The sequence below is a fragment of the Talpa europaea genome (genome assembly GCF_964194135.1).
Source record: "Talpa europaea genome assembly, chromosome: 7".
Taxonomy (NCBI): Eukaryota; Metazoa; Chordata; class Mammalia; order Eulipotyphla; family Talpidae; genus Talpa; species Talpa europaea.
The window spans coordinates 108,760,867-108,826,019 of NC_140074.1; the positions used below are offsets into that span (position 1 = coordinate 108,760,867).

Here is a 65,153-nt window from a genome sequence, read left to right on the forward strand (position 1 = left end):
ATTTGGTCAGACAGTTAACACTACAGTTAATAAACACATTTGAAAACAAGTATCAGGAGTACAAGTCATTTACAGCCTGAAATAAAGCCTATACATATCACCATAGTTTTTTTGGGTTCTGTCAGACATCTTAAACTTATAAAACAAAGTTATGCACTTTAAGTACAATATCTGCCCTTATTATTGTAGCTTCTAATTTACTATCTATAATCACAGAATTCTCAATAAGCTGCTGCAATAGAGGAGGAGGGAGTCTACAGGGAATGATTTTTAAGGAAAAAAAAGGGGGCTTCTCTGTCCAGAGATGAACTGTTACCAATTCTTTCATTTATTGCCATAATTCAAAAGCTATATTTTTCAATAGTTTTTGTGGTTCTATTTTTGCTTAATGTCATAGGATTTTAACTCATCTCACTTGAATTGCCATTTAAATAAGCAAAGCTTTGCTCTCTTTCTGACTGAATTCAACATGCATAAAGAATTTTATGGCTTGGATCCTATGGCTCAAAAAAGTTTGGAAAATACAGCAAGCAGCATCTATTTTAAAAAATCATAGGGTTGCAAAATACTACAAATTGACTTCGCATACTCAGACTGAAGACATTATAAAAGACAAACAAAAAGAGGTGGTAAGACTCAACTGCAACTGCATGATCATCTATTATACCAGTATGCACTGAAGTAATTTTTTATAAAGCTCTGCAGATAGTAAACCCTTTTACCAGCTAAAGTCATGGAAATGCTCTCTTTAAGGCAGGAAGTATTTAAGAAAGGTAAAGTTACCTTTTTTATTCTTTGTACCTATAAATCACTTATGTAATTTTGTTACAATTTCAAAAACATAGTGTCTTGTTAACATATTTCCTAAATTAAGCCACTAAGTTTTCGTATTTACTGTGGAAGACATTCATCAAAAGGCCATCAAATATTTTTACAATCAAAAAATGTAATCCCGGTATAGGAGAAAACAAATTATACCTTTTTTCCTTTGAAAACTGTTGAGGAAAAAATGTAAGGAAGGTAGACAGCAAGAACAGTAAAAAGAAGCAAAACTTAAAACCTTACCAATTTGCTGTAAAGAGATTAGTCACAGAGAGTGGACCATGGCAACACCCTCTTCCCCTGGATTTCCCATGTCCCTTATTTTGCCGCCCTCAGTATGCATTTTATCCTGACTCTCTTCTGTCCTTCTTCAGCCACGGGCTGAACACATTTGGTTGGCGTCTTGAACCAAATACTGGTATAAGAACAGGTGGCAATATTTTTCCAGTGCAATGCAGGCCCAGAACAAGGATGAAATGAAGGACATACAACTTATGCCTATTTCCAAGGCTTCCAGTTAAGCTTAGCACATAACAGTACTGCAAGTAGAAATGATTAAATAGATTCTTTTTTTTTTTTTCCCCTAGTATTACAGACAGGTATTGCAGCTGGGTTATTGAAAATAAACCCCAGGTACACCCCAACCCCTCAAACGAGCCACAGCTGTGGTTAACAATGATTCTTTTGCATTTTTATTATTTCACCAAGAGAAGAAACAGAAGTTGTCTGGCTTTCTTCACACCAACCAATAATTTCGCATTTTAAAGTTTGGGATATTTTCCATAATGAGCTGAATCAAAAATCTATTTGAAAAATATATATTTATATAAAAAAAAGATTCAGGTTGTTTGCACGTAAAACATCAATTGATAAGTTTCTTTTGTCTTTGATTCCATGTTGCTGGAAAAAGTTTGACCAAGCTTGCATGCTAATTTGTCCTTAGTTGCAAGTATTACAGGCAATTTCATACTTTGCCTAATGAAAGGAAACCCTTCTTCGACACAATCAAAACTCAACAGTGATTCAGAAGCAACATCCTATCCTTAATACTGTCAGTTTTGAGCCATCAACAAGAAAATCCTTGATAAGGTTGAGGAGATGTCGCTAAGAATCAATTAACTGATGTGCCTAAGAGTTCCGCAATACTATTTTGCTTAGTTTTTTTTTGCACCATTGATTGATTTTTTTTAAAATCCATGTTTTATTTTTCCTCTGTCCAAAGTGTTCTATGTAATGAGACTGACTCTTTGAGACTGTCATTTGAGTCTTCTTATTTCACCACGCAGGAAACTCACGTATCCCCTCCCCACCTTTTTTTTTGCCTTAAATTCATTAAAAACATTGCTCTGTCATAGATTCATTCGAAGGTGCTCTGGTCGTTTGGAAATCATGGGAAAAGCTTGTTTTTTGTATGGCCCAGAGTTTGGCTGTCGTATTGGAAGTGGTGCTGAAGCTTCCCCACTCATTGTCACATCCATCTGCTCTATTCCACTTGTTTCCATGGGGTATTCCACAGGCGTCTGAGGATTGGCCGTGCTGGCTGAAGCACCTCTTCCCCAGAAATCCCCAGGAGAAAATTTGACTGGGCTTTAAAACAAGAAGAGCTATCATTCATTTGTCTCAAGGATTAGCTCAATAAGAAATATTTCCCTTTCATTAAAAGGAGTGGGAAAATAGGACATTTATCTTCATTTAATTTTAATTTGGTTAAGGATTAGCGCAAAGGTAAAAGATAAAGTCATCTCTCCCCTAGACTGCTGGAGTTTCCTAACTGATCTCTTTACCTCTACACTTGCCCCCATAAAACCCTCAATTCTTTTTAAATTATTTTACTTTCACTCTTAAAACAGCTTCCCATTGTATTTAAAATAAAATACTTCTCCGAACCTTTGCCATTCTCTTCCTGACACTCACCACATTCCAGGAACGTTGACCTCTTTTTCATTTCCAAGAAAAGGCCACATTTTTCCTCCCTCATGACTTTTCCACAGGAGGCTGATCTTCTACATGTAATACCCTTTTACTTCTATTTTGGATATTGCTAGCTCTTTCTCTTCATTCTTACATGTTACTTCAACAGAGGCCTTTTTCTGATCACCATGAACAGGAGCCTCGTTATTCTTTGTTCTCTACCAACACACTCAATTCTTTTTCATATTACACTTGGAAATACTTGTAATTATTACTTATTTTTTGTTTTTTCTTCTTTGTTTATTTTGATTCCCACTAAATTAAGATACTATCAGGACAAGGACAATTCCTGTTAATCATGTGTCCCCAGAATACAGCACAGCCCCAGTATGCAATAAATGTTGAAATAAATGGAAAAAGAGGAAATCAGGTTATTTTCAGGAGGAAGGTAAACTACATAACATCACAGATTAGCCACAGGCTAGCTACTTGCAATATAACAAAGCATAGATGATGTGTTTATACCAATCAAATAACTTGGAATAAATTTCTTAAGCAATGCTCTTCTAGATCAAGGAAAAAAAAAAAAAGGAATAACAAAGTCCAAAATACCTGACAGGTGTTCGTGGGCTGCCAATAAATCTTCTAGGGGATCGAATTTTTGGTTCAAAGGAAAATTTTTCTTTCACACTTTCAAGTACAGATGGAGCCACATATGTAAAACCCTGAAAGAGAGTAACAGTGGATTACAGAACAGCATTTTGTCATATACATCAAGAAAATTAATGGGCCTCCCCAGTGGTACAGCAGGTTGAGCGCCACGCTGTGAAGCTGTCCACAGCCTCTGCAGAGCGGGTTCAATTCCCAGCCGGCCAGGGAGATTCCCACATGGTGCGGCAGACCTCTCCTGCCTCGCCCGCTGCTCCCCTCAGCAGTGTCTTCTGTCCGTCTGCCTGTTCTGCTCCCCGCTCTATCTCTGGTGAATTCCTTCACCCTCCAGTGCCTCTGACTGTACCCCAGTTCTTGTATAAATAATCTTTAAAAAAAAGAAAAGAAAATTAACAATGGGGGCCTCCCTGGTGGCGTAAGGAGTTAAGCACAGCACTGTGAAGCTACTACCTGCAGCCACTGCAGCATGAGTTCAATCCCCAGCGGCCAGGGAGCTACCTACATGGCGCAGCAGACCTCTCCCGTCTCGCCTGCTCCCCTCAGCAGTGTATTTCAGTCTGCCTGTTCTGTTCCCCACTCTGTCTCTGGTGAATCGTCTCACCCCTGCACCTCTTGCCTGTATCCCAGTTCTTGTATGCATAAATAAATAAAAAAGAAAGAAAATTGGGTCTCCCTGGTGGCGCAAGGGGTTAAGCACCGCACTATGAAGCAATCTGCAGCCTCTGCAGCATGAGTTCGATCCCCATTTGATCCCCAGCAGGCCAGAAAGCAACCCACATGGCGAAGCAGACCTCTCCTATCTCGCCTGCTGCTCCCCTCAGCAGTGTATTTCAGTCACTCTGCCTGTTCTGTTTCCCACTCTGTCTCTGGTGAACACACACACACACACCACCACCACCCCCCCCGCCCCGCATCTCTGGCCTGTACCCCAGCTCTTGTATGCATAAATAAATAAATCTTTTAAAAAAAAGAGAAAATTAACAGTGATTTGGTTGTTCAGTCTCTGAAACACCAACACAACAACACACAGCTAAAATCTCCAATTTGTATGGTCTTCCATCTCCTTGATCTCATTTTACACCTGTGAACTTCTTTCTAGCTATTTCTTGAGGCAGAGACCTCAAGAACGTCAAACTCTATTGAGCCCCACATGCCAGCAAAAAAAATTCCACTCTATTGATATAAGTAGAACAAACAGGAAAATGTACATGTCACATTAAGATGTTAAATACTAAGATAAATCCAAAGAAAATTCTAGTGTTTCAAGTCAAATGCAGATAAGCAACTAAAATGACAACTTCCAAAACAGTTTCTCATTATTAAGCCAACAAAAATGGAATTCTTTATGTGCTTTTATGTGGTCTTTTTGTTTTTACACCAATAACTGGATAGATGGGATATTTTCTTAATGAGTAAGGATCAACATTTTGAAGATCCTTAATTATAATAGCAATTCCTAGGTATCCGTAAGTTATAAGAGGATAGCTTAAAAAAAACAAACAACTTCAGCAGTGTATTTCAGTAGCTCCTCCTGTTCTGCTTCCCAGTCTGTCTCTGGTGAATCCTCTCACCCCCTGCATCTCTCTCCTACACCCCACTTCTTATATGCATTAAAAAAAAATAAAAATAAAAATAAACCTTTAAAGACAAACAAGCAAAACCTCAGGTGAGCTACAAAAACTGCAAAGCAAGCAAACTGAATTTTCTTATTGAAAGGTCCACCCTCATACTTAATTTCTCATGGATACATGGAAATTCTTTCACTTACCAGAAAGACCTGGTTGGCACTTTCACTGAGAGTTGAGTCATCTGGGCTGTCAACAGGTGTCTGACGTGTAAACTTGGAATCAAACTGACTCACATCCTCTTCAGATTGCTTTAAAAAACAAAATAATCAGAAAATGAGGACTAGTTTATATTAGACATATTAGTCAAATGCATTACATCAGAAGAGATGGCTCTAAATAGAGCTCTTTTCACAGACTAGTCTTAGTAGGCACAGACTAAGAATAAATTCAGGTGGAAAGTATCCAAGGTCAAATTTCATCCTCAAATTTTAAACATTTACCAAGATATCTTAATACACAGTTAACACTCCTATTAAAAATTTGACTATCAATGTTTCCTGCTCACAAAGCTTCCATGTGCCAAGTCTACTAGCTAAACCCTTTTTTACAGAATTTTTTTTCATTTTGTTTTTTTAAAATTTATTTATTTATTTATACAAGAACCGGGATACAGGCCAGATGTGCGGGAGGGTGAGAGGATTCACCAGAGACAGAGAGGGTAACAGAACAGGCAGACTGTCGAAATACACTGCTGAGGGGAGCAGTGGGCGAGACAGGAGAGGTCTGCCGTGCCATGTGGGACCCTCACCGGCCGGCCGGGATAGAACTGGCGCTGCAGAGGCTGCAGACAGCTTCACAGTGCGGCACTCATCTGCCTGCACCACCAGGCGAGGCCCTAAATCCCTTTATTTATTTATTCATTTATTTATAAAGATTTATCTATTTATACAAGCACTGGGTACAGTCAGAAGCGCGGGAGGGTGAGAGAATTCACCAAAGCCAGAGTCGGGAGTGGGGAACAGAACAGGCAAAATGACGAAATACACTGCTCAGGGGAGGAGCAGGCGCAGCAGGAGAGGTCTGTCAAGCCATGTGGGATCCTCGCCAGTGGCAGCGGATCAAACCGGTGCTGCAGAGGCTGCGGGCAGCTTCGCAACCCAGCACTCAATCTCTGTGCCACCAGGGGAGGCCCCTAAATCCTTTTTTAGAAGTAATTTATTAGTCAACTGTTGCAGGTTTATAATAAACTTCAAAAACTAGTGAAGCACAGTTCAAATTCACAACAGATTTGTTCAGTATCTAGTTAGAACTCCTTCGCCTAGCTCATTTCATTCCTTTAGATTTCTCAAGGAATAAAAATAATATTCTCTTCTGCATTAGTATATTTTCCTATGAAAGAGTATTATCACCTAAATCTAACTATGAATTTGTTGATTTAATTCTTTCTCTCTGGTACATCAGACTACATGGTCATGTCAAAAGCTTTCAGAAACAAACATGAAAAAGCACACAGTGTCCAAAAATGGAAGATAATTGAACATCAATAAAAATAACTACAATGGATTGAAACAAACATGTTAAAAAAGCATGAATTATAATTATACTTAAAAAAAAACAAAATTTACTGGTCAATTTTGGAAGGTGCTATGAAATTAATTCATCATTTTGTAAAATATGAAATAAATATCTGTCCTGCTTTTCCTGTCTGAACTATATCTCTTGTAACTAAACAACTGATATAAAAGTTTTTTTTTTTTTTTTAAAGATTTATTTATTTATGCATGCAAGAGCTGCGGTACAGGCCAGAGATGCAGGGGTGAGAGAGACAGAGTGGGGAACAGAATAGGCAGACTGACCGAAGTACACCATTGAGGGGAGCAGCGGGCGAGTCAGGAGAGGTCTGCTGCGCCATGTGGGTTGCTCCCTGGCCAGTCAGGGATAGAACTCGTGCTGCAGAGTCTGCGGATTGCTTCATGGTGTGATGCTTAACCCCTTATGCCACCAGGGAGGCCCTAAAAGTTTCTTTTTAGGGGGGGCCACCCTGGTGGCACAAGGGGTTAAGACGCAATCTATGAAGCTATCTGCAGCCACTGCAGCACAAGTTCGATCCCCAGGCAGGGAGCTACCCACAAGGCACAGCAGACCTCTCCTGACTCGCCCACTGCTCCCCTCCTCAGTATCTTCAGTCTGCCTGTTCTGCTCCCCACTCTGTCTCTGGTGAATCCTCTCACCCCCCACACTTGTGGCCTGTACCCCAATTCTTGTATGCATAAATAAATCTTTAAAAAAAAAGTTTCTTTTTATGGAAGGATTCCAGCTAATAAGCAGTAACTATATTAGAATAACACAACTGTGCAACCCCCTAATGAAATCCTGAAACTACATGAGCGTCTCAGTCTCAGCACTACTGGCACATTGGGCCTCATAATTCTTGTTGTAGGAGGCAGTCCTGTACAATATAAGCTGTTTAGCAGCACCTCTGACCTCTACACCATAAGTGCAAGTAGCACCTCCCTCTAAATTGTGACAACTTTTCTCCAGACATTGCCAAATCAACCTTCATTGGAAACCACTGACATAAACGAAGATCAATGACCACTAGTATCAAAAAAAGAAATACAACCACACATTATGCCTCCCAATTAAACATACAACATCCCAAATTTCATCTGAATCAGATGAAACATTTAAATCTGCCAGTTTCTGTATATACAAGCAACAAATGAACAAAGTTGATAATACCATGGAGTTAAAAATCAGCAAATTCAAAATGTGAGGACCCCTACAGGACAAAGGGTCCACTTTCTTCCATAAGTCCTCAGGGAAGAAGCTGAGAGAGAATATCTAAAAAGGGAAAGAAACCTAAAATACACAGTAACCAAAGTGTACAAAACTTGACTGCATCCTTATTAAAACAAACAAACAGTAAAAAAAAGAAACAATTGGAGAAACTGCCAGCTATTTAGTTGTGGTGATAGTATGGTGGTTAATGTTTATTATTTAAATGAAATGACCTGATTAATTACTAAAGCTGGGCAATGGGACATGAGAGTTAATAATCCTCCTTACAATAACATGTTGAAATTTTAAAGCAAGTCACCTTGTTTTCTAAGACCAAATAATCACCACGATTATCCATTTCCCTCTCCTCCACCTTAATCCCCCTAAGAGAGAGGGAAAAAACCCTGTATTTTCTCAATTTCTGTGGTGAGAGAAGAACAAGAACTAACACACTAACTAGTTTACTCAAATATATCATTATGGTTCGAATTGTCTCCTCATCACCCCTAATGATATGTAGAGGTTTTAACTACCAGTACTTCAGAATGTGACCTTATTTGCAATGATGGTGACTGCAGATTTTAGTCAAGGTGAGATCACAGTGGAGTAGGGAGGTATCCTAATCCATTATGACTGATATCCCTATAAAAAGGGAAAATTTGGACACAGATCTGCACATTAAGGAGAATGTTACATAAACATGAAAGCAGCGATCAGGTGATAGGTCTATAAACCAAAAAATGCCAAAGATTGCCAGCAAACCACCAGAAGCTTAGAGAGAGACATTGAACAGTTTCTCTCACAGCCTTCAGAAGGAATCAATCCTGCCAACACCCTGGTCTCGGACTTTTAGCCTCTAGAACTGTCAAACAGTAAGTTTCTGTTGGTTAAGCCACTGATTTTGTAGTATTTTAGTACAACAACCCTAGCAAACTAATATACATGCATTCTATGTTTTGAAGTAAAAAATTCTCAGAGAACTCAAATTTAAAATAAGGTTAAATTTTAAACAAAACAAAGCCAAAAAAAAAAAAAATCCAAAGTCCCAACTACTTCAACTATTTATAGTTGTCATAGGCAACCAACTTAAAAATAGTTAATACAGGAATATAAAAATAAAAGTTATTTAAAAAAAAAAGAATAAATAATTATTAATTTTAAGAACAAGTAAAATGACAAAAGAAGGGCAATGTATCCATCCCATAATACATGCTCAGGTCTAAGTGTGATTTTAACATTATAAATATTCTAAAGTGCTATCAAGCTGTTTTTTCAAAGCAAGCCTCTTACTAAATATCTTTATTATTAGACTGTATGGAGGTAATTCAAAATTCATCTATGTAATTAGAATAAAGTCTTTGTGATTATTGAAAAAAAAAATAGTTAATACAGTCATGAATTACTGCTAGCATTGGTTCCTAAAAATACTGTACAGAATAACGATTCAGAAGAGATCAAAGTTTTTTAATATTTCTGACTATCTGAATTGTATATGCTTTGATGTATACACACCAACAGAGGTTTAAAGGGGGGCTCCACCTTTCGAGCCAGCAGTTCTTCCCAGTTAATATGTCTGAAAAATGGATGAGCCTAGAAAAAAAGAGAAGTGATAAACAGACTTTACAGAATTGACAACTCCCTGTCTGAAGTTACTAATCACAAAATAAGCTATCCTCATAAGCAGTTAAATACAACTTTCATAAACACATGAAATTAGCATGATATCCCTTCAAATCACCAAACATGCCAATCCCTACTTGAACTTCTCCAGCATCCCCAGGACCAGCTCCAAGACGGGAAGCAGCATTTCTTTTCAGCAGCTTTAGGAAGGAAAAAATAAATAAACACCGATGAATCTTAGTCAAATTGATAACTTTTTTATTACAGAATTTGCTTTTATCTACTTTGCCCTGAAAAAACATGATTTATTAATTACTACTAAATATTGTTTGGGAATAAAATCTTTAGACATATTTGTACTTTGCCTCTTTTTGTTCATATTTATGATTCTTTATTCAAAATATATATCAAATTCTATCTATTTGAATTTTAGTAATTGAGGCTTATGGTTTGAATGCATTTTTTAAGAACCCTACCTTTTTAAGCAGATCTCTGGCTTCTTGTGTGAGGTAGGGAGGCAAATTGAGTTTACATTTGAGGATTTTGTCAATCGTTTTCTTTCTATTCTCCCCTGTGAATGGGGGCTAAGAGTAGAAGAAAGTGAGAAAAATTAGCACATAAAAAAATCAAATGTTAAATAACAGAATTATCCATTTCCTGAATTAGTCAGTTATGCAGAGATTAGAAATGTATGCTGTGAAATGGGATGACTGTCAAAGATGCAGTGGGACAGGGGAAACTGCAATGTCCTGATTGGAACTGGAGTTCCACCATTAACTTTCTACCTGGTAATAGGTTGACCATGTAATTTTATTTTTTTTTAAGATTTATTTATTTATGCATACAAGAACTGGGGTACAGGCCAGAGGCGTTGGGGGGTGGGGTGAGAGGACTCACCAGAGACAGAGTGGGAAACAGAACAGGCAGATCGACAAAATACACTGCTGAGGGGAGCAGCGGGCAAGTCAGGAGAGGTTTGCTGCACCTTGTGGGCATCTCCCTGGCTGGGGATCAAACTTGTGCTGCAGTGGCTGCGGATAGCTTCATAGGTTGTATCTTAACCCACTGTGCCACCAGGGAGGCCCGTAATTTTATTTTTTAATTACTATTATTACTTAGATTTTAAAAAGACAGGTTTATTAGAGAAAAAGAGAGACACCTGCATAGCCACAGGTGAGCAGGGAGGAGAGCTGCTGACCATGTAATTTTAAGCTTCAGTTTCTCCATTTATAATTTTACATCCATTTTACAGGACTTTCATGACATAGATTATTTAAATGAAAATGATTTTAAAAGTACAGAGGCCTATATTACTAATAAAGCTTAATTAGCATTACACTTCCAAAAATAACCCCATTGGTAATCTTTTCAAAAAACACAGGAAAGGTCTCTTGCTATAGTGATTTAGTAACTAATCAGCACAGAACAAATACATGCAGCTTTTAACTGTGCACCTACTGCTCCAGTCAGCATGTCATACATTAATGCTCCCAAACTCCACCAATCCACAGCTCGATTATGCCCACTTCTCATCAAAATTTCAGGGGCCCTACAAAGAGAAAAAAAATACATCTTAAAAATTCACCCATTTGCCTATCATCTGAATTAGAATTTTACAAACAACATATAGATCCAAATGATGCTACAGAAAATTAAGCACACTCTTACTTAAACCAGATAAAAGTTAGCTATTACCCCCAAACCAGTTATATTTCTTTCAACATGCAGCTCACATGTATTCTATTGTTCCACAAAATGTGTGTGTGACTGTTCCGTCATGAATAGATTCTTTGCATAGTCCAAAATCTGTTAGTTTCACATGACCTACAATGAAAAATTATAGTATGGTTATTCTGAGAATTCTAAACATGAGTGGAATTTGAATATAATATACTAAACAATAATCTAACTTTTCAGGTAAATTTTTCTGCCTTAAAGTTTTTTTTGAAGATATCAAAAACTAGCAGAGGTGCCATCCATAAGATGGAACACTAACTACTTTAGGTCAGGTCAGAATCATCTTTTGCCAATAATGTAATCTAGCTAGTAAAAGGAAAATATAGAGAAAAAAGTAAAAGTTTAGCAAAAAAAAAAAAGTAAAAGTTTATCCAAGGCCCCAGCTTTACCAATAACTAGAACGTTTTATCATCCTGAGAAACTAAGACCTGAGAAAACGTCTTGATGAAGTCCAATTTAAGTACCCAGGCCCAAAAATATTCTATACCTTTTAAACAAAGGTATGACACTGTACTTCAAATATATAGCTTTTATCACCGTGTACTTTGACTGACAGTTCTTAAAATGGTCTCAGAAAGTCACTATAAAGTTGGTTTGTTCTGCCAATGCTACAAGTTGAGGAGAAAAAAATGAAATTGAAAAAAAAAAATGAGATCATCTCTGATCCAGAAAATGAAAAATTGACCAACTCACACAAAGAACATTTCAGTTTAATTTTAGTTTTACTGAAGTCACTAAATATCCAGGGGTTCCACAACCCAGGAGCCCTACTATTGCAGGTTTATTTCAGAGAAAAGAAAAGGCAATGAGCTGTTGAGTAACTGTAAATGTGTCCTACATGCTGATACACTCAAGGTCATGGATCAAAGAAGTTAACTAGTTACTTTCCTATTCTATTCTTTGCCTTAGAATTCAGATCAGAATCCAGGATTGGGGGTTGGGGAAGAACTGGAAGGAGAGTAAAGTTCTTAAGTATAGCATTTCTCCTAAGGAAAAAGAAGGGAAGGGGGAAAAAAAAAAAACACAATTTGAAATAATCATACTGGCATCAGTTGTCCACAAACCATTTCTAAGTATTTAAAACCATTAACTACCTCTTACATTATTTTTTGGATACCTAAGGATCAGCAGCTGTTACTAGCCCCTCAGGTACCCTAGTTGACTGGTTGTTCTTTCTGGGTATAAGTCAACTACCAAGTCTACCCAACCCAGGTTATTATCAAATACACTAAACTGTCTGCAGCAGCATGCAGCTGTAATCAAAACTGGCTCTCATATACCTATAGCTAACAGAATATGTCTGATTTTTATGTTTCTTGTTGCAAACAAAGAACAAGAATAAAATGATGTGTACTAAGTATTTTATTTCCAAGGCAACATCAAATATTTTGGTTCAATTCTAATTCTTTCATTTTTTACAGCATTAATAAAATTTATCATAAAAAGCACTGAATCTACTATTTATGTAGTTTTCTCATTAAAGAAAATTCAATTCATAAAGATTCATTTAGCAATTTAGAGACAAACTAAAATTAGTGTTAGCACTGGCCTCTGGCTGGCACACTTAATGTAAGGATTTCAAAAGAATGGTAAGCCACAAAGAATAAGGATTAAATCAAAAAAGAATTCAGTGGCAAGTTTTTCTCAACTTCCCTTAATCTCACCAAATATAAGGCCCTAAATACCGCAATCTCAGAAGTATCACGATTCCATAAATTCTAAGTATAATAATAGACACATGAATGTGGGGCTTTGAAAATGCCCATGACTTATGTGGGAGGATTTTAAGATGATTATTTACTATAGAATTGTTTACGGAATATCTCCACCTTGGTGATTAAGCATGATATTCTCCGGCTTCAGGTCTCTGTAGATGATCCCTTTTTGATGTAAATGCCCCAAAGCCATGGAGATTTCTGCCAAGTAAAAGCTGGAAACAAAAGTGATTTAATAAAATTAAAAAGATTAATCTGCGCAATTTATGTATGGGGCAAAATTCCTTGAAAGAAACACACATGCAGCAAAGACCAAATTAGTGGGGTTGGGGGTGAGTATGGGGGAAAGAGATGGCATAAGATGCTGCCAAAAGGCATGGAGACATTTATGTTTTACTCATTTCAGTGAAACAAGAAAATATTTTTATTTCATCACTAGAACATACTGCTAAAATTGCAAAGAGTACAAAATATGCCAAACTGTCACTGATCATGTTTTGTTCTGTTTGTGTAGGAACTGGACCAACAGTCATTCAGATCAAAGCAAATTTCTCCCACCCACCCCCAACTTTAAAATCCCTTAAGAAACAGGAACTTTGTTATTCTCAAAGATCAAGTCTTAGTTTCAAGACACCTTATAACCTGACCCTTAGAAGCCCATTCATTCCTTACTTAATACAGGTGCATATTTATATACAGCTCATGCCCACAGTATCTGCCCCTCCCTCTTGCCAGCCAGCCCACAACTATAAACTGTGTGACACTCAAATTTATCTACCTCAAAAGAATAAAGGGCTGAGTCAACCCTGTCTGGATTCGAAAAGCACAAGGCACTGCAATATTGGCTGCATAACAATGTTGCAATCCTGCAGATTACTCCAGGATGGAGAGGGTGTGTCCTAGAGGACTGAGGCAGTTTCACAGCCAGCACGACCACAAACACAGCCTCCAACATGGCTCAGAGAGCCTCCTCCAAAAAAGGGCACTTCATCCCTAAGGCTCTTAAATGCAGCTTCTGTGTTAGAAAAGGCCTGAAATTAAACAATGGAATGCAGTTTGGTAATTAAGGTAGAAAAAACATTTAAGTGTTTTCTATTTAATTAATGTGTAGGATAAACTGATTTACTATTACCCAATACTGTCACTTCACAAAAGGATGTGTATATTTTTAATTTCAAGCAGATGCCATCTTAAGAAATAGGAGGAGGGTAGATCCCATCCTGGCCATCGAATCAATCCACAGATGATTTGTGCAGGTTTATCACCTCCCTAAGGCTGCACCTTGGGAACTGGAAAGTCTAAAAACAAAGGAGATGATTTCTGATTCTTTCCATTGTTCCACACATAAAATTTCACTGGAAAACCACACTCACCCATAGCCAAGGCAAACAGCTTACCAATTCAAGGAAAGAAAGCCCCAATGAGAATGGTTCTGTAAGGAACTGGCGTGAAGAGCGGTCCACCCAAGGCCTGGGGGCAAAGGAATGATGTGACCTCCAATAGCTGCCCAGTCCCAAAAGTGCTTCTCCCCCTTGAAGTCCTGAGTGACTGACCGGCTCCAGAATAATTTATTGACTCATTTGGCTGCCCACAGTGGGAAAAGGGCTTTGCTTTTAATTATATGAATCATTACCTCAATCCATGCAACCACAAAAATTTCACTTACCAGGCTGTGTCTTCCATAAATATTCCCTCTCTTTCTAACTGCATAAATAGTTCTCCTCCTGTAAGGAAAAGAAAAAGACATCAGAAATAAAACAATCTTTATTTCCAACCCATTCTAATGAGAGGGTTGTGCTTTCCTTTTAACCATAATTAAAGACATCAGTCCCTTAAAAATAAAAAACAGATCTTAAAAATTATAGGTTTTAAAACTTAAGTCCCAGGATTCTATTTTTAGCAGTGTTTTTATTCTTAGGTGAAATATTTAAGTTTCGGAACTCTAGGCTTTACATCTATAAAATTCAAAATATTTGTACATTCCAGGCCTGAGGCTAAAAAGGAATCTTGATTAAAGCTTCTCTAAATAGGAAAAAGTTAGCATGTAATTAAACTACCCTTGCAAATTAGTGAATTCCCATATTTCATATTTTTAGAACACTTAAACTGGATGAACCTGACAGCAGCCTTGTAAAAAGTATTTATTCAAAATAAATAGTGAAAATAAAGGGTTATATCTCATTGAATAATCTTAGAATTCATGAATCCACAATGATGTAAATCAAAGAGCAGATAAACTAATTTTTTAAATGGAGGAGAAGGGAAAGCTCTTCACTATAGTAGAATGCCCACTACTACATGAAGGACTGGTGACGGAATAAAATCACTTGGCAACCATCAGTTAATTGCTTCAAGCAAGAATCAGTGGATGCTAAAACTGTATTGTGAAAGTCTGATGAAGAGATGAGAAGTTTAAATAATCTTAATCAAAGTATCTCCTCAAGATTACAAAGGGAAAAGTTTACCAGGGAAAAAACTAGCAGATATCACCTTTTGCATGTATTAACATCAACAGTAAAGGGACAAAGATACCTCATGCACCTTCTGATCTGGAATAGAGAATGATACAATGTCACTTCAATAGTCCTCCCCAAAATGCATAACCTGAGGAAACATCAGATGAGCCCAAATTGATGCATTCTAAAAACAACTAGCCTATACTCTTCAAATGTTATGGTCATGAAAGACAAAGAAAAACTGAGAAACTGTTCCAGATTAAAGGAAACTAAGGAGAGCTATATACCAATGTTAATTTCCTATTTTTGATTTTAGTCTAGCTATATAAGATAAGATAACTATTGTTGATTTTAGAAAATATACACTGAAGTACTTAGGGGCAAAAGAAAATCAACTCTGGACATCTGTTAAATAGTTCTGGAAAAAAAATGTATGCTTGTGTGTGTGTATATATACATGTATATATAGAGAAAAGGACAGATGAAACAAAACAGTTGTGGTAAACTAACACTTGGGAAATCTAAGAGAAGGGCATATGAGAATTTTTGGTACTTATAACTTTTTTGTGTAAATCTAAAATTGCGTCAAAACAAAGTTACAAGAAAAAAATGGCAAACCACAAAAAAGTTAACAAAACCTACAGTTTTCTGTTTCATGTTACAGGCTATTATGAAATCTGTTTTTCAGAAAAAGGGTTTTTGTTGGAAAGAGATACCTGTGATCAACAAACAACATAGTGAACATACATATTCCTAGGTAATTGTAAGTCCTGGAATAGTGTGTGTGATTTCCAATGTAAATTACATAATTTATTAATAAGGCTACTTCAAACCAAAACCTCTTCTGCTTAAAAATGCAATTCCAAAAACACTCAGTGTCTTAAACAATACTTTCAGAAGTTTTCCAACTTTAATGATTTACTTGAATTATAGTAGCTTACCCAAGTGGTCAATTTGATGGTTCTGTATTAGGTATATTTGTTATTTTCTAAATAGTTGATCACAAAGCGACTAAGGTAAAATTTTACACAATGGGGAAATAAAATAATCTTCAAAGTTTTCTACATATTTGTCTGCAAAAGAAACATTTGGCCACGTCTAAATTCCTTGTGTCAATGTTATGTCAATCTTAGGACTATTATAACATATTGGGAAAAAGTATTTTTCTATTTGAAAATACTGTTTTGGCCCAATTTATAGAGCAAATGCAAACAATTACACCAAAGTGTGTGTACTAACCACTGAGATACTCAAGGATGAGGTAGAGTTTTCCACCGGTCTGAAAGGCATAAATTAAATCCACAATGAAGGGATGCTTTACTTCCTCGAGAATATTCCGTTCTGCTTTTGTATGAGCTGTATCTTTAGCATTTCTTACTATCATTGCCTAAAGGAAAAGAGATGATCTATAAGAACAAAATAGTCGACATTTTAAATCTACAGTAACTGAAAAATCTATTTTGTGTTTTTCTTGCCAACATTAGCCTATTATCACAGTTTCCAAAAGACTGAGATGGGATAACAAAAGATATTCGCTTCTTATATACATAACTGGATCCAATATCCTGTTTGGATATTTTGTAGTGAACAGTATATGAACACTTAAAGACACACTTAAAAAATAAATCTGTAAACAGATCATCTTTACTCATATGTTCACTAACTTCTGCCAAGAAAGTAAAACTAGAAGGCATCTCCAGTTCGTAGGAGCCCTCTCCAGTCCATTGGAGCCCGAAGTCTTAGGGAAGAGAGTAAATCAAAGCAGGTAAGCATAAGGTGCAACAGATGAACAGGGGCACTAAATTGGAAATGGCAAGAAGTCCTCCTGGAACCCATATCATGACAAGTTATTAATGAAATGCAGATAAAAAAGCATTCCTAAAGGGAAAGAGGCTTGACAAGACACAACATGCCTGAACAATCTGTAAGTAGTTCAGTATGAAAAGAAATGGTTAGAAATTATGCTGAAGTAGGCAAGGTAATGGAAGACCTGGGCATCCACTCAAAGGTATCTGAATCTTAACTTAGAAACAGAAAAATGTTGTAGTAAGGGAAATGAAAAACCTTTGGTTTTGAGAAAGACAACTCTAATAGTAGCATGGCATTTTAGGAAAAATATAAGACCAGTCAGGAATCTAGTACAGTAAACAAACCAGAAGTAAAAAGAATTAAAACTTTTAATTTAAAAAAATAAGCTAGGGGAAAAAATGAAAGGATAAGTGTTAATCATTAGCGCTGGTTGACTAGATATGAGAATAATGGCTTCTGCTTAAGTAATAAGATAGGAAATGGGCCTTCCTGGTGGCACAGGTGTTAAACACAGCACTATCAGGCTGTAGCCAGTCACCTGCCAGCACAAGTTACATCCCTCCCACAACCCCAGCCAGGGAGCTAACACATAAGGCACAGCAGACTTCTCTAGTCTCACCCACTGCTCCCCTCAGCAGTGTATTTCAGTTGATCTGCCTGTTCTGTTCCCCAATCTCTCTGGTGAATCCTCTCAACCCCCATACCTCTAGCTTATACCCTAATTCTTGTATGCATAAATAAATCTTTTAAAAAAATAATATAGGAAATGATGTCATTCAGTAACAGGGAATGGAAGCAAAGAAAAAAGTTTTGGGAAAAGGGCCTCCCCGGTGGCACAGTGGGTTGAGCGCTGCGCTGTGAAGCTATCCGCAGCCTCTGCAGTACGGGTTAGATTCCCAGCTGGCCAGGAAGAAACCCACATGGCATGGCAGACCTCTCCTTTCTCACCCACTGCTCCCCTCAGCAGTGTCTTTGGTCCGTTTGCCTGTTCTGCTCCCTGCTCTGTCTCTGGTGAATCCTCTTACCGTCCCGTGCCTCTGACCTGTACCCCAGTTCTTGTATAAACAAATAATATCTTTTTAAAAAAAAAAAACGTTTGGGAAAATAAAAGCATTGTTTTGACATGTTAAATATAAGTTCCAAAAATAAGTTTTGTCATATCTAATAAAATGAATAAAGAGCATACACAAGGTTTTTAGTTACAATATTATTTGTAAAAGCGAAGCATTAGAAACAACCTAAATAGGGGCCTCCCTGGTAGCGCAAAGGATTAAGACGCAGCACTATGAAGCTACCCTCAGTCACTGCAGCACAAGTTCAATCCCCAGCCAGGGAGGTGACCCACATGGCAGAGTGACCTACATGGCGCAGCAGACCTCTCCTGACTCGCCTGCTACTCCCCTCAGCAGTGTATTTCAGTCAATCCACCTGTTCTGTTCCCCACTCTTGTGTCTGGTGACTCCTTTCACCCCCATACCTCTGGCCTATATCCCAGTTCTTGCATGCATAAATGAATAAATCTTTAAAAAAAAAAAGAAAAAACCTAAATACCCATGGATAGGCTATTGACAGAAAACTCAGAATATCTATACAATGTGTGAAAAAACTATAAAAAGATTAAGGAACAACTATGAAATCAATATATGAAAGAGTATATATAACACAGTATACACAGTATACTACCTTTTGTGTTAGAAGGAAAAATAAGAATATATATTTGTACTTGGTTATATCTGCAATAATTAACACAACAAAGAAACCACAAGATAATGACAGTGGAAAGGTATAAAAATGAATGATTCTAGGCCAGGGCCAAGGAAAGAGCTGGATAAACCTAGAGCACTCCATTGTACAGGGATATGTTAAAAGAACCTAGAAAACATCTTTTTTTTTTGTATAGAGGCATGCTTTATTTATTTGTTTGCTGGTCTGTTTGTTTGTTTTGTTTATACATGCACTGGGTACAGTCAGAAGCGGGGGAGGGTGAGAGAATTCACCAGAGCCAGAGCGGGGAGCAGAGCAGGCAGAAGGACCGAAGTACACTGCTGAGGGGAGCAGCGGGCGGCAGGAGAGGTCTGCGCGCCATGTGGGACCCTCCTCCGGTGGCCGGGGAGCAGCCGGGGATCGAACCGGCGCCGCAGAGGCCGCGGGCAGCTTCGCAACCCAGCGCTCAACCGCTGCGCCACCGGGGAGGCCCATAGAAAACATCTTAACAGAACTCTCTCTAGCAGAATTTTGGCACAATTTAAGAATAAAATGAATAATAAGACAAATGGATAACACTCTGAGAACGAAATCTTATTGATTATTTTAATTAAATGTTTTTAAAGCATGAAAAGCAATTCTTTAAAAATGAATGAAAACTATATAAAAATACAGAAGTATTTTCCATTTAGAAAATACTACTAATAATAGTAATATCTAATGTGGATAAGAAACAATGGATGATAAAACCACTGGCTAAAAGATTATGTGTGCTGTGCTGGGGAAAGTTCATGAATCATCGGTCTAGGCAACTTCTTTTTAGCACAGTTAGCTGGATAGAAAGGGCAAAGAATGCTGCAAATTGGTTTCCATTTCTCTAGTCTCTCCAGCAAGATACTATAGATTTAAAAGGAAATTCTGAGAGGCACAGCCCAAGCTTGCTGCTTCTCTCTAGAGTTGGGTGTCAGCACAGTCTCACCATCACCATCTGACTTCATGGGATGCCAGGAGAGCATTGCCCACAGAACACCACTCCCCACAAAAAGATTCAGCAAAGAAGCATGATCTGGAGCACAAGGGAAGGCCAGACTGAAGTTTGAGGGAGCATCAGAGACTCTGTTAATTATTTAAGAATTACATTAATTAAAAGATTTATTGAGTGTGGGGCCTGCCTGGTGACACAAGGGGTTGAGAAGCAACCTATAAAGCTATCCACAGCCACTGCAGCACAAGTTCAATTCCTGGTCAGGGACCTATCCACATGGCACAGCAGACCTCTCCTGACTCGCCCACTGCTCCCCTCAGAAGTGTTTTTCAGTCAATCTGCCTGTTCTGTACCCCACTCTGTCTCTGGTGAATCCTCTCACCCCACCACACCTCTGGCCTGTACTCCAGTTCTTGTAAGCATAAATAAATAAATCTTTAAAAAATATTTACAGTCTTTGCCTATCATTCCATAGATTATTTATTACAAAAGGAAAAAGATACCTTATTCTGGAGGACACAGCCTTAACCAAGTGATCAAAATCAAATCAATTTTATCAAATAATGGGATAAATTGGGCCTCCCCGGTGGTGCAGTGGTTGAGCGCTGGATTGTGAAGCTTCCTAAAGCCTCTGCAGAGCCAGTTCGATCCCCGGCCACAAGGCAAAGGTCCCACGTGACGCACAGACCTTTCCTGCCACCCGCTGCTCCCCTCAGCAGTGTATTTCGTCAGTCTGCCTGTTCTGCTCTCCGCTCTAGCTCTGGTGAATTCTCTCACCCTCCTGTGCTTCTGACTGTCCCCAGTGCTTGTATAAATAAATAAATAAATCTTATTTAAATAATGGGATAAATTGACATAATGTGCTTCCTAAGCCCATGCAGTGATACAATACTCCTAAAAAAAATATTTAATCTAAATTTGGACTTTAAGTGTTTTTATGAGAAAACAAAAAAAAACATATCCAAGCTAAGTGATACTATATATAAACTACTGGCCTGGGCTCTTCAAAAAATGCTACTATTATGAAAGACAAAAAAGGTCAGGAAATGGCTCTGGAGTAAAGGAAACTAAAGAGACAGTAAAACTGATTTCAACATGTGATCCTTAATTAAATCTGTATATTAAAAACCAAAACAATTATAAAGGATATTATCAATTGGGAAAAGCTGAACATCAACAGTGTATCAGAAAATAGTATTTTTATAAATATATATTAATGTCAAATTTCCCAAGTGTGATAAGCATACTGTAGTTATATATAAAAATGCCTTTATTCTTTTTTTTTTTTTAAGATTTTTTAATTTTTTATTTATACAATAGCTGGGGTATAGGCCAGAGGCGTGGGAGGGTGAGAGGACTCGCCAGAGACAGAATGGGGAGCAGAACAGGCAGATGGACCGAAAGCACTGCTGAGGGGAGCAGTGGCCGCGACAGGAGAGGTATGCCACACCATGTGGGATTCTCCCTGGCTGGCCAGAAATCGAACCCGCATTGCAGAGGCTGCAGACAGCTTCACAGTGCAGCGCTCAATGCGCTGCGCCACCAGGGAGGCCCAAAAATGTCTTTATTCTTGGGCCTCCCTGGTGGTGCAGGAGCTAAGTCTCAGCACTAGGAAACTATCGGCAGCCACTGCAGCACAAGTCCTCTGTGTCTCGTCCACCGCTCTCCTCAGCAGTGTATTTCAGTGGATCTGCCTGGTCTGCTCCCCACTCTGTCTCTAGTGAATCCTCTCAACCCCCCCACACCTCTGTCCTGCACACCAGCTTTTGTATGTATAAATAAATAAATCTTTAAATAAATGCCTTTATTCTTAAGAGACACACACTAAATAATTTAGGGTCATATCTACATTTGTCAAATTGCATTGCAAAAAAAAAAACCAGAATATACATACATATACACATAGATATAGAATATACACATACACACATAGAAAAAGGGAGGGTGAGGATAGACAAAATATGGCAAACTTAACAATTGGTGATCATTATACTATTCTACAACTCTTTGGAAAGTTTGAAAAATTTCAAAGGTACATTATATTTTAACTGTTCACGAAGTTTGAATTTCTTAAATAAGTAACTGAAAAAGCCTGAGAAGAAAGTGAAAGATGAAAAAAAGAATAAAGTAGGATCATAGACGTTAAGGATATAGTTTCAAAATACTATTGTCAATAACTTCAACACAACAGAGACATAAATTAAAGATGAATTAAGTAAACACCACTGGATGCAGCAACTTGGAGACTGGCAGCACCCAGGTAACAAGAGTTTCAATAAAATAGTAGAATCATTAAATCAAAATAGAGTGAAAGGAGAATAAAACCTGACTTGTCAAGAAATTCAGCTATGAAAGACTAAGCGTAAGCGCTCTCTAAAGAGAACTTGAGTGAAGGAAGAGTTTGTTTTGCTAAGTATGGTAAGGATATGATTATATTTAAATAAAGGAGTCAGGCTATGACAACTGAGTATTTGGCTAATATTCATATAATATAAATAAAATCACACATTAAGTCATGAAAGAAAAAAGTCAGGATAGAGGTTGGAAAAAAAAGAGACATGACAGAGAAAAGACCTGAACAGACAGAAAAAGATGAGATATAAAACATAAAAGAAGAGCTTAGCCTTGAAAAGGAGGAGGAATACATCTTCCACCAAGACCAGAAGGGAAGCAAAGACTAGTGAAAATGCAGGTTAACGTGGAATTCCAGATAGGGATTAAAATAGGCAGTTGAAGGAATTACATCTGACAGCCTCAAATAGGAAGAGAGTCAGTCTACCAGAAAGAATGCAGAGCCTGAAAGTAAAGGCTCCAAACAGCTGCAGAGAATGGAAGAAGTTATCTAGAGACATGTAGCAAAATGGCTAGTGAGTACTGGAGGTTCCAAGTAATGTGGGGACTATGAATTTGTCCTAGCAACAACCTGCAAGTTTGTATGATTTCTGTCAGTAATGCTCAGTAGCTGAGATACAGGAATGAAGGAGCATTAACAAACTTATACATATCAAAAATATTCGTGGACCTTAGGTCAACGAGCTAGCAAGTGACTGAAGTGGCAGTTCATGTTGATAAGGCTGGATTTGGAATAAAGCAAAATAAAAGGGAGCTAAGAGCTTAAGGAAAATACAAAGGTGAAATTACTAAAGAACCTAAGGTCAAAAATGAAACATTGTGTGGCCTCCCTGGTGGCGCAAGGGATTAAGACACAACCTATGAAGCTAGCCGCAGCCACTGCGGCACAAGTTCAATCCCACAAGTTCAATTCCCGGCCAGGGAGCTACCCACATGGTGCAGCAGACCTCTCCTGACTCACTCGCTGCTCCCGTCAGCAGTATTTCTGTCAACCTGCCTGTTCTGTTTCCCACTCTCTCTCTAGTGAATTCTCTCACTCCCCACTCCTCTGGCCTGTACCCCAGTTCTTGTATGTATAAATATATTTAAAAAAAAAAAAAAAAGATGAAACACTGTGGGAAGGAGTGAGTGAAAAGTTATTGTTCTATTAAAACTCAGTATTTCAGAAGTGGAGAACACAGTCATTGGTGCTAGTAAAGTGGAATGGAAGTGAAAGCTAATGGAGTTGAGACCACAAAAAATTAGAAGGTCAAGCTCATTTATTTGATACACAGACAGTGAAGATATCCAGGATGTAAGACTTGGGAATGGGGGGAGGGAGGATGAAAAGACTGAATCATTTATTCTAGTCCTCATAAATTTAAAGAAGGAACCAGGTGACAGTAGATGAAAGGGGAGAGGACACTATAGATTTAAATATCCAATAGAAAGGTTTTCACATAAAAGGTAGAAAAGAAACTAAGAATAAGCTTATTAGTTACTCCCTTAAATTATTCAATAAGCAGAGTATTGGCAGAGACTTTGTCTCCAATGTTAAATCCTAGTATCCAGCACAACACCCAGACACTAGGTTCAAAAAAAGAATTAAGCAAAGAGGCATGCCTGGTCAACCTGTAAGTCACAGTCTTTGCTCACAGGTCATAAAATTCACAAATGCAGGCTGAAAAAATGCCATGGGTAATGGTATTTTGCTTTTAGAATACATTTTTGTTGCAACTGTTAGGTAAAGAGGTAGTAACTAGAAATGAGTCTTCTCCTTAATCTGCATCATGAGCAAATACCCAAATTGGAACAATCCCACAGGAGGAAGTAATCCCAGGAGAACTGATAAATCCAGTCTAAGGTACAGATGCAAGATAAGAGGACATGTAGTTCTACTCTGATTTCATGTTCAAGGTGGAAAGAGGTACATTCTTAGCACATACTCAAGTGAGAAGGGTTAATAGTCTGCTTCCATGGGCCTCCCTGGTGGTGCAAGCAGTTGAGCGTAGCACTGTGAAGCTGTCCGCAGCCTCTGCAGTGCCAGTTCTATCCCGGCCGGACGGTGAGGGTCCCACATGGTGAGGGTCCCGGCCGGTGAGGGTCCCACATGGCGCAGCAGACCTCTCCTGTCTTGCCCGCTGCTCCCCTCAGCAGTGTATTCTGTCAGTCTGCCTGTTCTGTTATCCCACTCTGTCTCTGGTGAATCCTCTCACCCTCCTGTGCATCTGAACTTTACCCCAGTTCTAGTATAAATAAATAAAATCTTTAAAAAAAAATACTTCCAGAATAATAAAATTTGAAGACACTCAAAGTGAACATACAGGTATCTAACCTAGGTATTTAGGAATTAAAATCTGGATTTAACTATAACCACCTCTTCATTTTCATTATTTTTGCTGTGAATTTGTTTTCAGAGACAGCAAAGAAAGAATGAGACAGTATTTGATTTCTGTTCAGGTATAGGGAAAGAAAAACACTGAGAGTGGGAGCAAGTGGCAAGTAAGCAAAAGGAATGGTAAGCAAATTAGATCTTAAATGCCTGGGGCCCAAAAAAGGATGCCTGCCATTTAGAATTGAGTATGGATTTCTCAAAATATCATCCTCCCCTCCATCTGTGAGAAAAAAACGCAATACCTTCTTCTTTTCGTGAAAGGTACCTATACCAGAAACATACTTCACTTGAGATATAATTGTATTATAAGTAACTATAGTTAGCCCTAATTACCAGGCAAAAATAAAAATAAGTAACAAACCAAAAGGAATGGATCAGTTTAACAATCTTGAACAGTACTTCTCTCAGTATTTCTAGAACAAGCATTAGAATCCCCAATTCCATACTTCACATGTTTCAGATTCCAAAAAAAAAAACCCAAAACATTAATTGCAAATGATGCCAACAGGAAAGTCAGGTAGCAGATATAAACCCAAATTGCTTTTTTTTTTTGTACTTGTAGGGTCCTTTTTTTTTTTTTTTTTTTTTTAAAGATTTATCCATTTATGCTTACAAGAACTGGGGTACAGGCCAGAGGTGCAGGAATGTGAGAGAACCTACCAGAGACAGAGTGGGGAGCAGAACAGGCAGATAGACTAAAAATCACTGCTGAGGGGAGCAGTGGGCGAGTCAGAAGAGTCTGCTGGGCCATATGGGTTGCTCCCTGACCAGCCAGGGATCGAACTCATGCTGCAGAGGCTTCCGGATAAATTCACAGTGCCGTGTTCAACCCCCTACGCCACCAGAGAGGCCCCCAAATTGCTTAAGATTATCACCAATGAGGGCCTCCCTGGTGGCGCAGGGGGCTAAGCACAACACTGGGGAGCTATCCACAGCCTCTGCAGCACAAGTTTGAGCCCCAGCCAGGGAGCTTTCCACATGGTGCAGCAGACCTCTCCTGTCTTGCCCACTGCTCCCCTCAGCAGTGTATTTCAGTCGTTCTACCTGTTCTATTCCCCACTCTGTCTTTGGTGAATCCTCTCACCCCCACCCCACACCTCTGGCCTGTACCCCAGTTCCTGTGTGCATAAATAAATAAATCTTTAATAATAATAAAAAAAAAAGATCATCACCATTGAAGTTGTGGTCATAGTATTTGGTTCTCAGCTTTTAAATTAAGAAGTTATTTGCACCACTTAAGTGAAAATCAGGAAGAAGATAAGGACTAAAGTATTACAAACTCTATTATGTTTATACTAAAATCATTTCAACTGTCTTTTAATGTAATTTTCTACTGAGACTTGCTTTAAAGCAGTGGGAATTTTTCAGAAGTCAACCAAATAAAAAAGAACAAGAAACCAAACATACATAACCCATCTTCAATAAAACTACGAGACTAATGTAACCCTGCACCTCAAAAGATGAAGACAGAGTGGTATAAAGCAAGGGTATATGACTTAATAAAATGACATAAGATCAATCCAAAATGTCTACAAAGGTGAAAAATACAGGGGCCTCCCTGGTGGCTCGGGGGGTTAAGTCACAGCACTATGAAGCTATCTGCAGCCACTGCAGTACTGCAAGAGTTCAATGCCCAGATGGCCAGGAAGCTAGGCCACATGACACAGCAGACCTCTCCTGTCTCACCCGCTGCTCCCCTCAGTGGTGTATTTCAGAAAATCTGCCTGTTCTGCTCCCCACTCTTTGTCTAGTGAATCCTCTCACCCCCCGCCCCATACCTTTGGCCTGTACCCCAATTCCTGTATGCATAAATGACTCAATCTTAAAAAAAAAAAATTGAAAAAGGTGAAAAATATGAAAGAAATAGATTCTATCGACAAAATCTTAGGATTTAAAAATTAAGGGCAAAAATTAAAATAAAAAAATTAAGAGTCATTAGGGATTGTTGAAGGCAGAAGGCTAATAACAGGGAGTTTGTCTGTGTAAGTAACAGATAGACCATTAAGATTTTCATCCTCCACTAATTAGCTAGTGAATATTCCTCAGATAGGTATGCTCTCCAGAATTAAAAAAGTGTGTGAAAGGTCAGATGCAGAATAAAATACTAAAGCGAAAACTTGATTTTAGGCAAAGCCTGAAAGCTAAAAGATGAAATCTCCACTTCCTCTTCTCAACCAGCTCCAGGATGCTTTTTCTAAGCAAAAGAATAGAGAATCTTTGTAGGATAAACGGATTCGTACCAGAAGACTTACAGGCACTGATATCTGGAGGTTTTCAGTCAATTGCCATCTAACTACATGAAGCACTACAAGCCTAAACACACAGAACTTATGATCATAAGATAGGCTGCCATAAAAAGGAAAACAACAGAAAGGACCATGAATATGATAGCTAAAAAAAAAAACAAAACTGTGAAAGGACAAGGAAATACAGCTTTAGAAGACTCACAGAAAGTAAAAAGAAAAAGAAATGGAAATGGAAAAGGTAAGAAAAACAAATGATCAATCCAGGAAGCCCAACATCCAACTAGGTGCAATTTCAATACAAGAAACGAGAAGAAGGGGCCTCCCTGGTGGCACAATGGGTTAAGCACCGCACTATGAAGCAGCCCGAAGCCTCTGCAGCATAAGTTTGATCCCCGGCCGGCCAGGGACCAATACACATGGCGCAGCAGACCTCTCCTGTCTCACCCGCTGCTCCCCTCAGCAGTGTATTTCACTCAGTCTGCCTGTTCTGTTCCCCACTCTGTCTCTGGTGAATCCTCTCACCCCCAACATCTCTGGCCTGTACCCTGGTTCTTGTATGCATGAGTAAATAAATCTTAAAAAAAAAAAAAAATTTTCTTGAGATGAAGAAAATTTCCCAGAGATGAAGGACTGACACTTTTAAGATTAAAAGAGCAAAAATAAATGTAACAGTAAGAACCAAAGCAGACATATCAGTATAAAAATTCAGAATATCATAAATAAAATCTTAACTATATTAAAAGAAAGTCTATACAGGGTTGGAAATCAGAATGGAAAGGGACTTCTCAAGAGTATCACTCAAAGTTAGATGAAAATGGAGCAAAATCTTGAGTGAAAATGGTGGTTTCAACTTTAAAACCATACCTGAACAATCAAAAAAGTATATAAGGAAATTTTCAAATATTAAATATTAAAAAAAATTTTCCCTTTAAGCACCCTTTCTCAGGAAGCTACTAGAAGATGGTAATCAATATAAGGGACCAAGGGTATAAACTAAGAAAAAGGAATCTCTAGGATCCAGGAAACAAAAGATCCAACACTGAAGAAGTCAAGAGAGTTCTAAAGACTGTGGTAAAGGGAAAGTCCAGCAATGACAGTTCTGCCCAGAGATCTACCACTATAAATGGGAAGAGGAGTACAGAAGGTTCTTCCTATCAATGTTTCTAGGAAAATAAATGGAACTGATATCTAATAAGTGTGCTCACAAAATACTGGCCTGAAAGGTGATTTTACAGAGTTGTTGGAAGGTATGGGAAGACAAAAGTATATTCAAGTAAGACAAAATGAGAAGGGAGGAACAAGTAAATAAAAGTAAAATAGAGAGTCAATATACAATTCTAAAACTGCTGAATTTTAAATAACAGCAACATATAAGCTTACTACTTATAAATATGAAGATCAGAACAAAGAGGTAAGAGTTAATTCAGAGAATTGAAAAAGCTCTTCTTTCTACCCTCTCCAAGCAGAAATAAAACAGGGTTAACAATAATGAAGCAAATTTCACATCCTGTGAGAACTTATAATTGTGTTAGAGAAACTTTTTGGACTGATAATTTTAGGCCAAAATGTGGATTTTATCCCAATTATGAATATAGTTGTGGGGGGAAGGAGGGGAGGAATGAAGGAATCACCTTTTTAAGCACCTTCATGGCAAATATTTTCCCAGTATTTGCTCCTGTTACTTTTCGTACTTGAAAAACCTGGATAAAAAAATAAAAAGTATTTGTGTTATTAAAAGCTAAACTATGCTAGTCATACTTCCATAATTCCTATCTATATTCTAGCACCACAAAGGACTGTATACAAAAATGATGAGTTAATAGAGCTCACTATAATAGGTTTAGTAGTGAAATCTGCTATATGACATGTGACTTTCCTGTTTGGTCTGCTGACATCTGGAGGCATAGTTGGGTAGTGACTAATGATGAACACTTATTTTTTAGAAAATCTGGGGGCAAAGTTGGGTAGTGACTAATGATGAACAGTTATTTTATAGAAAAAAATCCAATTTTGCTTAGAAAGAACTATAATCAGGCCTCCCTGGTGCTGCAGGGGCTAAAGGTACAGTGCTATCAAGCTATCGCCAGCCACTGCAGCATGAGTTCCATTCCTGGCCAGGGAGCCAATCCACATGGCGCAGCAGACCTCTCCTGTCTCACCTGCTGCTCCCCTCAGCAGCGTATTTCAGTGTATCTGCCTGTTCTGCTCTCCACTGTCTCTAGTGAATTCTCTCACCACCACCACCACCACCCCCGCCCCAGCAACTCTGGCTTACACCCCAGTTCTTATATGCATAAGTAAGTAAATCTTTCAAAAAAAAGAAAGAAAAAAAAAAAAAGAAAGCTTTAATCAAAATTCCCAGAAACATAATACCAAACTTAAAAATTATAAAATATTTCATGAATTTCTTCCAGGGATGCCGCTGCTATGGCTTCACATAAAACTAATAATAGTTGACAGGAATTACTGTTTGCCTATACCTAAAAATGGGCTAAGTATAAAACATTTTCATACAGCAGTTAAAATATGTGAGACTCACAGTGCTTGTGTTACACATTTAGGATGATTAGAACATATTAGAATGTGTCCATAAGCCTAAGAATAAACTACAAATGTCATGCTTTGCAAAAATTAATACTACAAAACAGCATAAATGTTTTTCAAACTTAATGCTAACACATTTTCCAAATTATGTTTTTTGACTGAGAATGGCTAAGTATAAATTTTCTTGGGAAGAACATGCAAAGGTGAAGTCTTAATTTAGAAAGCCCTGGGCAAAATTATGAAATTAGTAAGTTTTCTTCATTTTTCTTCTCCCCACTTGCATTCTTCCATTTTCCTAACTCTATTGCTCTAGATACTGCGAATCAAAGAAAACAAATTCAGATTACAGTTTCAGGAACAGTTAATTTAATGTGTCATGCTTCTTAAAATTAAGGAGTGGTTTGTTATTTAAAATGATACCTACAGAAAGTACCATTTAACCAAAGGAAAGAATGAACACTCTAATAACAGACTGCGTGGCACCATTTCCTATTTATTTATTCAATAAATTTTGACTGAGTGCCTAATATGTGCCAGGCTTTTATATGAATGATGGTAGGAAAAGAAAAACTTCCATAAATCCCTCAAAAAAAAAAAAAGTACAGCTGGAACCAGGGTATAAAAATCAATCTACCCAAGACAGACAACAGCTCTCAATTCAAAAACACTTCCTACCTTTCCATAGCCCCCTTTACCAAGTACCCGAAGTAGCTCAAAACATTCTGGTCTGATTTTTTCTGGCCCTCTGTTCACACTAGTTTCTGAGATTTCAAATTTCTCACAATGTTCCATGCCACTGGGGAGAAAAGCAAAACCAAAAGTAAATTTGCAAAAAGTTAAATTACCTTCAAGCATAGTGTTAGAAGGATGTAATCCAATTAGGGAGGGAGAGAAAAAGGGGGGAGGGGAAAGGGGATAGCAAATTTAGTATTTGTGCTCTAAGTAAACTAGCAATTCCTAATAGGTTAAGATTAGGGTGGCTTGATAACTGTTTGCTTCTCTGCTTATTTACAGAATGTACTATTATTTTCATAAGCATCAAGAACCACAAATTAAGGTAAATTAGAATAAGTATATTAGGTTGACAAAGGAAAAAAGTCTTCCAGTTATCCAAATTTACAGCATTCAAAATGTCTATGAGATTAGGTATTATCCAACCTCATTTGGCAAATTCAGCAGAAAATCCAGGCACTTTTAAAACTACCAATTAGTTCATCTTTATGTTATAAAAATTCTAGCTAATAAAATTTATCCATGCATCTTTTCATATCTGCTATCAACTTGATTTCAAGAGTCCAAGAAGGGGATAATTTTCTGCCATTTAAATACTTTCTGTAAGAGTAATCTTCTCAAGTCTCCCCTACAACCCAAGGATTTTTACTTAGGGTTGGGGTACGAAACAGATTAATCACCATACTCACCTAAAGAAGCATACCTAAAATGACATAAGATTGTACAAATCTCTGTTTAAATGATGAATTATAAGAGAAACAAGAAGAATTTAACTCTTCAGAACATTTCTAAACATTTTCTTTTGCAATAAGATGTTTCTCTATACTAAATTCCTAGCCAACTCAGATTTATATTCAGTGGAAATTTAAATAAATATCTTTTTCTCAAAAATCTATATAATCCCAAAAGTCTAGAGATGTTATTATATTGGTGCCAAAATCAATAAACCAACTCTACAACTATGACTAGATAAATTTAAGCACTGGTTATTGGAATCACATACTGGCTATGAACTAGAGCTGATATAACCAACTTATAAGTAAGATAGCAGAAGGAAATCTTTCCAAATAAACTTACAGTTCATATGGTCCAACTCCCCCATGGTCCATGCTTTCATTTAACTGACCCTGAAAAATATATTAAAGTTTTAAAAATAAGCAATAGTATAAACAAAATAAAAAGACTTAATGCTTCACCCCATTACTGAAGAAGAATGCATGAATGAAATAAACTATTTTAAAAATTCTCCATACTTTTGCAATAGGAAAATATGGTAGTGAACAAAGTAAGATTCACAAACAAGATGGGGATTTCACTTTCATTTTATATGACAATGAAGCTGCAGATGCTACTTATCAATAATCTACAAACAAAACTAGGTGACTGTCCTTCAAAAATTGCATCTACTAAAATATATGTGTGTATTATAAAACTTAAGGCACTACATTCTAAGTATGAGTTATCAAATTATTCCCATAAAATGTACTTTCCACAAACACTATTCAGATATGCTTCTGACATACAGACCAGCATAACGTTATAAGTCTTCTGTAACACAACCTAAATAAGCCTAAGGTAGCCAACCACAACCAGTTCTCAATGTGGCTGATCAAAGCAAAATAATTAAACAACACTTTCAAATTTGTTAGAAGTCATGCTGGCTTAACATTTTTTCTGACCATAGTATAAATCAGTAAAAACCTAATTAACCTCTATATACTAGCAATGAATAACTGGAAAACGAAATTAAGTTAACTCCATTCACAACAGCATTAATGAGAATACTTAGAAAATTTTTAACAAAAGAAGTGCAAAACTTGAAGACTGAAAAATACAAAACAATGCCAATAGCAATTAAAGAAGACCTTAATAAATTGCATCCCATGTTCATGGATCAAACAACTTAATATTAAGATGGCAATACTAAGCAAATACAGATTGAACTCAATCCTATCAAAATCCCAGGTTCCTTACTTGTAGAAAATGACAACCTGGGGCCTCCCTGGTGGCGCAGCGGTTAAACACAGTGCTATCAAGCTATCTCCAGCCACGAGTTCTATCCCGAGCCAGCTAGGAAGCCACCCACATGGTGCAGCAGACCTCTCCTGCCTAGCCTGCTGTTCCCCTCAGCAGTGTATTTCAGTCAGTCTGCCTGTTCTGTTCCCCACTCTCTCTGGTTAATCCTCTCACCCCCCCTACACACACACACCTCTGGCTTACACCCCAGGTCTTGCATGCATAAATAAATAAATCTTTTTTATAAAAAAAAAAAAGAAATTGACAAGCTGAAGCTAGAGTTCTTACAGAAATGCAAGGGACCTAAAATAGCCAAAACAATCTTGAAAAACAGCAAGTTGAAGGTTGGGCACTTCATGATTTCAAAATGTACAATAAAGACAGTAATCAGAACATCACGGACACCAATGAAATAGAATTGAGAGCACAAAAATAAATCCTCACATTTTGAGTTAACTGATTTTTCATAAAGATTGGCCAAGAAAATTTAATGTGGAAGAGTCATTCAAAAATGGTGTTAGCAGGGCCTCCCTGGTGGTGCAAGGGATTAAGACGCAATCCATGAAACTATCTGCAGTCACTGCAGCAAGAGTTCAATCCCCATCCAGGGATCTACCCATATGTGGCAGCAGACCTCTCCTGACTCACCCGCTGCTCTCCTCAGCAGTGTATTTCAGTCAATCCCCCTATTCTGCTCCCCACTGTCTCTCGTGAATCCTCTCACCCTCCCACCGCAAACCTCTGGCCTACACCCCAGTTCTTTTATGCAAAAAAAAAAAAAAAAAAAGACAAAATAATTTTGACAAAGATGCAGTGAATGAAACTTTCATACATTACTGGTGGGAATGTAAAATGGTACAACACTTTGGAAAACAGTTTGGCATTGTCTTAAAAAATTAAATATAGGGTCTCCCTGGTGGTGCAGGCAGTTAAGTGCAGTGCTGTGAAGCTGTCCGCAGCATCTGCAGTGCAGGTTCAATCCTGGCCGGCCAGTGAGATACCCACATGTGGCAGCAGACCTCTCCTGTCTCGCCCACTGCTCCCCTCAGCAGTGTATTTCAGTCAGTCTGCCAGTTCTGTTCCCCGCTGTCTCTGGTGAATTCTCTCACCCTCCTGCACATCTGGCCTATACCCCAGTTCTTGTATAAATAAATAAATCCTTTTAAAAAAAATAAATATAGACTTATCATATGATGCAGCAAATCTAATCCTAGACATCTATCCAAGAAAAATGCATACATATGTTCCACAAAGATTTGAGCATAAATATTCATAACAGCATTATTCACAATAGTCAAAAAATGGAAACAAATACCAATTGGTGAACTGATAAATAAAATGTGGTTGACCCATACAATGAAATACTATTTGGCCATAAAAAAAGGACAAAGCACTGATACATGCTACAACAGATGTTAAGTCAAAGAAGCTACACATTATATTAATTGCAATGAGTCAACAAAAATGACAACATTTTACATAACTCAGTTTATACAGAATGTCCAGCAAAGGCAAATTTAAGAGGTAGGAAGTAGACTACTATTTGCCTAAGGTTAGGGGTGGCAATGAAAACCATAAATGGACCCAAAAATTTTTTTTAAAGATTTATTTATGCATACAAGAACGGGGGTACAGGCCAGAGGTGTGGGGGGTGGTGAGAGGATTCAGAGAGAGAGTGGGGAACAGATCAGGCAGATTGAGTGAAATATACTGCTGAGGGGAGCAGCGGGCCAGTCAGGAGAGGTCTGCTGCGCCATGTGGGTTGCTCCCTGGCCAAGGATCGAACTCGTGCTGCAGTGGCTGTGGATAGCTTCATAGGTTGCGTCTTAACCCCTTGTGCCATCAGGGAGGAACCCCCAAAATTTCTTTTTAAGTGATGGAAATGTTCTAAAATTAAATTGTGATGACTGCACAACTCTATAAATATATCAAAGGGCCTCCCCGTGGCGCAGCAGGTTGAGCACAGTGTTGTGAAGCTGTCCTCAACCTCTGCAGCTCGGGTTCGATTCCCGGCCAGCCAGAGAGATTCCCACATGGTGCAGCAGACCTCCCCTGTCATGCCCGCTGCTCCTCTCAGCAATGTATTTCGGTCATCTGCCTGTTCTGCTCCCCACTCTGTCTCCGGTGAATACTCTCACCCTCCCATGCCTCTCGTCTGTACCCCAGCTCTTGTATAAAAATAAATAAATCTAAAATAAATAAATAATCGAAAGTCACTGAATTGTAAAAAAAAAATAAACCTGGCAGTGGAAATTCAGTTGTTAGTGTTATAAAATATGGCTTCAAAGTGAGTATTATTGAACAGTTTGTTATGAAATTTTTCAGTTTATACTAAAGAATGTATCTTAATTGAAAAGACTGAAATTAGGCATTTGAAAGTTTTTATTAAAAATTTTAGAATTAGGGACTCCCCTGGAACAGCGGTTGGGCGAGGGGCTGAAAAGCTGCCAGCAGCCTCCACAGCCCTGGTTCCATCCCTGGCCGCCTGTGGCGAGGGTCCCACATGGCGCGACAGACCTCTCCTGCCGTGCCTGCTGCTCCCCTCAGCAGTGTATTTCGTCAGTCTGCCTGTTCTGTTCCCCACTCTGGTGAATTCTCTCACCCTCCCGCACTTCTGACTATACCCAGTGCTTGTATAAATACATAAATAAATCTTTAAAAAAATTTTTTTTAGAATTAAAAAAACATTTAAGTGAACACATTTGTCTTCAAAAGTACTAATATAAAGTCAAGAATCACAATAAAACTGATGGCATGCTTGAGCCTCCCTGGTGGTACAGGCGGTTGAGCACAGCGCTGTGAAGCTGTGCACGACCTCTGCAGTGCTGGTTCAATCCCCGCCGGCCTCGGAGCAACCCACATGGCGAGCAGACCTCTCCTGCCTCACCCACTGCTCCCCTCAGCAGTACATTTCGCCAGTCTGCCTATTCTGTTCCCCACTCTGTCTCTGGTGAATCTTCTCACCCTCCTGCACATGTGGCCTCTATAAATAAAATAAATCTTAAAAAAAAAAAAAAAAGATAGCATTCTTATACAATGAATGCCCAAATGCTAAATACAAACAAAAAATAACAAACCCACAAGTTTTTAGTCATACTTGCTCATGGTGTGAGTAAGTCAAGATGACATCTAACATGACAAGATGACATCATGGCATAAATCAAGATATATCAGGGATGCACATTTCATTATTAGACTTACGTAAATGCATGGACACTATTCAGAAGAGAAAATCTAGCAGTTTCAACTTTTTGTATCAATAGTTTCTTTGTACAGGGGTAAGGATAGAGTCATTTGTTTTGGGTTTTTGTCATTGTTTTCTTTGGTCTCTGGTGCCTATAATCACCTGATGGCTTCACTTTCAAGACAAAAGACTAACTTCTCTCAGATGTGATAAAAATGGTATAGTAGTTTTTTCTTTAATGTTAGTTTTACTTAGTTCTAAATTAAAAACCACAGAGTAGTTAACACTGAACCATGACTTTGAAGCCACCTAGAAAGATATGCCCTGTGGCTAAATTTCATTTCCGGAGCAAGCCAGGCCAGTATTACCACCTGCATCTGTGCTTATTACTTCCTACCGTTAACTTCTGGAACAGAGCATTTGAGAGACAATCCTTTTCTGCTACTCAACCTTGATGTTTAGAAAAGTCTTAAGCATCAACTAATATTATATAATCCAGACTGAAAATGCTCTTTCACAGGAAACACTTCAGTTTTTTTTTTGCTGCTACCCGAAGCTTTATGATCCATCCAATGCCTTTATTGTGTGTCACTGTGACAAAGTGGAATCCTGCTCATCTAAGGTATCATGTTAAGATACAGTTTCAAATTAGCCCAACAGAACTATTTTGCAAAGGTCTAAATTAAAAGTTAACATTCTTAAAGTCCCAATGAAAAAGAATATATCACAAAAATTTAAGCAAACTGTTCCAGAACAGTTGAAATATACTTAATCCAGATATTCATTAAATTCTTTGTCTATTGCCTGGTTGTTCAGACATTTTCCTTGTAAGATTCAGTGACTGAATATTTGAATACATATTATCTACAGAGTAATTTGTCTTTCCAAGCACTAAAAAAATTGAGCTTTGCTCAATAAAAATGTGATATCCCAATTTGAAAATCATACAGTAAGTTCCGAAGTTGTACAATTTTGAATTAGTATACTAAAAATTAGGATTTAAAAAGTTGTGTTACAGTTGTTTTACTACTCTTTTAACTTTGTCTCTACAGAGGCAAAGATTTCCAACATTTTCATAATCTAATGAAAATCTCTAGAGGAAAACTTCCCTTTAGTTTTAACTCACTGTTCCCAAATTATACCATGACCAAGAGAAAAAAATTCAAACCCAATGTCCTCCTATGAAAAAGGCTAGTAAATGTAATGAAGAAGCTATGCTGAACTGTTTTCTGAATTGAGTCAGGAGATACTACCACTAGTTACCTATGTGGTTTTGAGCAATCATCTCTCTTGCCTCTATCTCAGTTTCCTTATTATAAAATGAAGAAATGAGACTCTTCTCATATACATTGATATATAAAAACTTGTGTACTAAGAGTTATAAATTCACAAAAAGCCAGAATTGGTTATATTATTATAAATTCACAAAAGCCAGATTTTCCAAAAATCCAAATTTCTAATTTTTCAGAATTGTAAAACTTTATTTTAGAGACACCTGGATGTAACAAAAAAAGGTAGGTGTCCAACCCAATTCCTCTCCAACTCTTTTCCTTGTTTACCTGTGGCACCTCTTAGAACAACACACTCAAAAAAAATTTTCAACTCCAAAAGCATTGTGAAGCTAAGATATATTTTGCTGAAGGCTCTTCCTCAAAATCCTCTTCAATTACTTTTATTCTTTCCCCAAAAAGTTCCTCCCCCTACTACAAAGGCCAGATTTCTTTCTCTTTCTTATTTCCATCAATTTCTCTAATCTCTTCTTCCATACCCTCTCAAACTCCTATTTGCTTGTACCTAGCGAAAAAAATGTCCAGAAGGGCCTACCCGGTGGCAGTAGGTTGAGCACTGCGCTGTGAAGCTGTACGGGACCTCAGCGGTGGGGGTTCGATCACTGCTGGGGAGAATCTCACATGGTGCTGCAGACCTCTCCCGTCTGCTCCCCTCAGTAGTGTGTTTCGTCAGTCTGCCTGTTCTGTTCCCCACTCTGTCTCTGGTGAATCCTCTCACCCTCCCGTGCCTCTGGCCTGTACCCCAGCTCTTGTATAAAAATAAATAAATCTTAAAAAAAAAAAAAAAGTCCAGAAACAGAGCAAAACATACCCCAAGAAAGTACCACTTCAAAACAGGAATTTTAATACAGTATTTTACTCCCAATTCCTCTAACTTCTGATAACTCCATAGTCTCAAAATTCTAGCAGTTCAATGGATGACTTCACAAAACACCCTTCTACCCTATCCAGTTTTCTCCCTGCCCTGCTCCAAAGCCACTGCCATATGGAGCCTTAATAACTGATCAGAATATGTAATGAAAACTGTAAGTAATGAAAATATTTCTATATGTTTCAGATTGTATTTAGTGCAGTATCCATGTCCAACAATGAAGAGACTAACTGGAATTCCTTATGCAAACATATTTAAAAGCACATATCTCAATACCCACTTTCAAAAGTGTGATTTTGACCATCTGATTATGAAAAGAACAGTATTGTTTCAGCCCACTTGGTTTCTTAATATATTCACAGTTCTCAATCTCTTATCAACAAGCAGAGAACAACTTACTTGCCAGGGTTTTATAGCAAGCATCTGACAATAGCCATTGACCCATGTACTCATCTAGACAATTAAATTAAGAATCCAAATTACCAGGAGACTATCACTGATAATCACTTGCCCAGAATCAGCCATTTAGTGTGACAATACCATTTTTTGGAACTTCAGAAGCAATTGTAATTGTCCAATGAGTTTCTCTTGAAAAAAGAATGATATTCCTTAACGAATAACCAACCAGTAAAGACAACAAAGGTAAAATTCAAGCTATGCATTAGGCAAAACAACTCTAAATTTAGTGCCGTAAATTCAGCAAGAAAAGCCCTCACACCACCATTCACAAGTCTCAGTTCAAGCAATTTATTTTTGGCAAGCCAAAGCACAGCTGTCAACGCTGGGTTTTTTTTTCCACCCCCAAATTACATAAAGTATTTTTGAACAAAAATGTAGGTATCTTCAAGTTGGGGGTAAGTTACAAATGCCGTGTGTCATCATAAATGCTTTAAAAAAAAAAAATCACACGGAAGAGGTTAAAAAAAAAAAAAGGCAAACAAACAAACCCTGGAAGATGCAGCAGAGCCCCCTTGCTCCCGAAATAAAACTCCTGGTGGCTGTAACAGCAGCGGCAGCGCTACTCCCGACAGAAGTTTTCAGCTGTCACTTCTAACAGCTGAGCGCTTCCTAGGAGAGAAGCGACAGGCCGAGAAGAGAGGTGGTTGTGGGAAGTCTGAAGATTTAATACTTGAAATCTTACCCTCGCAGGGCCACCTTTCCGCACCTCACCTGCGCTTACGGGACAGCCAGCAAGCGCAGTCCCCCTCCCCCAGCACACGCTTCCACCGCTCGCGCCCGCTACACTCCAGCGCAGCAGCTCGAGAACTGACCACGCGCCCCCTCCCGCGCCCTCCACAGACAGGCTGCTCCTGGCCACGCAGATCTCAGGTGAGCGGCTCAACCCGCACCTGCAAGTCCCGCGGCGGCCTCACACCTAGGGTCAGGTCCGCCCCGCCCGCTCTCACGTCTCGGGCTGCGCGGCGCCTCGGCTTCCGCAGGTAACTACACGCCTCCCGGGTCTCCGCGCGCTCGGACGCGCTGGGCTTCCAGGGCCCGCGCCACCGCCCGGGCCCTGTCACCTGGGGCCCCCCGGGACCCCGGGCCTCACCCCCTCCTCCAGCTCATCCTCAGAGCCCGCGTCCTCCGGCTGGTCCAGGTCTATGTCAAACACTCCCGCCATGTCCTCAGCTTCCCTGTCTCGGAAGTCCGGCGCCGGGTAAAAGCCGTCCCGCCTCCGTCGTCGCCTCATGGGCCCGGACCCGCCGCAGACACCGCCGCCGCGGCCGCCATCACCGGCTGCTTGGACTCAGTGCGTCTGCGCCTAGGCCCTGGACTGGCTCCTCAAGTTCAGCTCCGGAGCATGCGTGCAGGCCTCTGTGAAGCCGAACTGTGGGCAATGAACATGCGTAGAACTACCGCCAGGGCCCAGTTACTGGCAGAAACATGCGCAGAACCCCGGTCGAAGCTGCGCGTGACGATTAGCGCATGCGCATTGTCAGCCACAGCGTTTGATGGGCTATGAGCATGCGTGCCGTGTGTGTGAAGTTGATAAATTGAAATTGAACATGCGTAATTAACCTCTCGGAAAAGGGGAAAAAAAAAAAAAAAGCACACAACAAAACTTCGCATGTGGAACATGCGCATTCGTTCTCCTTTGCCTTTTTTCGTTTTGAAAGGGAGCATGCGCGTAATGAGAGGGTTGCCCCTCTGAAGTTTGAGCCAGAAAGAAACGGCGGGTCCTGGGGCTGTCAGTGAGTTGCGTTTATGGGGAGGGCCTGGTGTAGGTGGGGAGAGGGAGTCTTGGCTTTGCTGTCTACTACTTCAATGGCCTTTCAAAAGTCACATTACTTTTCAGAAGCTCGGTTTTCTTATCTGTAAAATGAGAATAATGTTACCTATTTGCAGAGTTGTTTGAAGTTTAAATACAGAGTCTGTACATTGTTTTTCCAGTGCTGCACATACCCGGTGTGAGGTCTTTATCGATGTTAAAAAGAGAGAAAAGTTTCTCTAATATTTCATCTGATTTTTTTTTGCAAGCTTCATTTATCTAAGCTAAACAAAACTTCTCTTTTTGTTGTTAACTGTAGTTACCAGGCCAGAAGGGTAATTGGTGAAGAGAGAAAGTCATTTAGAAGAAAGAAAATTCGTGTTAATTAAACCTACAATTATTGAACTAACCTCTGCATTCTATGTGTCCGTGTGATTTGTGGTATATACTATGAATTACTTTAACCAGCATACATTTTGTTTTGTTTTAAATGCATACTTAGGAACATAGTAAATACAAATCAGATTCTGGGAAATATTGAGCTGTGTGTGAATGAATTTCGGTACAATAAGTCCCAAATCCAAAATGACATAGTGAAAGAGAACAAATACTTGAATGAATGTATTGGTTTCTCAGATAACACAGCTATTTCATCTGTAGCATCATATACATATATGGCATTTAAAACTTTATTTTTTGATCATTGAAGTAAGAAAAATGTTTTTAAATAAAATAAAACTTTTATTGATATATATATTAGTACATGACATTTCATTTGCTCTTTGTTAGTAATGTAGTGGTTATCAATGCCTATATTTTTCTATTACAGGTTGCTTACTTTTTTTAGGAACTAGGTTTAAGAACTCAGCATGTCAATTATAACACTACAGCTTGGTCAGTGTGGCAATCAGATTGGTTTTGAAGTGTTTGATACTTTATTTCGTGACTCACACTGTCCTCATGGACTCTGCTGTAAAAGAGAGAATGAGGCATATCAAGCATCTTGCAAAGAAAGATTCTTCAGTGAGGAGGAACATGGAGGTATGTGTGGTCCAAAGTCCTCTCCTTTACTCTAATATAACTAGCCTCTTCACGGCAGGCCCCCACATAGTATCCAAACCCCCTTCCCTTCCCAACTTCCTAAGGCATGCCACCCTTTGTTTCTGTGTTAACAACTTTTGCCTCTCACATAAAGAAAGATGCTCAGATTTTGCCAATCTAAAACCAGACAAGAAAACAAAAGTCGTCTCTTGGCCCTCCCTGTGGGTTAAGTCTCAGGGCTCTCACCACAATGGCCTGAGTTCTGTCCCGGCCAAGGAGCTTAAGACCTCTCCTGCCTTGTCTGCTGTTCCCCTCAGCAGTGTATTTTAGTCAATCTGCCTGTTTTGCTCCCCACTCTGTCTCTGGTGCATCCTCTCACTCTTCACATCTGGCCTACACCCCAGTTCTTCTACAAAGGAAAATATTTAAATATATATATATTTTAAAAAAACCCTTGTCTCTTGACTGTTACTTTTTCCTTCTTACCTCTTTGTCTTATTATACAAGATTATCAAAGGAGTACTTTTTTAACCTGTTTTCATCCTGCTTCTGCCCTAAAACATCCCTGGAACTGCTCTACAAAAGTTTCCAGTGATTTCTAATTATAAAATCTAAAAACTCTTTTTCTTTTCTTAATTTAATTAAATTCTCTTGATAACATTTACTGTAAAACATCCTCCCTGAAACTTCCTTATCCTTAGTCTCTGAATTTTTCTTCTCTAATAGTTGTATCTCAGGTTCTCCTCTGTCCTCACTTATATACTTCTCCCTGGGCTATTTCAGTCACTCCCATAATTTACTGTTTCTTTTACACTGGTGACTCTCAGAACTCTAGCCCAGCTTCTCTCCCAGACTATTTGGTAGACTTTTTCACCTGAATCTCCCATGTGCACCTTAGACTCAACACCTCTATATCCATGGTCATTCATTATCTTTCCTTTAAAACTTGGACTTTTACTGCCCATATATCTTAGAACATATGCTTTATGTACCTCCTACATATCTCTTAAACCATTCCCTTTCGTCTTCATTCTCATTACCTTAGTACTGGCTCTTTTCGTCTCTCAACATGGACTATTTCAAGACACTCTTGAGTCCCCCTGTCTAGAACTTTCTGTCACAATTGCTTTCCATTAAGAAAGACATCTGGGGCCTCCCCAGTGGTGCAGCGGTTGAGCACTGGGTTGCGAAGCTGCCCGAAGCCTCCGTGGCACCGGTTCGATCCCCAGCTGCTCCCCGGCCTCTGGAGGAGGGTCCCACATGGCGCGCAGACCTCTCCTGCCACTCACTGCTCGCCTCAGTAGTGTACTTCGGTCCTTCTGCCTGCTCTGCTCCCCACTCTGGCTCTGGTGAATTCTCTCACCCTCCCGCGCTTCTTTTTTTTTTTTTTTTTTAAACACTTTTTTTTTTTTATAGAGGCATGTTTTATTTATTTATTTGTTTATTTGTTTATACAAGCACTGGGTACAGTCAGAAGCGCGGGAGGGTGAGAGAATTCACCAGAGCCAGAGCGGGGAGCAGAGCAGGCAGAAGGACCGAAGTACACTGCTGAGGGGAGCAGCGGGCGGCAGGAGAGATCTGCGCGCCATGCGGGACCCTCCTCCGGTGGCCGGGGAGCAGCCGGGGATCGAACCAGCTCTGCAGAGGCCGCGGGCAGCTTCGCCACCCAGCGCTCAACCGCTGTGCCACCGGGGAGGCCCTCCCGCGCTTCTGACTGTACCCAGTGCTTGTATAAATAAATAAATCTTTAAAAAAAAAAAAAAAGACATCTGGGGCCTCCCTGATGGCACAAGGGGTTAAGTCTCAGCACTGTCAAGCTATCTGCAGTCATTGTAGCACAAGTTCCATCTCTGGCCGGAGAGCTGACCCACTTGTCACAACAGATCTCTCCTTTCTCACCTGCTCCTCCACTCAGCAGTGTATTTCAGTAGATCCACCTGTTCTGCTCCCCACTCTTCTCTGGTGAATCCTCTCACCCACCCCATACCTCTGCCCTACACCCCAGCTTTTGTATGCATAAATAAAATAAATCTTTTTTTTAAAAAAAAAGATATCTGACTATTCCTCCTCACTTGAAAATATTTGATGGCTTCACTTTGCCTATAAAAGATATTTTTTTTAAAAGATTTCTTTATGCATACAAGAACTGGGGTATAGGCAAGAGGTGAAGGGTGTGAGAGGCTTCACCAGAGAGAGAGAGTGGGGAACAGAACAGGCAGATTGACTGAAATATACTGCTGAGGGGAGCAGTGGGCGAGCCAGGAGGGATCTGCTGGGCCATGTGGGTAGCTTCCTGGCCGGGGATTGAACTCGTGCTGCAGTGGCTGCAGATCACTTCACAGGCTGCATTTTAACCCTTTGCACCACCAGAGAGGCCCCTAAAAGATAAATTTCAACCTTTTAGCAATGCATACAAGGTCTTCAAAGATCTCAGCCCTGCCTGCTTTCCATCTCCATTCTACATTTCTCCCACCCCCTCTTTTTCTATCTTCTGCTTCAATAATCCTAAGCTACTTGTTATGTCCATAGTATTTTGTACCTGATTGTGCTACTTTGTTAGTATGACTTATCAGGGGTCACATCACATCATAGTGTGATTAAGTGTTATTGTATTCTCTCTCCCACTACTCCTTCTAGGACTGGATTGATTTTTATCTTCATCTTGTATTCAAGGCTTTCTCTCTGTAGCCCTGACCCAGTGATATTTTAGCCATGCTGATTCATCCTGCTTTGCAGAATGCTAGGCATTACAAACCATCTATATATCTCTGCTGCTGCCCACTTTGATTTCTAAGCAGTATAACAGATCTTTCAGCACTCAACCTTTGGATTTTTTTCAGACATAGACGTTTATATTCTGATTTAACCCAACTAAGACGTATAAAATATTTTTCTTTTGATTTTTTTCCCCCTCTATAGTTCCAGTTGCTCGGGCTGTACTTGTTGACATGGAACCTAAAGTTATCAATCAAACACTATCAAAGGCTGCCCAGTCTGGCCGATGGAAATATGATCAGCATTCATGCTTCTGTCAAAAACAAGGTTCTGGAAACAACTGGGCATATGGGTAAGAATAATTCATCATAGGGCCACCCTGGTGGTGCGGGGGGGTTAAGAACAGCACTATGAAGCAGTCCGTAGCCTCTGCAGCACAAGTTCTATCCCCAGCTGGACAGGGAGCTACCTAGATGGTGCAGCAGACCTCTCCTGTCTCTTCCGCTGCTCCCCTCAGCAGTGTATTTCAGTCAGTCTGCCTGTTCTGTTCCCCACTGTCTCTGGTGAATCCTCTCACCTCTCGCACCTCTGGCCTGTACCCCAGCTCTTGTATGCATAAATAAATAAATCTTTTAAAAAAAAAGAATTCCTCATAATTTTCATTTCAGATACAGCAGCACAGTCAGTATATAGTATAGTTACAACTTGATGTACCAAACACAAAATATTGAAATTGGCAGTTTTAAAATGTAGAATGTGACTTTACCTAGAAGAAATTATCAACCTCCTTTCAGTTCCATGTAATGATGGAACCAAGAAACTATTGCAGCAGGGTTTTCCTTCTTCACTGTCATGATGCCAACCAACTTATTATCCATACAATATCTCCTGGCAGGTATTCCAACTCACAGGGAATATGACAAGGCAGCAGTGTTTCCAGGGGTTCTTTGGCAAATTCTAGGGTTTACTTCCAGAAATTCTGATTTGGTTGGGATTGGCTTAGATGTTGGGATTTTTCAAAGCTTTCCCAAGTGATTCTAACATGCAACAAGTTGGAGAACCATTGCTTTGGGAATATAGACTATTATGTTATAACATAAATTTGCGTAACTACCTGTTACTTGAAGTCTTCAGCTAAAGTAGTAGCCTGTACAAGAGACTTTTGTGTACCCAGAAATTCACTCTTCTAGTCCTATTCACCTGTTAAATATATTTAATTTGTAAATTTTAAATTTCGTCAATCAGGGAACCTGTACCATTCATGAGAGTTAGTTCATTTCCTTAGCTTTATTTATTTTTAAAGTTTTCTTTTTAAAAAAAAATTTATTTTTTTTATTTATACATACTAGAACTGGGATGTCGGCCAGAGGTGTGGGGCATGAGAGGATTCACCCGAGACAGGGTAGGAGCAGAACAGGTGGATCTACTGAAATACACTAGTGGGATGAGCAATGGGCAAGATGGGAAAGGTCTGCTGACATAGATGGGTTAGCTCCCTGGATGGGGATCAAACTCATGTCACAGTGGCTGGCGATAGTTTGATAGCTTGATAACCCTGAGACTTTAACTCCTGCACCACCAGGGAGGCCCACTTCCTTAGCTTTCAAAAGCCTTCACTAGCTTATATCTTTCTCTCTGCATTTCATGGCTCTGTTTAAATTGAAAGGTGTTTGTATTTTTTTTTCTTTTGCATTGCACAGTTACTCTGTTCATGGACCCAGACATGAAGAATCTATAATGAACCTAATCCAGAAGGAAGCGGAGAAATGTGACTCTTTGAGTGGTTTTTTCATTATAATGAGTATGGCTGGGGGCACAGGATCAGGACTAGGAACCTTTATAACACAGAATTTACAAGATCAGTACTCAGACTCTTTGAAAATGAATCAAATTATTTGGCCTTATGGAACTGGTGAGGTATGAACATCTTTATTGATAACTTTATATTTGGCATTTATCTTTGCAATGAAATGTAGGCAAAAGATTGAGCTTGGCCTTTGTTTAAAAATGTTAAGTTACTGCTTCAAGAGTGATTATACAATATGCTACTTTCATGAACAACTCATTTAACTTTACTTTTCCAAGCAAATGAGAAACCCTGTTTTTAAAATTTCAAAATAGACAAATGTACATATTCTCCTAGGAAACCATTCCTGGTTTATTTCCTCTGTCTATATGTAAAGCAGGGACCTTGACCTCATGTTGCTTCACGGTGCCATTGTCAACCTTCAAAGAATTTTCATTTCTTTCTATTGAGAGGAAATTTCTATACAGCCCAATTTCCTGTCTTATCAGCCTGCTAGGAGGAATAATAAATGGAAGTGAAAAAAGTCACTATAGGAAATGTGGGAATAAAGTGTGATAGTTTTTTGTTTTTTTTTTTTTTTTTTTGTTTTATACATGCACTGGGTACAGTCAGAAGCGCGGGAGGGTGAGAGAATTCACCAGAGCCAGAGCGGGGAGCAGAGCAGGCAGAAGGACCGAAGTACACTGCTGAGGGGAGCAGCTGGCGGCAGGAGAGGTCTGCGCGCCATGTGGGACCCTCCTCCGGTGGCCGGGGAGCAGCCGGGGATCGAACCGGCGCCGCAGAGGCTGCGGGCAGCTTTGCAACCCAGCGCTCAACCGCTGCGCCACCGGGGAGGCCCTAAAGTGTGATAGTTAATGTTTATTGGGCCCTTAATAGATACAGGTCACTGTTCTAAGTGCTTTGCTTGCATTCTGTCATTAATCCTTGCAATGCAAAGGCTGATATAATTCTTTTCCCCATTTTACATATTAGGAAACAGACCTAGAGAAATCCAATAACTTATCAAAGATCATATATATAAAAGGTGACAGAGGGACTCCCCGGTGGCACAGCAGATTGAATGCGGTGCTGTGAAGCTGTCCGCAGCCTCTGCAGCATGGGTTTGACTCCTGGCCAGCCAGGAAGATGCCCACATGGCGAGGCAGACCTCTCCTGTCTCACCTGCTGCTCCCCTCAGCAGTGTTTTCGGTCGTCTGCCTGTTCTGCTTCCCGCTCTGTCTATGTTGAATTTTCTCACCCTCCTGTGCTTCTGGCCTGTACCCCAGTTCTTGTATAAATATATATTAAAAATAAATAAATAAATCTTTTTTTAAAAAAGACCTTTAAAATAAATAAAATAAAAAGTGACAGAGCCAGGATTAGGACTCAGGCAGGCTACCTTTGAACCTACCCTTTTAAGAGACTGCTCTTCTTTCCTGCCTTTTTTATTTCTGAACTTTTATTATCTAGGTTATTGTTCAGAACTACAACTCCATTTTGACTCTTTCTCACTTATACCGATCATCAGACGCCCTCCTTATTCATGAGAATGATGCTATTCACAAGATCTGTGCAAAACTGATGAATATCAAGCAGATCTCTTTTAGCGATATAAATCAAGTCCTCGCACATCAACTGGGAAGTGTGTTCCAGCCTACTTATTATGAAGAAGGCTCATTTCACTACAGGAGAAATCCATTAGGTAATTGTCCCCTGTTTGTTACTTGTACCAAAGTCTCATGTTCTGGAAGCCTCAAAGTTACTGTTCACTGGCTCTTCTCGTATGCCTGAAGATATACGAGGTCTCCATCACAAAACTGTCCTGAAGAGCTGCTTAGCTCTCTGAACTGTCTTATTAACAAGTACTAAGAAGTTACTTACTAAATTTCTCAAAAGAGTAGTAGCTATCCACCCACTCCATTCTTTATGATCCTTTTTCTGAGAACAAGTGAGGAAACTGAGGCAAGAATGCTTAAGATGAGAGTAATTGAACAAGAAAGCTGGAATAGCAGAATGTGACAACAATGCGTGCATTAGTGTTTAGGAATTATTTGCTGGCTGTTGTTTATTAGGCATGGAATATAATAGAACTCAGCTCTTCTTTTACAGAGGAGGATTCTTGTGCTTAGAGGAAATTCCACCAGCCTTAAGATCATTTGTGCAATCTTTTTAGATGTCTGTGTCAAAATTTGTTGCTTTCATTAAGATGTAGGATGAGTTTGCATTCGTTGTTGCCATACATTTCATATTGTGTTAATGTTCTCTCTCCTATTTTCTATACATATATAAAACAGCTCTGAATGTAAAGCAAATTAGCCTTTCTCCTTAATTCTGTCTCATTACAAATACAACTTTCTTAAGATAGATATATTCCTGGGCCTCCCCGGTGGCGCAGCGGTTGAGCGCTGGGTTGCGAAGCTGCCAGCAGCCTCTGCAGTGCCGGTTCGATCCCCGGCTGCTCCCCGGCCACCGGAGGAGGGTCCCACATGGCGCTCAGACCTCTCCTGCTGCCCGCTGCTCCCCTCAGCAGTGTACTTCGGTCCTTCTGCCTGCTCTGCTCCCCGCTCTGGCTCTGGTGAATTCTCTCACCCTCCCGTGCTTCTGACTGTACCCAGTGCATGTATAAACAAAACAAACAAATGAATAAATAAATAAATAAAACATGCCTCTATTAAAAAAAATTTTTTTTTTAAAAAAGATAGATATGTTCCTATCTTCAGGAATTACTAATCATGTCCTTTTTTTTTTTTTTTTAAGATTTTTTTTTTTAGGGCCTCCCTGGTGGCTCAGGGGTTAAAGTCAGCACTCTTAAGCTGTTGGCTGCCACTGCAGCAGAAATTCCATCCCCAGGCAAGAAGCTAACCCACATGGCTCAGCAGACCTCCCCTGTCTCACCTGCTGCTCCCCTCAGCAGTGGGTTTCAGTAGATCTGCCTGTTGCTCCCCACTCTGTCTCCGGTGAGTCTTCTCACTCCCTGCACCTCTGGCTAACACCCCATTTGTTCTACAAAATAAATGAATAAATAAAATCTTTTTTTAAAAAAAGTTTTTTTTTTTACTTATTTATGTATACAAGAACTGAGATCTAAGCCAGAGGTGTGGTAAAAGGGGGTGAGAGGATTCATCAGAGACAGAATGAGGAGCACAACAGGCAGATTGACTGAAATACACTGCTGAAGGGAGCAGTGGGCGAAACAGGAGAGGTCTGCTGCACCATGTGGGTAGCTCCCTGGCCAGGAATCAGGAATTGGAGATCAAACTCATGCTGTGATGGCTGGAGATAGTTTGATAGCACAGAGACTTTAACCCCTATGCCACCAGGGAGGCCCACTAATCTTGTTCTTTGCCCTAGTAGAATTTGATGTTCATATAAATATCATTTAACCACATTAATAAGAGAAATAATAAGGATATTTTCTAATGGAATAGTGAACACACAGTGACACACAGTGCTTGCTTTATTTTCTTTCAATTTATCTAAATATTTTTTTTCATATTCCAGCTCCTTCGCTTCTTTTTTTTTAAACAATGTTTTTTGTTTTTTTTTAAAGATTTATTTATTTTATTTATACAAGCACTGGGTACAGTAAGAAGTGCGGGAGAGTGAGAGAATTCACCAGAGCCAGAGTGGGGAGAAGAGCAGGCAGAAGGGCCAAAGTACACTGCTGGGGGGAGCAGCGGGCGGCAGGAGAGGTCTGCGCGCCATGTGGGACCCTCCTCCGGTGGCCGGGGAGCAGCCGGGGATCGAACCGGCGCTGCAGAGGCTGCAGGCAGCTTCACAACCCAGCGCTCAACCACTGTGCCACCGGGGAGGCCCAGCTTCTTAACTCTTATTTCCATTTTGGCAAAGTGTGTTTGTCACTCATGCTAAAATAGGTGCCAAAATGAAGCAAATATGGGTCTATAGTAGGCGCTGCCTCTGAAATCTTATGTGTATAGGAAGGTTTAAACAGTTCTGACCCTGGAGGAAAAGACATTTAGTTCCAAAACCATCAAGTGATGGTTGTGTAGAGGCCAATGGGAACAATGTAGAATTTTAAAGTCTAGTTCGAATTTTTTCCTTTACAGGAGACTTAATGGAGAGTTTAGTTCCTCATCCGGAATTCAAGATGCTGAGTGTTCGAAACATTCCTCAAATGTCTGAGAACTCACTGGCATATAGCACGTTTACTTGGACTGGCCTCCTCAAGCACTTGAGACAGATGCTCATTTCTAATGCAAAAATGGAAGAAGGTAAAGGGTATTTTAAAAATATTCAACCCACAAGCTGGAAAAAATGCTTGTGCCAGAGTTCTCAATATAAACTTCTGGTGTCAGTTGAAATAATGGTCCCTTCTTCTAGCCAGGGAGGCTCCTGCAAAAACTCACCAGGACATTCCAGGAGAGCTTCTCAATCACTTCAAGTTTTTTTTTTGTTTTGTTTTTTGTTTTAACATTTATTTTTTTTTGTTTGTTTGTTTGTTTATTTATACAAGCACTGGGTACAGTCAGAAGCGCGGGAGGGTGAGAGAATTCACCAGAGCCAGAGCGGGGAGCAGAGCAGGCAGAAGGACCGAAGTACACTGCTGAGGGGAGCAGCGGGCGGCAGGAGAGGTCTGCGCGCCATGTGGGACCCTCCACCTGTAGCCAGGGAGCAACCGGGGATCAAATTGGTGCCACAGAGGTTGCGGGCAGCTTCGCAACCCAGCGCTCAACCGCTGTGCCACCGGGGAGGCCCTCACTTCAAGTTTTGTTTCCCAAAAATATCTCAAATGAGCGTGACATCTAAATTCTTTTTTTTTTGGTCAAAGTAATATATGAACATAGTTTTTTAAAAAATCAAGTCGTTGAAACTCATTTAAGTGTATACTTAAACCTGTAACTTACATTGTATGTAAATGATATTTCATTGGGGAAGAAATGGTCCAGTATGACTTTATAATGAAGAAAAGTGCAGGCCACTATCCTACATTTCCCTGCTCTCCAGTTGAAACTCTCTTTTTCAATATTTTTAGCAGGTTCTTTTGGAGTTTGCCTCCATATTTCTAAATACCTTGTTTATATTGTCTGTTTTATTTGCCTATTTTAGATATTTTCAATCACCTTAATAATGTGAAAATTGAGAACTGAGTCTTTGTGTGTGTGTGTGTATAGAACTGGGGTGTAGACCAGAGGTGTGGAGGTTGAGAGAATTCCCCAGAGACAGAATGAGGAGCACAACAGGCAGGTTGACTGAAATACACTGCTGAGAGGAGCAGTGGGCAAGATAGGAGAGGTCTGATGCACAATGTGGGTTAGCTCCCTGGCCTGGGATGGAAATCAGGCCATAGCAGTGATAGCACTGAGACTTAACCCCTAGGCCACCAGGGAGGCCTGAGAATTGAGTCTTCTTATATCCCTTGAATATGCTTACACACCTCTATCCTTTCTCCCAGTATAGTTATAACATGTTTTTAGGTTAGATCAACTTTCAGTACTTTCAGTACTTATATTACTTTCACTCTGTGAACATTAATCACAGTTAAGCCATGTATTATATATGCAGATTACATTTTATCTCCTAGAATTAACAATATATATTGTTCCCTATTCTATGTACCTATTACTATTCTATCCCTAAATTCTTCTATAACACGAATTCCATCTCAATATGTTCAAGCCCATCAGGTATCTGTTACTTTATTGATCTGCTTAGGGATGTCCTCCTAAGAGGCTTCATCTTCCCAATGCAGTCTGGACTGATGGCTCTCGAGGCTTGATAAGCAACTGGCACTGGCATCTTTATTTGCCTCATCCTGTATTCTATCCCGTTTCCTAGCTTTCAAATTTTTTTTGTTGGTTTATTTCCTCATAGTGATGGTTTATATCCTCCAGAAGATTCGTAAGAAAAGTATAGGGAATGTAAAATTAGATTGATAGTTTGACCAGGTGCAGGACTGAAAGTTGAGAATCATTTTCACTCAGTATTTCAATTACTCTTTTATCTTCCAACTTCTAGTGTTGCTGTGATAAGTCCCATGTCAATCTAATTCTTGGTCCTGTTTTGTTCTTTGGAAATCTTTTAGGATTTTTTTCTTTATAGCACTCTGGAGTTCCTTAGTGTGGATCTCCTGTGTATTTCAGGAGAATGTACACTTTATGAGGGCTAGAATTTCTATCAGTTTTGTTTACTGCGGTTTCTTCAGAACCCAGACAGTGGCCTAACACATAGTTTAGCTGAGACCAGGGCCCCCTGGTTTATCCTTTCCTGAGCAGAAACCTCTTCTTTTGGGGTGATGGGGGGGCACTTTCCCCACTGTAAGGAGTAAGAAGGGTCTGGAGTTCTCACTTCTCATGCAGTGAGATTTTTAACTAATTCTGTTTCTTCTAATGTTAAAAATAGCTGGACTACTAGAACCTCCAAAGCGGGCAAGTTTCAGCTTTTCCTGGTTGCTAAGTCTGTAACCTTCCAAAATTTTGCTTTCTATCTTCCAAAATTTTGTTGCCACGATCTTCTTGCCCATTCCTTTTTTTCGTGTTTATGCTTACAACAACAAAACAAAACCCAAAATACCCTATCTGATGAAATTTGGGGAGTGACAAACAGTATGTTCAGACTGTCATGTTTAACTGGAAGCATGTATTATATCACAAATTACAATATCTTAGGTTTAAATACTCTGAAAGTGGATTTCCTCTTCATTTATCTGTAACACCTATGGCTATTCTATTATACTGCCTGAGGTTTGAAGATTAAGTAGAAAGTTCACATCCCAGAGTAATGCTTCCTATTTTCTGTGGCCACAATACCTGTTTTTCTAGCAATACCTGTTAACATCTCAAGGAACACTGTGTTCCTCAGGGTGGTGTAAGACAAAGTGCTGCTCTAAGCTTTCTTAGGTCAATAAACCTCAACTTGCTTAGTCATTTCCCATGCAAGACTTTAGGGTGTCAACAACATTCACAGCTAGAGATAGAGCTTTTTGTTATTACATATATTAATATATGAATAAGCATATTTATGTCTCTAGCCAGATTTGAAGTAGAAGTATGTAATATTAAAACTCTTCATGTTACCAGACTGCTTGCTATGAAGACTGACCCCATTAATGTCACCATTAGCAATGTATCTGTTTATATTGTCTTGGCGACTAAAAGAATGAGTGATCCAAGAGGGAGCACGGCAGAAGTTACACTCGTTTTTATGACCAGCTTTGGAGGTCACACACCATCCTTATGGTTATTGAGGTTAGCCCTATTGCAGTTGGGAGGGGCCACACAAGAGCATGAATCTTGGGAGGTAAGGGTCATTGTGGTTCATCTTGGTAGCTGGCTGTTACACTCTGTCACCTAATAAATCATTTCCTCTAATATGCAGGATGTATTTCTCCCAAGGCTTGAGAAGTTCTGTCCCATTAGCACATCAGTCCAAAGTCTAGACTCTTGTCAATTAAAAGCAGAACCAGGTGTGAATTTATTCTCCTCAGGTGAGATTTCTTGAGGAATAGCTCTCTGAATACAGTTCCTTGCACACACACAACAGACCAGAATAGTGGACACTTCCTTTCAAAAAGGGGAAAATGGAAGGTACACAGGAATTGTTCATTGGTCCATAAAAATTAAGCAGGGTAGGCATCCCTCATGGCCCAAGGGTTAAAGTCTCAGTGCTATCAAGCTATCACCAGCCACCATGGCATGAGTTCAATGCCTGGCCAGGGAGCTGACCCACAAGGCGCAGCAGACCAATCCTGTCTCGCCCACTGCTCTCCTCAGCAGTGTATTTCAGTAGATCCTCCTGTTCTCCTCCCCACTCTGTCTCAGGTGAATCCTCTCACTCCCCACACCTCTGGCCTATACCCCAGCTCTTGTATGCATAAATAAATAAAATAAACCTTAAACAAATTCAGCAGGGCAAATGCTAGCAGTTTCTTGATTAGAATGTTAAAGTCTGGAAATCATTTTCCATGACTTTTGACTTGGCCATCTGAACCAAACTAAGATATAATCTTACTTGCTTATTTTTTTAAAGGAGGTCATCTCTCTGGTTGGGGATCCAACTCATGCTACTGATAGCTGCTGATAGCTTCATAGTGCTGCGACTCAACCTCTTGCGCCACCAGGGAGGCCCCTGTTACTTGTTTATTTTTAAGTTTTATTTAAAACATTTTATCTTAAAATTACATGTCACTAGTTGTTTTATTTTTGCTAGTTTGGATTAATTTGTGCATGTGAGAACTAGAGTGCATTCTGAGGGAGTATGCGCAGAATTCTTAAGACTTAAGAATACGTTCTATACATTCTATGAATTTTTTGTTCCACAACTTTTTTCAGCATAATATTTTCTGACCCTCTTTCCAATTAAGTACATTTAGACACACCTTATACTTTTATAATAGCTACTTAATTTTCCAGTTTGTGCCATCATTTAAAATATCTATATAGATTAAAGCATCAAGTAATTCTCCAAAGCTAACTGTTGAAACTGTCAGTCCATAACCTTCCTTTATTTTCTCCTTCCCAGAAGGAACCATGTTTCAAAACACTCTTACTGTTCTTTTACTGTTTTTATCTAGTCATTGCCATTTATTGACTTGTCAGTTATTTAGATATACTCTATTTACTTACCCCTGTGGAAGGTTAGGACTTAGCTTTTTCTCCACCCTGGCCACCAAGCCCTGTAGATACTCTTCAGTCTTCTTATCCTTCAAATAGAGTTATGTCATTGGGTTGAAGAGATACTAAGCTTCACATGATCATGACCTAGTTAATGCTGTCCACAGCTGAGCCATGTCATGTTAGAATCCTCGGGTTACTTTCCAGTATAATTTTTAAATTCTCTTAAGAGCTAGTAATTGCATGTAATTTTCATTTGCTTAGTTATCTGCCCCTGTCAATTATTCAATCCTAAGTATTGCTCTACTTGTCCAGATTTTCTTCTTGATATATTCAGTTGTTCTGTCAGTTTCATCCTTTTAAGAGCCCTCTGACATGCTTCAATCTAGATTTCCACCCCCACCCTCGTTACAGCCCTCTACAACTAGTATTCATTTGTCTGTCTTCAGTATTAGGTAGACAAAGCCTTAGTGATTTGGGGGGAGCAAAAGGAGGAGGAGGTCATAATTTTCATGGTTTTTACTTGCTCTCTCTGGTTTCAGCATGTACCCTGCCTTAACTCTGCCTGGTTCTCCTGTCTAGACACTCTCAGTCATATATATTCTCTCCAGAAAATAAAACTTTCCTTTTCTGCTCAGATAGGAAAGAAGCAGTCATCATCACAAACAAGTTTAGCAACATTCCTTAAACAGGAGTCAAATGGGGATGTGCTCTACAGATTACAAATCCAGTTCAAGAGCCAATGATTTAATGTTTTCGTGGATTCCCTTAAGGAACCTTGTATCACAGGTTCTGGAGGCTCAGAGAAAAATAAAGTGTGAAAAAATGGGTAGCATTAATGATGAATCAACAAGTGATTAAGTTTATAGATGTGGAAACATTTTAGGAAAACCTAAATAATATTTTTTGTTATATATTGCTTTTTCTGTGTATTCAAGAATGATATGATTTTGGGACCTAGGGGTTGAGTCTCGACGCTATCACCATTTTGGCCTGGGATCAATCCCCGACCAGGGAGCTAACCATATGGTGCAGCAGACCTCTCCTGTTTCGCCTGCTGCTTCCCTCAGCAGTTTATTTCAATAAATGTGCCTATTCTGCTCCCCACTCTGTCTCTGGTGAATCCTCTCACCCCACTGCACCTCTGGCCTATACCCCAGTTCATCTAATAAAAAAAAAATAGTTTGAATCACTTCAGGTGAACCTGATAAGAATTTTTAAAAACTTAGTGAAAAGAACCTTTACCTATCAAAGGGAAATTGATATAAAGTACACATGCCATAATACATTTTTCTCTTCTTGTCCAAAGTCATTTATAAAATCTCTTTTTCTCATTTGGTAGGTATTGATTGGCATGTTCGGCCTCCTTTATCAAGACTTCCTGCTCTTGGTAAAATGTCTGTCAACAAGGAACTTCATTTTAACACTTCCATTGCTAACTTGGTCATCCTTCGTGGGAAAGATGTGCACAGTGCAGATCTGGGTAAGCAGAAGTTAAGGTGAAAAGTAAAATGTATATTTTGCATATGGTACACATGGTAAAAAAAAGTTTCTGAATTGATTCTGAGAGAAAGAAAAATAAAACTGTGATTTAGTATCAGAAAGTAACCATTGTATCAGTTAGTATGTGACCAGACACCAAAACAGGAGTGTTTTAAATAAGATAAAATTTTTTCTTCCTTAATCTGATTGTCCTGTCATCCTCTCCTTGTGACTTCCTCCTTAAAGTCCTAGACATCTTTTTCAAGCTTCAGTTGTCAGATCACATAGAAATGTGCAAAGGACATACCTCCTCCTAGGGCCTCACAGCATATTTGTGTTTATAGCCATTGACTGGTGTTGACTCTTGGTGCCACACCTAACTGCCTGTGTGGCAGTCAGCACAGTTAAAATTCAGGGGTTCTATGTCAAAGAAGATAAAATCAGGTATTGTAGGACAAGTAGTGGAGTTTGTGACTGCATTTTTTTTTTTTTTTAGAGGCATATATTTTTTTATTTATTTGTTTGTTTGTTTATACAAGCACTGTGTACAGTCAGAAGCGTGGGAGGGTGAGAGAATTCACCAGAGCCAGAGCGGGGAGCAGAGCAGGCAGAAGGACCGAAGTACACTGCTGAGGGGAGCAGCGGGTGGCAGGAGAGGTCTGCGCACCATGTGGGACCCTCCTCCGGTGGCTGGGGAGCAGCCGGGGATCGATCCGGCGCCACAGAGGCCACGAGGAGCTTCGCAACCCAGCGCTCAACCACTGCGCCACCAGGGAGGCCCTGTGACTGCATTTTGTATAAAATTTTCAGGAAGTTGAAAAAGGAACACTCATAGTTGCTTAGTGTTTCTGTGGCAGCAAGTTTCTCAGTTATATTATACTTATTTGATGACTTCCCACAGTGATTTGATACTTCTGGCTGTGACTGAAAAAAACAAAACAAAACAAAGAATCTAGTCCCTATAATACACCTTAAAGGGTATTATATATAAGGGTTTTTTTGTTTTATTAATTTTTGCATGGAAGAACTAGAATGTAGGCCAGAGGTGTGGGGGGTGAGAGGATTCACCAGAGACAGAGTGGGGAGCAGTACAGGTGGATCTACTGAAATACACTGCTAATGGGAATAGTGGGTGAGACACCATGAGGGTCACTATGTGGATCACCTCACTGGCCAGGAATGGAACTCATGCTGTGGTGGTGATAGCACTGAGACTTAACTCCTAGGCCACCAGGTAGACCCCCCCCTAAAAGCGTGTTATAAAAAGAGATTGAAATATGATTAAAAAGAGATCATTTCAAGTTAGTCATATGGCATACTTGCTTCATTCTTTTAAATTTTAAAAGAAATTAATAAAAATAATAACTTCCAAAAATTTACCCACAGTAAATGACACAGGTGCACAGAGGTGTTCTTAAACAGGTCTTCACTGCAACATCTTTGATGCTAACAAAAATGTGGAAACAATCTTAATGGCCAATGGTAGGAAATGTGTTAAATAAATTATGGCATTCATATAAAGAGCCCACAAATATGCTAATGATGGTTTTTGACATGGAAAAGAGATTCACAATATATTGGTGAATAAAAACTACAGATTATAGAAGAGACTGTGTATAAAAGTACATGTACAAGGGCAAGCAATAAAATGTTTATTGTCATTATCTCTGATGGTGGTAGCATTTCAGCTGTCTTTCAGATGACATATCATAGTACATTTCTGAATGGTTTGAATTTTTTTTTACAGTGAATATGAATTATTTCCCCAAAATAAGTAGAAAGTTTTAAAAGATTTCTGGGTAGAGGGACAAGAAAATACCTGTTTCTTAATTTTTTTCCCAAATTAAAAATTTGTGTTATAAAGAATGGTTTGTTGTTTTACTCTAGGGGGATTTAAAGATCCAGCTCTCTATACTTCCTGGTTAAAGCCTCTTGATGCTTTCAATGTATGGAAAACCCAGCGAGCCTTTAGCAAATATGAGAAGTCTGCAGCATTGGTGAGCAATAGTCAGTTCTTAGTAAAACCACTCGACATGATTGTGGACAAAGCATGGAATATGTTTGCTTCCAAGTAAGTGAAAGATAATTCTACAAACCTGTGTAACCTTAGGAGATGATGTGAAGACAAGGCAGGATCTGGAGTGTCTTTGTTTGTTTGGGCTGCTATAATAAGAGTGGCATAGACTGAGTCACTCATAAACACAAAAATGTATTTCTCATGGTTCTGGAGGCTGGAAAATCCAAGATCAATCCAAGGCACATTTGAGGTCTGACAAGGACCCACGCACTTCTTGGTTCATAGGTGGTTTCTTTTCCTCAAATGGTTGGAGGTGCAAGGGAGTTAACATGAGCCAATATAGGGCCTCCCTTGTGGCTTAGGGAGTAAGTCTTAGCACTATCACTGCTATGGCCTGAGTTCAATCCCTGACCAGGGAGCTAGCCCACATATGGCACAGCAGACCTCTCCTGTCTCTGGTGAATCCTCTCACACCCTGTACCTCTAGCCTACACCCCAGTTCTTCTAGGCGAAAAAAAAAAAAAGCCAATTTAGATCCATTCATGACAATCACATCTCAAAAGACCCAGCTCCTAATATTATCTTTTGAGATAATATTGCAACACATGAATTTTGGAGGCAGACAGTCTGTAAGCATGGTAGTCACTTTGTAGGTGTCAAACACTGGGCATATTACTTCAGGCTTGTCTCCTTATCTCTAAATTGTCTCCTTATCTCTCCTTATCTCTGAGAGAATATGTGGTCGGGATCAAATGAGATAGTTATATAAAAACACCTAGTACAGTGCCTACCTAGTAAAATGTTCAGTGATTCTTGATATTATGTTGTTAACTAAATGAATAGTTTTCAAATTAAGTCGTTGTTTCATTATTAGGTAGGGACAATAAGATAGTTGTCCAAGATAAGATACTTGAAAGAAATGAAATTATAATCTTGCTCAGAAAGAAATTTTTAGATTGAACTCCACTTGATACTAAGAAATGTCTATTTGACATTTGAAGTGGTAGGGATGAGGGTGGTTAATAAAAGAAATGTCTACTTGATATTTAGAAATGTTTTATCAGGGCCTCTCTGGTGGCGCAAAGGGTTAAGATGCAACCTATGAAACTATCCACAGCCACTGCAGCATGAGTTTGATCCCCTGGCCAGGAAGCCAGCCACATGGTGCAGCAGACCTCTCCTGACTCACCCGCTGCTCCCCTCAGCGGTGTATTTTGGTCACTCTGCCTGTTCTGTTCCCCACTCTGTCTCTAGTGAATCCTCTCACCCCCCCCACACCTTTGGCCTGTACCCCAGTCCTTATATGCATAAATAAATAAATCTTAAAAAAAAAAGAGGGGCCTCCCTGGTGCCTGGTGGCACAAGGGGTTAAGATGCAACCTATGAAGCTGTCCGCAGCCTCTGCAGCACGAGTTCAATTCCCCGGCCTGCCAGCGAGCAACCCACATGGCGTAGCAGACCTCTCCTGACTCACCCGCTGCTCCCTTCAGCAGAGTACTTCAGTCAGTCTGTGTATTCTGTTCCCCGCTCTGTCTCTGGTGAATCCTTTCACCCCCCACACCTCTAGCCTGTACCCAGCTCTTGTATGCATAAATAAATAAATCCTTAAAAAAAAAAAATTTTATCAGATTCATGACATCTACCATAATGACTTAAGGCAAAAGCAAAATTCTTCAAATGACTGGACAACACCTCTACTTTGATAGGATGGGGTTCCCAAGGTCTTCCCTACGCAATCCTGCATGTGGCCACTCCAGAGGCCTCCATGTTTAGGAACCTCTCTAGTTTCCAGACCCTCATACTCTGTTTTTTTCTGGTTTCTTTTCCTTCCTGCCCTCATTAAATGGTAGCAGTCATTATCATGTCAATTTAATTAGTCTTCCCTTGATTTTTTTTCTTTTTTTCCCCAGAGATTTATTTATTTATGCATACAAGAACTGGGGTACAGGCTAGAGGTGCGGGGGGTGAGAGGACTCACTAGAGACAGAGTGGGGAACAGAACAAGCAGACCCACCGAAATACACTGCTGAGGATAGAAGCAGGCGAGACAGGAGAGGCCCGCTGCACCATGTGGGTAGCTCCCTGGCCAGGGATCGAACTCGTGCCTCAGCAGCTGTGGACAGCTTCATAGGCTGCGCCCCAACACCCTGTGCCACCAGGGAGGCCCTTCCCTTGATTTTTTTTAACACAACTTCATCTACCTTAGAACATTTTTGGGAGTATAGGCTATTACTCCACCTGACCTAGTTGCAAATTAAATGTCTGAGAAACACTTGGGAAGCAAGCTTCACTTTATTCCTAGAACTTCATTAATGTATTTCTGCAGTTTAAGCCTTAGCTAAAACTGCAGGTACTTTTTAGAGTTTATCTAGAATGCCTCTAGGGTATAAAATATGTGTTGAGTAGACAGCCAAATCTGAACATACTTCTTTGTCCTATGGGTCTTTTGTTGTCATTCTCTTAGATACTAAAAAAATAGGGAGCTGGATCTACATTTTCAAAGTTTGCTAGTCTTTGGAGTAAACATTGAAGGAAATATAAAACTTATAAGAGAGTCTGCCACTTTCAAATGTTCATGAGCTAAGAAAGATCTATTTATTGTTTAACAGTCATTCATTTGGGCCTCCCTAGTGGCACAAGGGGTTAAGTTTCAGCACTACAAAGAGTTCAATCCTCATCTTCTACAACAGTTAAATGCCTATAGAGAGCAAATCCGTATGGCTCAGCAGACCTCACCTGTCTCGCCTGCTGCTCCGCTCAGCAGTGTATTTCAGTAGACCCCACTCTGTCTCTGGTGAATCTCTCACCCCCATACCTCTGGCCTACACCCCAGCTCTTATATGCATAAATAAATAAAAAATAAATTTTTAAAAAAATGTCATTCATTTGTACGAGATTGGTCATTTTTCATTTTCTTTTTCTCTCACCAGGGCCTATATTCATCAGTACACAAAATTTGGAATTGAAGAAGAGGATTTTTTGGACAGTTTCACATTGTTGGAACAGGTGATTGCCAGTTACTACAACCTCTAATCCTAAACAAAGGCAGAAAACGACCTACAATCAACTTTTGGACTAAAATATTTACAATACTACATTTCTATAAAGTTTCCAAAGTCTCATTTATAAAAATAACCAAGTCAAATGCTGGTTTCTCCTGCATACTATACCCATAAAAATGGAGGAAAACCTTTTAAATGGAGAATAATATGTTTTCGATGAAAACATCTACTTGGTATTTTTGTAAGAAAAATTGGTGCTATTATATAAAGAACCTTAGAAACACTTTACTGAGATGTTGGCACTCTGGAACTATCAAAAAAAATTGGAAAATTCTGTTTTCTCTTTCCGTGTTCCTAAATCTCTCTTTATCCCATTCACTAAATATGAGCTAGACTATAACAGCATGATTTTAAGCTAAAAACCAGTTCTGTTTTTAAATGTATTCATCGTTGAAGTGAATGCATTGAACCACCAGAGGGAGCTATTATCAAATGCTACAATGTGAACATCTATTTTGAATATTTTATAAATGTAAAATTTTCCACTTTAATCAACTATTTAAAAAATTAATATCAGGGGCCTACCTGGTGGCCTAAGGGGTTAAGTCAGCATATCCATTGCAGTGGCCCACCACAATGACCTGAGTTTGATCCCTGGCCAGGGAGCTGACCCACATGGCACAGTAGACCTCTCCTGTCTCACCCACTGCTCCCCTCAGCAGTGGATTTCAGTAGATCCTCCTATTCTGCTCCCCACTCTGTTTCTGGTGAATCCTCTCACCTTCCGCACCTCTGGCCTACACCCCAGGGCTTCCATAAAAAAATAAATAAAATCTTTAAAAAATTACCACCAGGATGTTGTTAATAAATACTATGTTCATATACAAAAGTAAATAAAAAAATTTATCTTGTTTCCTTTTCTTAAATTTCCTAGGCGTCAGAAAGTTGGGTCAGTTTTTCTTTTATATCTTGGGATGCCAGAGCACAAACTGATTTTACTCAACTAGTGTTTGAAAATTACTTATAGGCATTTAACTGTTGTAGAAGATGGCTATATGCTTTTCAGCAAAACGGGTGAGGGCTTTCAGCCCAATTTCACTAAGAAAATTATACCAAGGAAATACTGTGCTTCATGAAATTGACACACCGTGGGTTTCACACAGGACAAAACACTTAAAAATTGGCAACTGAATTTGAGAAGAATGGTGTACTACAATAAATCACATGTGTTATTATATTAACAAATGTAAAATGGGAAACAAATAGGAAAGTTTGCCCTTTCTGCCAAATCTACCACTGGTGATTTATTTTTATATGGAAACATGACAATTGAGTTTCACTGGTTTCTTCTTTTTCTTTGCATATGGTAATGATTACCTTTTTACTGTTGTTCTTATCAACTGTTGCTATGATTTAAAATACTGAACCATATCTTATTTCTAAGGAATGTAAAAAGTGGTCTGTTCAGCTCTTAAAAGGCACACCCCACTGCTGTATTTTGTTAACTCAAGTATACTTGAAAAATAATTAGATAATTTTTACAAAACAAAGTTGAAAGTAATTGTTTAGCATTAAAGAAACCAAAAAACTAAAATAATTCCCCCAAACTAAACCAACATTAATGTGAAGATCTGTAACTGAATTATCTCAGTAGGGGTTAAACTGATTCCGAAGAACACTGCTAGAAGTTAATCTTAAAGTCTTAAGGTGAGGGCCTCCCTGGTGGCGCAAAGGGTTAAGACGCAACCTATGAAGCTATCCACACTTGGCACAGCAGACCTCTCCTGACTCGCCCACTGCTCCCCTCGCAGTGTATTGTAGTCAGTCTGCCTGTTCTGTTCCCCACTCTGTCTCTGGTGAATCCTCTCACCCCCCAACCCTGACACCTCTGGCCTGTACCCCAGTTCTTGTATGCGTAAATAAATCTTAAAAAAGAAAAAAAAAAAAAGAACCAGGATTCATGCCTGCTGGCTTTGAGTACAGTATAAATTCAAACTGCTTATTTTCAAGCATTTTCCATTCTCCCTCATTGGTGGTTTCAAGAGCTCTTTAAACTGTAGAATGTGTTTTTTCCTATTCATCCCTTCTTGCTTCTAGCTTTGCTCCTGCCCACCATTCCCCTTGTTAGCCAGTCAATCTGCAGCATTTTGCTCTTTTTAAAGGATCACCTAGAAGTCAGTGTACCCACAATTCACTATGCTCAGTCAATTCATACATTTAGTCAATATCTACTCAGGGTCAGGCACTGAATACGACTAAAGAGATGGGGTCAATATCACATAGTCTAGGGCCTCCCTGGTGCCACAGAGTTAAAGTCTCAGCGCTATCAAGTTATTGCCAGCCACTGTGACATGAGTTCAAACCCAGCCAGGGAGCTAATCCACATGGCTCAGCAGACCTCTTCTGTCTCTCCCACCACTCCCCACTCTGCCTATGGTGAACCCTCTTACCCCTCCCAACCTCTCCCCCACACCTTTGGCCTATACCCCAGGTCTTCTATGCATAAATAAAAATAAACCTTTAAAAAAAAAATCACAAAGGGCCTCCCTGGTGGCACAAAGGGGTTAAGACGCAACCTATGAAGCGATCCACAGCCACTGCAGCAAGAGTTTGATCCCCAGCCAGGGAGCTGCCACATGGTGCAGCAGACCTCTCCTGACTTGCCCGCTGCTCCCTTCACCAGTGTATTTCAGTCAATCTGCCGGTTCTGTTCCCCACTCTGTCTCTGGTGAATTCTCTTACCCCACACCTCTGGCCTGTACCCAGTTCTGGTATGCATAAATAAATAAATATTTAAATAATCACATAGTGTAAATGAAGCTTACCATGTGATTAAGTTTGTTTGGCTATCTGGTGCTACAAGTCTAGGTCCCCTGTGATGGCTTGTTAAACTTTCCTATTTCCATGTTCAACTTTTTACAGGTAAGATGTGGTCTAAGAAAAACAACAGCACTGGGAGCTTTAATTTAGATGTAAATTTGTCTGCAACATCTCACTGACTAGACTCTTGTCTGCAGAGTACATACCACTGATTCTTCCCCTGACCACCATGTTTATCACATTTGAACTCCTGCCCCAAATTTTGTTTTAAAACATAGTTCAGGGCCTCCCTGGTGGCGCAAGGAGTTAAGTACCGCACTATGAAGCAATCCGCAGCCTCTGCAGCCCGAGTTTGATCCCCGGAAGGCCAGGAAGCAACCCGCATGGCACAGTAGGCCTTTCCTGACTCGCCCACTGCTCCCCTCAGCAGTGTACTTCGGTCACTCTGCCTGTTCTGTTCCCCACTCTGTCTCTGATGAATACTCTCACCCCCCCTACCCACATCTCTGGCCTGTACCCCAGCTCTTGTATGCATTAATAAACCTTAAAAAAAAAAAAAACATAGTCCATGTTTCTATCTCACTAAACTCTCTCCATGAGCCCGAAGTTTGGTGGTCAACCCTTGTTCTTCAACCTACTTAACCACATATGACAATACTCGCTAACTTGTTTTTTTTGGCAAACAATCGGTTATTTAAGAAATACTTGCGCCAGGCGTGGTGGCGCGCGCCTGTAGTCCCAGCTACTCGGGAGGCAGAGGCAGGAGGATCGCTTGAGCCCAGGAGTTCTGGGCTGCAGTGCGCTATGCCGATCGGGTGTCCGCACTAAGTTCGGCATCAATATGGTGACCTCCCGGGAGCGGGGGACCACCAGGTTGCCTAAGGAGGGGTGAACCGGCCCAGGTCGGAAACGGAGCAGGTCAAAACTCCCGTGCTGATCAGTAGTGGGATCGCGCCTGTGAATAGCCACTGCACTCCAGCCTGGGCAACATAGCGAGACCCTGACTCGCCAAAAAAAAAAATATTTTTTTTATTAAAAAAAAAAAAAAAAGAAAGAAATACTTGCTCATCTCCATCAATCACATTGTTTCATACGGGTTTTAGGAATGTGAGCTAAAAAATGTGGCTTTACATTTTTAACTAACTTCCTACTCCTACACTCTGAAATGTCTCAGAGGCTGCAATGTCAGCCTTATTAATAAATCCCATTTCAGTAAGCAGGAATGCTTCCACAAGATAAACAATGTAAATATTTCAAGTTTCTGGGGAACGCAGTATCAAGTCGGCACTGGTGGATAAATGGAGAAACTATGTTGAAGAGAGAAAGGACAGAAAAAAATATAGGTTGGATTTTGAAGACAATATGAAAAAAAGAAAGTAAAATATTAAGATGTTTAGTTGCTATATTATTTTGGACATTTTAAGTTAAATAAATTATTCAAATTGGTTATAACTGTTTTCCTTTGAACTTTTAAAGTGTAACTCTTAAACCCGTTTAAACTAGATATATGGCTTATGTTTCTAGTGAACAGGGCTGTTCTAGACATTTCAGGAGCAAAGTCCTGAGAATTATAAAATTGGAGTTGAGCAAAGTTTGTCCTTACTAAGTGAGAGGTCATGGAAACATGATAGTAAGAAACATGACATAAGGCAAAAGATGGGAGTTCCCCTTTTGGAAAAGAAGTGGCCTTTGCTTAAGCTCAGCTCATGTGAACAATATGAAAGAAGCAGGATATGAGCTGAATTCAACAAACAATCCTTGAACACCTGCAAGGAAAGACACTGCTATGACAGGGAGACAAAAACAATGAGTGAAGCCTGGCCCCTGTCCTCAAGGAGTTCACCATTTGGTATATGTTTTACTGCAAAGCATATGCCTGAGTCATGGTAGGAAATCCATGTTTACTGAACAGATTGATAGAAATGTCTGAAAAACTATGGAAGGCATGTAAAACCACAAATCTACAGGTAAACAGTGAAATCCCTTAAGGTTCCCATAATTAGCAACAAATCTCATAACCATTAAATAAAAGCAAGGGCCTGAAAGTACAGTTCAAAATATTTTGTTTCTGGTGGGGCCTCCCTGGTGGCCTAGGAGTGAGGTCTCAGCGCTATGTCTGCTGTGGC

At 39.5% G+C, this 65,153-nt stretch overlaps 2 protein-coding genes across 10 annotated transcripts; one reads left to right on the forward strand and one right to left on the reverse strand.

The window, feature by feature from the left end:
- Positions 1-2,171: 2,171 nt before the first annotated feature.
- RPS6KB1 (ribosomal protein S6 kinase B1) lies at positions 2,172-39,075 on the reverse strand (the record flags this gene model as incomplete). 4 transcript variants are annotated; one of them, XM_084237693.1, is made up of 15 exons in its annotated part: positions 2,172-2,409; positions 3,346-3,458; positions 5,171-5,278; positions 9,264-9,341; positions 9,509-9,571; positions 9,848-9,955; positions 10,830-10,920; positions 11,105-11,195; positions 12,938-13,038; positions 14,490-14,547; positions 16,519-16,666; positions 28,381-28,449; positions 29,969-30,089; positions 31,103-31,152; positions 38,935-39,075. In XM_084237693.1, the coding sequence occupies 15 exons, from the start codon at positions 39,073-39,075 to the stop codon at positions 2,172-2,174; spliced, it is 1,578 nt and encodes a 525-aa protein (XP_084093819.1). The 4 variants fall into 4 exon arrangements, with proteins under 4 accessions (XP_084093819.1, XP_084093820.1, XP_084093821.1 ...); XM_084237694.1 differs by lacking the exon at positions 28,381-28,449; XM_084237695.1 differs by lacking the exon at positions 5,171-5,278.
- A 477-nt stretch (positions 39,076-39,552) lies between these two features.
- Positions 39,553-60,238, forward strand: TUBD1 (tubulin delta 1; the record flags this gene model as incomplete). Of its 6 annotated transcripts, XM_084236866.1 has the most annotated exons (9): positions 39,553-39,577; positions 40,424-40,635; positions 43,555-43,702; positions 45,051-45,267; positions 46,607-46,838; positions 49,204-49,368; positions 55,049-55,189; positions 57,076-57,259; positions 60,136-60,238. In XM_084236866.1, exons 2-9 carry the CDS (start codon positions 40,464-40,466, stop codon positions 60,236-60,238), a joined length of 1,362 nt encoding a protein of 453 aa, XP_084092992.1. In that variant the 5' UTR covers positions 39,553-39,577; positions 40,424-40,463. The 6 variants fall into 6 exon arrangements, with proteins under 6 accessions (XP_084092992.1, XP_084092993.1, XP_084092991.1 ...); XM_084236867.1 differs by lacking the exon at positions 39,553-39,577 and having other exon boundaries at positions 40,343-40,641; positions 43,561-43,702; XM_084236865.1 differs by lacking the exon at positions 39,553-39,577 and having other exon boundaries at positions 40,343-40,635.
- Between the last annotated feature and the right edge of the window lie 4,915 nt (positions 60,239-65,153).